Source organism: Astatotilapia calliptera, chromosome 7 (genome assembly GCF_964374335.1).
Source record: "Astatotilapia calliptera chromosome 7, fAstCal68.1, whole genome shotgun sequence".
Taxonomy (NCBI): Eukaryota; Metazoa; Chordata; class Actinopteri; order Cichliformes; family Cichlidae; genus Astatotilapia; species Astatotilapia calliptera.
Genome location: NC_137428.1, coordinates 14,587,893 through 14,648,840, shown reverse-complemented (window position 1 = coordinate 14,648,840; position 60,948 = coordinate 14,587,893). Strand labels below are relative to the sequence as shown.

Below are 60,948 nucleotides of genomic sequence, written 5' to 3'. Positions count from 1 at the left end.
CCTCGTTTATCGTGGGAGTTACGTTCTAAAAATAACCTGCAATAGGTGAAATCTGCGAAGTAGCCAACTTCATTTTTTACAATTATTATTGATGTTTTAAGACTGTAAAGCCCCTCACTACACACTTTATACACTTTTCTCAGACAGGCATGAACATTTTCACATTTTTCTCTCTTGTTTAAACTCTCTCAAAGTTCAAGATCAAACCCTGTTTACAGGTCCAAAACACGGGAATAGAAAAGTTGCGAAAGAATTCAACATTAATGAATTAATAGTATGGAAGTAGAGGAAGCAAGAAGAATGAGTTGAGTAAAGTTTGACTTATCTGACTGTTTTGTTTTGCTTAATTAGCCTTATTATCCGAAAAATATGGTAACTTCTACCTTCCTTTAGCATGTCCAGAAGTCCAACTTTTTGTGCGATGGTTAGCATCTTCCTCCGCCTTCTGGGTGCTATCGCAGGCGGCTTTGACGGTGCAAAACATTTCGTCAACATTGTTGTGTTTGTTGGGGAGAAAACCTACAACCATACGGTCCAGCACTTCAGAGTTGCGCTGCTAGCGATCGAAGATTTATGTAAATTTGACAAGCTGAATGCATTCTGTACTGTACAGGAGACACGGCACGGAGGAGATTGATTGACAATGGTCTACAGCCGATCAGGACGCAGAACACAAAATGCTGTAAGAAAAAAAAAAGGAAAAAAAAGCCTGCAAAATTGCACAAAAAAAATATCTGGGAATCAGCAAGGCCGCGAAAGGTGAACCGCATTATAGTGAGGGACCACTGTAAAATAAAATAAAATGTTACTGTCACAGCACAAACTGTTAGTGCAGTTATTCACACAACAAGCCACATCATTTGTTAAGGAATTTAAAAACAATGAACAGCACCCATCCCTTCCTGGATTATACATTTTAGTGCTTCTGCAGCAAAGGTGGTAACAGCATGACCTGAAGAGGACAGTGAGTGGATGGGCCTGTGCAGGTCAAACTTTGGGAGGTACCCTCACGTCTCTTTGAAACTAAAAAAAGGTCATTTGCTAGCTTGGAGCTAGTTTGAAAGCATGACCCTACTTGAAAATTGCAACAAAAAATGTGTTGCGCACACAGTAAACTGTCCTAGTGTGTGGTGAGTTCACTGATCCACTTCTGCACAGCAAAGTGACTCGAGCCGACTGCCCCCCATCAATGCTGGCAGCTAGTCCATGTCATGTGCTGGCTGCTAGTCCATGTCATGTGATCTGCTGCCGACCATAGCGAAAGAGAGAGAAGGAGAGGCTGATCATTTTAATGCAGGACCTCATCGGTACTTGCACCCTTACTCCACTGCTGGAGTAAGGGTGCAAGTCATCATTAGCACTTCCCCTGCCAGTGGCGGACTCCCTCAGACATCGGTGCGTTGGTGGTTCTTTGTGTCCGGGGATGGGCGTCCAGGTACACACCGGCTCACTCCTTGGCGGCCGCTTATCGGGGCCTGGAGCCTGGGGCTCGCTCGGGCCACTTCGGAGGTGGGGTGCCCCTGGCCTCTCGGCCTGGGGCTCGGTCACTCAGGCACGGCTGGCTGCCGGCGGAGCTCACGGGCGTGTCACTGCAACCCCCCCTGGCTTCTGCTCCGCGGCTGCTGAGTGAGCCCTCATCTGGGACTCTCCTCAGCTCTTTCTGGGACAGTGGCGCGGCTGCCCCTCTGTTGGTCTTCCTTGGTCTCTTGTGTTCTGGGCGCCTCTGGATGTCTGGAGTTTTGATCTCCTCCACACCTGCTTCATGCCCTGGAGGACGGGGCTGTGCCCCCCCCCCCCCCCCCCCCCCCACACCCTCTAGCAGATCATTACATGAAGGAACCTTTTAAAAAAACAAACAAACAAGCGCGTCCATGCTGACAGGTGTACACACGGGTGATCACACCCACAAACTACACCCTTTTTGGCTCCTACCTCAAAGCACACTGTGTTCTGTTGATCTTATGTGCTGCACAATAATGTTTAATATTTAGTATTTACTGTCATATTCCCATATATCATTGTGATGTTGTTTATTCTATTACTCTTGTTCTCTTCTGCTTGTTTTCTTTTTTCTTTCTCAGCAGGTGATCCAGGTGATTGATATATGCATTTTTCTTTTTTTTTTTTACTGCTCATTCTGTTGGTTTTTGTCTTTTGCCCTTCTCCCCCGTCCCTCTTCTCAGCTGTTTCTCTTTCCCTCTTTCTTTCTCCCCTTCTTTCCCCCAGTCAAGTCTGTCCCGTATTCAGTAAGTGAAAATAAAATGAACAATAAAAGGTGAATCAAATGGACCATTACGGCAAGGCTGGGATGGTCAATTTGGTAAAGTAAATCCGTTGGGCATCTTTCTTTGCCTTTAGACAACAATTCTGATGGCAAAAGAGCCAAACGGGACAGGCAAAAAAAACCAAAAAAAACAAACAAAAAAAAAAACATTAGGAGTAATACATTTTAGCACTTACATGTTGACTATTTTTCAATACTACAAGTCGTTATGTGGTTTAGTCCCTGCTGCTAGCAGTAGGGGTGCAACGATACACAAAATTCACGGTTCGGTTCGGTTCAATACTTTGGTGTCACGGTTCGATATTTTTTCGATACAAAAAATGTTCATGCTTTTTTAATTTGCCATTTATTAAAATTATAAATATATATTTTAACGCAAAAGTACAGTTTTTAAATTTAATGTTGCTGAAACAACAAAGTAATAAAAAAATTAATCTATCTGATCGAGAAATCACTCATCTTTGGAAAAAAGAGTTTATTACAGAGAAATGGCTCTTTCCAAAATAAAAGCTATACTATACGCTTCTTCTGGGCTATATTCTCAGCAGCATTTTAGTATTTAGTATTTATTTATTTATTGTCATTGTCAAGAACAATGAAATTGCGTTTGGGGCTTCCATACAACCCAAAAAGAAGAAGAAAATAATAAATACCCCTTAAAACCCAAGTGTACATATTTAACCCAGTGTGACTCCAATGCAATAAGACAATCCTTAGCAATAATGTTCGTAGAAATTCAGACAAAGACCTGAGAAACATGACAAAATACAACAATGCAACCCATTCAATATTATTGTACTGTGAGATATGATATCAGATATGATAGTTATCTATTTAAGAAAGAGGGGGGGGGGCAGGAGGGGGAAGAGAATAAAGATATGATGCACCAATGCAGACCAGTTCATTGCTATTAAGAAGTTGGATATGGTTATTGTCCGTGAGAGGGGGGCAGAGAGTTCAGGAGCCTCACAGCCTGTGGATACAGGCTGTTGGCCAGTCTGGATGTTCTGGCCTGTATAGACCTGTACCTTCTCCCTGAGGGCAGCAGATGGAAAAGGTGGCGCGCAGGGTGATGTTGGTCCTGCAGGATACTGTGCACCCCTCCTCAGACAGCGAGTGGGGAAGATATTACTGATCTCTGGCAGACTTGTTCCAATAATTCTGCCAGCTTCTTTCACCACCCGCTGGAGTGCTTGCTGATCGGCCTTGGTGCAGCTGGGGAACCACACTAGAAATCCATACGTCAGAACGCTGCTGATGGCACAGTTGTAGAAGTTCAACATCAGAGATCTGGGAATGTGTGCGCTCCGCAGTCTCCTCAGGTAGTAGAGGCGCTGTTGGGCCTTCCGTACAACTGAGGTGATATGGTTGCCCCAGGACAGGTCCTCGGTCACAGTTACCCCCAAGAATTTAAAACTGCTCACCTTCTCCACCGCCTCACTGCCAATGAAGAGAGGCAGATGGTTGTTATGACCCCTCTTCCGGAAATCTACAATGATCTCCTTGGTCTTTTTGGTGTTTAAGACCAAGTTATTGTCGTGGCACCATGACTCTAGTTGTTGCACCTCTGTCCTATAGTTTGTCTCATCATTGTTGGATATAAGTCCGAGCACTGTAGTGTCATCTGCAAACTTAACAATGAGATTGGACGCGCAGGAGGAAATACAGTCATGGGTGAAGAGAGTGTATAGCAGAGGGCTCAGAACACACCCCTGAGGGGCACCGGTGTTGACCACAAGGGTGGAAGAGGTGTTCTTACCCACTCTGACACTCTGTCTACGGTTAGTGAGGAAGTCCACAATCCAGTTGCACAGAGAGGAGTTAAGTCCCAGTTGGTGGAGTTTGGGACGGAGTTTGTATGGCCGGATGGTATTAAAAGCCGAGCTGTAGTCTACAAAGAGGAGCCGTGCATAGGTGTTCCTGTGTTCCAAGTGCTTCAGTAATGTGTGCAGCACTGTGGCGATCGCATCCTCGGTTGACCGGTTCTCCCTGTATGCAAACTGGTGCGAGTCCAGGGATGGTGGAAAAGCAGCTCTGATGTGTTTAATGACCAGTCTCTCCAGGCATTTGGCGGGAATGGGGGTGAGTGCCACAGGTCTGAAATCGTTCAGACATGTGACATTTGACTGTTTTGGGATGGGAACGATGGTTGCTGCTTTGAAACAGGATGGTACCAGTGAACAGGACAACAAGGTGTTATATATAGAGGTGAAGACGTCCGCCAGGTCCGCAGCACAGTCTTTTAGCACCCGGCCCAGCACTCCATCCGGCCCGGCCGCCTTCCTGGTATTAATGCTCAGGTACACACGCCTCAGCTCATGAGTGCTCAGGACCGGAGCAGGGTCGGTTGAGGGGAGAGGGAACAGGACAGGGTCGGTGTTCTCCCTATCAAAACGGGCATAAAAGAGATTTAGATCCTTAGCCAGAGTAGAACTGTCGGCTGAGGGTGATGGTGTTCTTCTTTTGTAGTCCGTGATAGCCCTGATGCCCTCCCAGACCTGCCTTGGGTTTGTGTTGTTCTCAAACCTGGCCTCGATACGCCTCCTGTGCTGCTGCTTGGCAGTCTTGATGCCTCTTCTCAGGTTGGCCCTGGCAGCACTGTATGCCTCCTGGTCCCCGGATTTGAAAGCGTTGTTCCTTGTTCGAATAAGTTGTTGAACTCCGTGTGTCATCCAGGGTGGATTATTAGGGAACACACGGAATCGTTTCCAAGTTGTTACATTGTCCACACAGAAACAGATGTAGTCCAAGACAGTGGAGGTGTAACTGTCCAATGCGACACAAGGATATTAAACATATCAGGTCCCCATAAGGAGAATCATGTGCTAACGGTCTAAATGACTCAGGTAAAGTTTGTAGCATGCGTGCTTGTTGTTTTTGTCTGCGTCCACTTGTCTTTGCACTAGGATGATGTCGGCGTAAATGTGCAGTCATATTCGTTGTGTTCCCACTAGTGCTGTCAGCGTTAATCTGAAATGACATTAATGCCACAACACGGCAAATCTCCGTTAACGAGCTACCGCGGATCACCCCGTGCGAGGGGCTGGACGGCGTCAACACGTTAACGAGCTAACTACGCTAACGCAGTAGTTTCCACCCATGTAATTGAGCATTGCGTGGCACATCCAACATACTGTTTTACTTTAGTCCATGATGTGCTTACCTTCAGGGTCATACTTCACATGAAGACCAAAATAGTTCCAAAGGCCAGATCTGAATGAGGGTGGGGGAGGTTCAATTTGCCATGTTGCAACGTGCTTAGCTTCTGTCTTGCTAGCTTGCGCTGCCCTTAGTGGATCTGCGCTCGACAGTGCAGCCTAGGCGGAGTAGTCGAATGCAGATCCACTGAGCTCTCAACACGGACAGCATCGTCAGAAGAAAAGTTGATAAAATAAATTAAAATTTTGTATTGTTCGATGCATATGCGTACCGAACCGAAAACACTGTATCGAACAGTTCAATATCGATACGAGTATCGTTGCAACCCTAGCTAGCAGTGAACAACCCCTCACAAACCCACTGGAACAGCAGATATCAGAGAGAGTCAAGTTACGAACTAGCTGGTTATTGAGCATTTAGCAAACAGAGAGCCACACATTCCACCCATGAGTGGAGGCGAAGAGCAAAAATAGTATTGAAGGACAGACAATATTCAGCTTAATCAAAATTAACCATTAAACATGACCCCAGATTAAGGATAATGTCACTTTGCCTCTGCCGCTGGTAGCTACCAGTATGGAAAAGAAATAGTAAAAACTTACAAAAGACTTGCATAAGATGTGGCCTACTTCATTTACTCATGAAAGTGGCCACTTTCTCATTACTTTCATATATTGTTTTAGTAAGTATCCAAAACATACAAGTTTAATTTATATAACTTTTCAAGGGATCTTATATCTATTTTCACTCTTGTATGCTTTTCATACAAGTTTCACACAAGACAGATACAAACTTTATAAGATTTATATATATCGTTTCCATATGGGTAAGATATTCATCACGGCAATTTTTGTAAGCTAATCAAATGCTAATGTTGTGTTTCTAACCTCATAGTTGAAAAAGTAAATAAATGTGCATTTAATCCACACACGATAAACACAATTGGTAAAACAAGTAGTCAAAGTGCTCGCCACTGCATTGCAGTGAATTCTTGCATGTGTTGAGGCTGGCAACCACCCTAAAATTGCATTTATCCATAAGTGTCTTCAGCAGTATCAGTAACATCAAAAGTGTTACAACTGATTAATTTTTTATAAAATGTCCTAACAAAGATATATGTGTTATAGCTGATTGGGATCAAGCTAATATGAACTGCTTTGTATTTTATTGGGCTGTTAGTTTTACTGTAATGCATAATTTTAACAAGCTAATCATTTTTCTTATTGTAATCATTATCAGCACAGTAAATGCTAAACAGGTGTAGCTGAGTTAAGAGTGCGATATTGTTCTCTCAAACTTAATGAGTAGCTAAAGCAAATTATGGCTGCTTTGAAATCATGCTAGTACTACTTTGCTTTACAGCAAATTAAAGAAAAGATGTGTGACGACACTAAACAAGAAACCAGATCTTCAAGTTATAAGAGAAGGTTTTATTACCAGTGCTATTTACATAGAAATAATACAGCCTTGCCCCAATTCCCCCCCATAAATCTACACACACACACACACACACACACACACACACACACACACACACACGAACAAGCATACACACTCGCAAGCGTTCAGAAAGACACAGACAAGCTCCCACTCAGTCCTGTATCCAAGAATATCTCCATACAACAGAAAAAGAGACACATTCTTCCTACATCTGAAACAATGTTGAAAGGAAATACAGACGATCTGAAAACAAAATTTCAAGTAGAGCTAACTCATTGCAGAAAAAAAACAGCATTCCTCGTGTTAGATGTGGTCTGTTTGAGACATTTTGTGTAGAGATGAGATTGAGCTGAGAGAGTAAAGAATGACATGGAGTTGAAATTAGGAATTGAGAGACAAAAAATAATCATTCTTTCTTTTAATATGTTTTCACAAAGGCGGACTTTTCAAATAGCAGCTGTGGTGACACTTGGCCCTGATCGGTCTGAAATAAAATGCAGAGAATTTGTCCTTTGAAGCACAAAGATGTTCACACACACAGTGATAGACACAAACACACACACACAACCCGAGTCTGCCGCTTTTGAGCTTATTTTAATTCTCTGTGCCTTAAAAATGTGGCCACTAGATGGCAATGAGTGCTTCGGAGCAGACAGCGGTAATGTCACAGATGTTGTCTGCCCCCTCTTTTGTTTTCTCTCTTTAGAGGAAGGAGACCTCAGCTGTTGAAGGACATTCTCCATTATGGGTTCAATGTTCTTTTGAAAATCAATTCCATTAAAACATGTTTTTTAAAAGGGACAGTAACAAAAGGAAGGTCAGGTGAAGCAGTGTGCAGAGCAGAACTATCAGGGCCGCTTCGATGGGTGTGAGATTTGTCCGTGTGTGTGTATGTGTGTGTGTGTGTGGGTACAAGTGTCTGTATAATTGTGTCCGTGTTTTGAATAATGGTATAGACATCCTTCTTTTGAGCTATGATCAAGAACGCTTTGTGTGCATTAAGGGACTTATAGCTGAGACGTGGGCTAGAGAATGTCAGTGCCGTGCTGGAGGTGTCAGCGTGTCTATCAAGTGGCAGCTTTTGATTTGACATGTTGGCGAATGTTTAAAATAAGCTGCCTCGATTGAAACAGGCGTAGATGAACATTAAAGCATGTATCAAAACCGGCTCCTTTGTTATGCTGAGCGTGAAGTGGCATTGAAGAGCAACAGAATGGAAACTAATACTGCTTTGAAGCAATGTCTTAAAGAAGGTGGTGAGAAACTAAGAGAACTAAACATGTCCCCTTTGGCATTTCTCCCTATTAGATGATACCGTCATTAACGTCAAGGGGAAGGCGAGAAGCACTTTTGCTGGGTGGAATCGCATTTTTTTTTCTTTTTAAATATATATATTTCAAGTCCAGTAATCCAGGAAGGGATATGCTTTGGAGTGTCTACTGGGCAGCAAATATTACGTTCTCCTACAAGCTATCCCATTCTTGATTCTGTCCATCAGTTCATCAGTTGTGAAAATCAGTCCATAAAAATCTGAGCTGTAATTTTCACCCCACAATGGTTTTTTTTTTGTTTGTTTTGTTTGTTTTTTTAATTCATCTCCTGAATTAACTAGGCTGACATTCAGCCTAGGCAATGGTCCCTGTGTTTTTGTCCTTTACCAAGCGGTGGTTTCTCCCATCTCCTGGCCTTGGTGGGACATTGGAGCGCTGTAACTGGAATTACTGGCCAAGGAGAAAGGAGGACTGGGCCCACCCCCGAATGCCTCCCCCGGGACAGGCTGAAGTGAGTTTGGTAAGCCCGGCTCTGGACTGGGAGTTTCCGCATGGGAGATCATGTCCGTGAACCTTTGGTCATCTGACGGGTGGTGGCCTGAACCCTCCATCGCTCCGGGACCAGAGCCCAGGATGTAGGGGGAGTCAGCTGGAGATTGAGCCTGTGATGATGGAGGGCCATGGGGAAAGAAGTCGTAGTTGGTCCCTGGTCCATAATAGTCACCTTGGTATTCTGTGGTGTAAGAAGAGAACACATGTGGTTAGACTTTCTATCAGATACATAAAACACTTACAGTTCCCCCAAGCAGTCTACATTTATACACACGGCTCCACCCCTACCTAAGTGGTGAAATTGATCATGTCCAATTCCCAACCAACCGGTCTCCAACAGCCTCATTTGAGTGTATAAACAACTCCACACCTCTCCACCTCAGTTCTCTCGCCTCTTACACAGTGCATTCATCTCCCTCTCCCTCATTCAGCTCGCAGCCATGCGTGTACCTCGATGGATTCCCCTACAGAAACTTCTGGATTTGGATGAGAAATTCCAAAATGAGATTCCAGCTTCCCTGCAGCCCTGCCATGTCCTGTCGGCTGCTTCTCTCTGTCAGGTCTGATGACAAACACCAGCGCTGTCGCTTGCTTCTACATTACTGGGTTGTGGTTATTTGCTGAACTACGGGTGGTTTCTCTACTTTAGTGTTGATCACTCAGCAAAGAATTATTTGATGGCTATTTTTATTATTATTCAACCAGTCCAAAAGAAATGTCAGAGGTCAACACCAGATGTCCCACACAGTTTGACATCTTTTTATTCATTTCATCTGACCAACACTTCACGACACAAAATCAATTTTGAAAAAGTAAAAAATAAAAAAGCAAAATTAGCAAGAACAGCTCAGATGTTAAAAGTTAGAAAAGGAGAATGGCATTAAAATGTCGTTAGAAATCTTTTTTTCATGCTATTTCTCCTTTTTATTTATACCTCTCTCCACTGTTTTGTCCACTACATCGTGCTTTCAGCATCGTGTCAGCGTGACTCCATCTTGCCATGTTCCCACTGTGTTTGTATCCAGTGTCACGATAGCTAAGCCCCGATGACAACCATGATATTTAAAGGTTTATTATCAATGTTATGTTAATATTGTATTAGATTAGTATCATAAATAACTGTATAACTGCTCATTCTGTATGTTTTTGTACACATTTATTTCCCAAATCTCTCGCCACAACCTTGAATTTGCTTTTGGACTTCAACCCTCATGCAACCAAACTACCTAATTATGAAAATGACCGAGTGAGGTCATTCAGCATACCTGTACTCTTTCATTTATTTGACATTCTCAGAATTTCTAATGTAAATAATTATGGGTTTCAGTCACTTTTATGAATTAACAGCATTAACCCATTCATCTCCATCAGCACTTTGGGCATTGAGTATTCGCCTTAATGCTTCTGCAGTAGTTAATCTTTCTACTCTAGCTCTGTTAGCCAGGAATCCATAATTAACAGAAAAAAATATATTATTAAAAAATATTTTATACATAAACTACAACAAGTTGTAAATAGATCAACAATATGTGGCGGGAAAGATTTCAGTCATGACCCTATTCAGCCACTTGAAGGCTAATTAATTCCCAATAAATAAAATACAACAAACAGCAAAGTTATAGATTAGCTTATGGTTACAAGTGAATTTTTCATTACTGTGATAATCATGAAATGAAAGCAGGTCATTGTGACTTTTTGGACCGTTAGTCACATTATTAAAAAAAGCCAAATATTTTGTCATCAATAGAATTAATCTTTTGATTGCACAGATTTTTGTGCAACATGTTGTTACACCTATAAGAGTAGATTTACTCTTATAGTGCAGAAAGTGCAAACTAGATGCATCATACAGAATGGCTAAAAATATATCTGTTGCAGAACCTTCATGTTTAAAATGCTTCCTCTATAACACTCTGAGCCAGGTCGTGGTTCGTCTTGCCGAAAATGTCTGCACCTTCTCCTGGCGTTCACTTCAAAGCGAACAAAGAGCAAACAACTGACACATTAATAACAGATTTTGTTGCTTTCAAAGATGTTCTTCATTGCATACTTGGATAAATAAATATTTCCTGGTTAACCTATGACACTGACTGGCATGCTTATGCCTCTTAGAGGTTTCAGACATCTCTTTGTTTCCTCGCTCGTACTTCTACAGCACAATTTTGTTTCTGGTTCCCATAGTAGAAGAAGAGTTTTGAGTGTCAAAAATAAACAGTGACATCCCCAAAGACTATCCCTGTTGACTGCATAATTAAAACAACTTTCTAAGGGATTATCATCGCTTATAAGATGGTCTTTTGATCCAGAGTACCTGGAAATCTGCCAGTCGAAACACAAAATATGACCTTCTGGTCTCGGCTACAAATGAGAAACCTATACTAAATTTAAACATATCAAATAATGTAGCAGATATGAAGCCAGCAACCATTTACTGAATCAACCCTGCAAACTCCCTGTAACTTCTTTGCATGTAGTGTGTATGGTGCATTTAGTGTTTTAAACTGGCAACAACTATGGTCTTTAAGATGAACACTCGTCTTGCCAAGGCTATTATTAAGGGCAGCCCATGCTACTCTTGAGGTTGTCTCATAGATGTAATGCAATCACCAAAGGGCAGTTCCACTCAGCTTAGCTTAGCACAAAGACTTCTTTTGACCAGCTCAGCACAAACAGTGGAAAAGAAAATGCTAGCTCTGACTGAAGGAAACAAATCCACCCATAAGAATTCACATTAAACTGTGATTGCACGTAGTCATGCAATATAATAGCTTAATTCTACATGCAGAATCGCAACAGTAGTATATTGTCAGTATTTTAGAGACCACCCAAAATGTTGCAAATCGTGTTTTCAGGGGAGCTCATATCCTATATACAGCAGTCAACCTGAAAAAGGGTTTGTATTTGTACTTTTTGAGATTTAATGTTGCAGACAGGAAGATTTAATCTAATAACTAAGACAGACTATAGCTGTTCCCAAGGTTGTATATTGAGCTTTAAGCTAACCTGTTCCTTACATACAAGAAACTTAAATTATATGAATATGTGCCCCTATTATTAGAAAAAACAAAATGAATCGATCTTAAATCAACACAGCTATGCTTTCAAACAGGCACTGCAATTATTCTTCCACTACAGCCAGCACAGTGGACTCAGATGACAAGTAGCCACAGGCAGTGCTTGCACTGCAAAAAGTCTGGAAGGTGATTTTTAAAATGATTAAATATTAAGTGATTTTCTATTTCGTGTGTTGTTCATCATAAGCAATGACCAAAACAGTTTAGAAAGAATTGATTGGCTTAACAAATAGCCTGTTACTTTATACACTCTTTGCATCTACTAATCAACAATTACTACAAACCTTCAACTGCCTCCTGTTTCTCATTCCAAACTCCCAGAGTTGCATTAAATCTATTCGGTTTCAGCACCGCCGTGAACCGAGATCGATGACAGGTTTTATCCCCGTGCCCCAGATGCTACACTAACATTTCTCCACTCCTACCATATGTTCTTCTCACTGCTATTTCAGTCGAAACGGGGAGGCTCGAGAACTAACAGGTTATACCTCAAGAAACATTCGGCCTAATTGTAAAATCTGCATTTATTTGTCGTAGTGTGTAATTTTGTTTTATTTATTTGTTATAAATTATCAGGAGGTATAATCAAAGGTTTTGCAAACAAGCTAATTGTTAGATTTCCCAAACAGGCTCCTGCTAGTTCAGCTGACCTTGGGGATAAGCAAAAAGCTTGTCTTGTGGTGTGTTCATGTGTGTGCGGATGAAAGAGAGAGAGAGAGACCAGGGTAGGTGCTGAGGGGAGTGTCAGCTCTGCAAACTATAATTACACTCATACATGCAGATGCATCATACCACACACACAGGCATCGCTCGCTCTGAACAGCAGCAGAGGAACACGAGGAGGCAGCGAGCTTAGATAAAGGCAAGCAGGCTGGCCTGCGCTGCCGTGGGACAAAAGGGTGTGAAAAGCAGAGTGCAAAGAAAGCGAGAGACATGAGAGCGAGGGATGGAGGTTTTTTGTCCTCTCTTTTCCCCTCCCACTCCCTGTGTTGCAGCCTTGATGGCTCCGGTTTATTGTATCCTCAATGCCAGGGCCCTTCAGGTAGAGGTGCAGGAGGTGCTGTATGGAAACAGCAACTCACAGACTGTCCATCAAAAACAAACTGCTGATATGCATGACAGGTGCATCGGCTTTATTCCTGCAGTACAGTGTGGGGCGGCTGTTGCGTTAGCGCTGTGTTGTTATCTCGCTCTTTTGTCTTGAGATTATTTTCTTTTGAAGCAAAGGGTCTTTTTTCTCTTTATTTTTTTATGACCTTTAAAAAGCAATGTTTTTTTGACAATCTCTACACCAACTGGAGAATCTATTTCAGCAACAAACCAACTCCTTTTTTTATGAAACCTTTGGACTATAAGTGCAAATGCATGCCTTGTTTTCCCCTTGTGGCAGCAGAAATATTTCATCAGGGTGTTGTTCGTTGTAGTTATTTGCATTAGAATGGTCAGTATATTAGTGCACTAATAAGTCTAGCTTATCTTATATAGCAATAGCTAAATATATTCCTGTATGGAGGTATGTGTCTGGCTTTGGTTAAAATGAATGCATCTCTCTTTAAAATGAATAAATCTTCTATTCATTTTAACGTCCTTATCGAACGCACCCTTTCTTTCTTTGAACAAGTATTCTTCTCTCACAGCTGTGTTTTTAAGACGGAAGCTAGCTACTTTTCAGAAAGTGAATGACACTCACAAGTTGTGATCTTGGAAAGGGTTATTAGGTGCAACTTCATGCTGAATAAAAGTTAAGAGAGACAAGAAGGGAGACGTGTTTCTATTGCTGAATGGCACAGAAATCAATTCTCACAAATATAGTGGAGCCATTACAGGTGCCATTTTTGAAGTTCACCATTCTGAAAGGCCAAAATAAAAAAATAAAAAAATAAAAAAATCACACTTCAGTCATGCCACCCATGCTGCAAGCTTTGTTTGCAAAGTGTCCCACTGGAACATATGTGCTCCTATCTAGCATTTTCTCTCCTAGCTATGTAACAAATGTGACAGTTCAACAGGATTGAAACTTTATTTACATTCCTCTGGGCGCGCTGAGATAACCAGACTACAGAGCTGTGCTCGGAACAGTTAACAGTTAAAAGCTTCTTAGCTGGTTATTGTGTACCACACAAACTGAGTGCAGCGTGCACGAGATTAGACTTAGACTCAAGTCCTGATCATTTCATCTCTGAACAAAAGATGAGTGGATTCAAGAAAGTAATGTGAAAGCAAATGATCCAATAAAGTACACTGGGGCTCCACCTGTATTCTAATATATAGCAGATTTATGTGATATACTTGCAACGTGAAAAACATCCTCCAGGCACCTGCTTTCCTCAGAACTGCAGTTTGCTTACACAATATCACCTTTTTTTGAGTGTGAAACCAGGGATACAGATTATATTTGCTATTGCACTTGCTCCATATTGCGCATTAATATTGCAAGAGGTAAAGAACCTGCAGGTGTGGTATCTGAGTGTATTTAAAGACACAGCAAGAAGTGTGCACTAAATTTGTGCTAGCACTGCATCTGTTGTCACAGCGTTCATTTCTTACCTCCATAGTAACCGTAGGCTCCAGGTCCTAAGATGTCTGGGTCTTCCAGCCTGCCTCCCAGCGGCCTCATCCTCCTCGGGCCCCTGAAGAAGGCATGCCGTCGGGCGCCCAGAGCACTCAGCTGCTTCATTCTCCGTTCTTTGGATCTTCTGTTCTGGAACCAGACCTGAAACAAACCAGGGTCTGAGTTATCAGCCGATCTCATCTTTTTTCTTTCTTTTTTTTCTTTTTTCTTTTTTTTTTTACAAATTTGTAGTTTATTGTCATCCTTTTTCAAATCACCATTCACTCAAACTGTAGTAAACCTTGCAGAGCTTGTAAAAACGCACAAATGATGTCGATGTGAGAGTAACACTGGGGTGTGATCAAAAACAAAACAAAAAAAAAAAATCTGTGAACCACAATTGAAAAGCTAAAACAATTACATATGGACCAACTAATCGTTTTAAGGGTTTTTCTTACTGTTAATGCTCAATGTTGCAAAGTTTGCACCACTTTCAAATTTCACAATTAAATTCAAATGAATTGATTCCTTTAAAGAGCTTTTATTCAGAAGCTGCAAACTATTTCCCAGAAATGACACAACGTACTTGCCTCCCAATTATCTGGCACCTCTGCACCCATTTTGAACTGTATTTACTGTACCACAATTAGCTGTGGCCTGTTTTCATTTGTATTAATTGAGGTGTAAATGCTTGAAATTCAGCTTCAAAAATGACTTGATGGGTTCTATGGGTTTTTAAAGTATAAAAACCCATAAAAATGCCATTAACAGAAAAAGTCAAAGAACTCAATCTCATATGAACATTCTGCAGTGCGACACAAGAATTACATAGGTATAATCAAATCGTTGTTTGCACATAATGAATCGGGAGGCGTTTTGTGCTACAGTGTTAGAGTTCATGTCAAAAAAGCACAAAAGGATCAAAATGAAAAATTAGGAAAGCCAGCGATGACTGAATAATAACAAGAAAGGAACAATTTCTGCTCCATTTTTCCAGTGATGATGGCAGTTTCCTGTTGCAAATTTCAGATGAATAGCAAAGTAATATCAACGGCCCCAAATACAAAGCCATATGAAGTTAAACCACTGAGATTAAATAAACTGTCTTTCAAAGACAAACAAAGGAGGGTTTCAAAATTGCAAAACGGTGCATCATATGGAAGAATGTCTTTGAATTATAAGCACATAACACATCTCGTTTCGCCTTTGCTTCACTGCTGCATAATGATCTATGTTCACACCAGCTAGGCTATGCCAGAGGGAGAATCCCACTGTGCTACAGATTAACAAAAACACACTCACAAAAAAAAGAAAAACACACACACACACACACACATATCCCCTTCCACACATACACCTAAAACTACTTAGGCTCTGCACTCTGTGCTCCAGCGGCAAACGCAACACCTGCTTATTGAGAACAATCATCTAACTGTAGGGTACATTTTTATGGAAATGCTCTCGCTTCCCTTGAGAGAGCGTTGCTTAGGGATTACATACGCATGCTGGAGAAGCAGCGTGGCTCACAGGGCTCCCTGCGTTGAGAGCAATGGTATTTAACACACACTGAACAGGGAGGAAGATGACGAAACGCAGCCTCCATTTTGGCTCCGAGCAACACACACAGGCAGAGGGTGCAGAGGTGGAATGGGGAGGTGGGGAGGTGGGGGGGTGGGGGGGGGTGGGGGGGCTTATCGCAGCCCAGACTGACTGACTGATATATCGACTGGTTTGCTGGTTCATTGAATGATTGATTGATTCATTGAGCGATTGAGCTCTGTTGCTGCACACTCGCACATGCTGGCTGCAGTTTATGATATAGATGAAGCGGTGGAGAAGCACGGGCTGTAAGTGAGTAAGAGCGGAGAGGTGGGAAAGGGGAGGGTGGTATGTAAATCTGTGAAATCAGCGATAATTACAGTGAGTGCACAAAAAGCCACATCACAGTTGGCAGAGATGGTGCTAATCATCCTAACACAGTCTGCACCCAGGCATCAAGCATGTGTGCTTGCATGTGTGTCTGTGTGTGTGTTTTGAGGATGGCAGAGAGGTCCAAAAACAGTGTATGCTTGTGTTGTATTGCACAACATGTTTGTATGTGGGTTTCCTCTTACCTTTGGCAAAAACAAAGCTAACCTTTCACTAATTTCATGGCTGTGCATCACATGTTATTGCTGAAACAAACACAGTCTGCACCCCAAAAAAGGAAATTCTTTTACAAATAATGTATTTCTCATGCATCAATAAAATGTATTAGTGTAAGTTCAAAGTGTGCTTTGATGTTTTTATGCTGAAATTACAAGCAAGTAGGAGACTCTTTTTTATAGAAAAAATAAAGTGTGATTTATGATTTTGAATGCAGTAATTTAAAAAAAACAACTTGCGTTTAAATAAAAGTATCAAATGTTGTAACCATATTTCTATAAAAGTCAATCATAAATAAATAATAAAATAAGTAAGTGTGAACATTAAAAACAATGCTTTTCTGCATATTGTGAATCTACTGTTAATGCAAACATGAAACTCTCATTTTAGGCACCATGCTGCCTGCAGTTCCATATGTTGGACTGTTTTTTGGGGGGTTTTACAAGCTAGGAAAAAAAATGCTACAGTACAAAATAAAATCAACCAAATCCATATATTTCATGAAATACTTCCACAACACAAAAATAAAGCCAAAATAAACAAACAAGGAAGACAGTTTACATACAGCAGGTGGTGGGGTTCGTTTAAATGTGGCATATATTCATCTAATAGTCCGCATCGTGTTTTGGCATTTCACTAATAGATGATGAGGCTTTCAATTAAATGTCTGCACATTTCAGTAAAATTAAAAAGTAATTCCTTTGATTTATAATGTGTCATCTGTCTCTAATCTGTCCGTGTCGCCGCAGATCCCTCCCTCATCTGAATCGAAGAAAAAAAAGTTCCAGCGATCCACAAACAACACAGCTGATCTTACCTGGATGACGCGCATGTTCAGCCCTGTTTCCTGTGCCAGCTGTTCTCGAATGTGCCGGGTCGGTTTCGGCGTGGCAACAAAAGCAGCCTTTAACGTTTCCAGCTGCTTGGCCTTGATGGTGGTCCGGGGCCCCCGCCTTTTGGCCCCAGAGTTCTGCTCCTCGTTCTCAATATTGTTCGTTTCCTTATCTGAGGACGTTGAATTGTCCGTCTCTTTTATGTCGTCCTGTATTGGGTCCTGCAGATCCGGCGATAAACTCCTATCTGTGCACGACGACACTGGGGGACGGGGCGGATGGGTGGGGGGACAAACAAGAAGGAAGGTCAGGTCACGATCCGAAATGTCAAGGTGGGGGGTGGCGGGGTGCGGTGGGTGGTGGTGGGGGGCTGTTTTAATCAGCCTTGGAGATGCACACAAGCGTTGCTGACTATTACGCATCCGAAACTTGACCTAATGGTAAATGAAATGCGTTTTTTACGCCCCTCGGTGAATTTTTGTCTCCCAGTTTCTGTTTTCCCTTCTTTCTTTATTTGTATATTTATTTTTCTTAAATAATATCTGAAGTATCAAACAAAACGCAAAAAACAAATGCGCAAAATAATACCAAAAAATAAAAATAAAAATCCACAGTTGCTAACATCTCCAATTTACGCACACAAAAAAAGATGACATACGGGCATGCAGCCATATTACATTTGCGAGCAAATGAAGAGATTTATATTGGAGATCAAAACAAAGGGTTTATGAAAAAGGGACGCGTGACACCTTTAGTAAATAGGGTGTGGAGTGGAGTTGCTGCCCTCCTGAGCTTTTTATAAGGATAAATAGAGTGGAATGAGGAGCAGCACACACGGCCAGACCAACAGACTCATCCCCAGTGGACCCTGACGTATAATAACAGAAAGCTATTGTTCTTTGGAGGTAAATATTGAAAGTATTCATCTCATAAGGTTACTGTGAGATGCTCTCCGCGGAATGCTGCAAAAGCTCAGCATCAACTTATATTTAAAGCCGCCACTTCTGCTTTTCTTTTGTCTATTAAAATGCTGATTGCCAATTTATTCATCCGATTTCTTTCTTTCTTTCTTTCTTTCTTTCTTTCTTTCTTTCTTTCTTTCTTTCTTTCTTTCTTTTTAAATCGGTTCCACGGTTATTAAAATAAACAACGCCCTCAGCAGCCCTCTTATTGTTATCATTGCTTATTGTTGAATGGGAGACAAAAACGCAGCGCAGGCCTGGTGTCGCTTCGCTTACCTGAGTTCAAGTTGACTTCCTTTATGGCCCCGGAGCTCAGATAATCATCTTTGCACACAAACTTGTTCTCGTCTATCACATAGAGTTCTTCTCCCGTGGACAGCTGTTTGTTACACACCATGCAGGTGAAGCAGTTTAGGTGAAACACTTTGCTTCGAGCTTTGCGGACCAAGTCGTTCGGCGAGATTCCCTGCAGACAGCCAGCGCATTTAGTGCCAAATCGCCTGCACGGAAAACGAAAAATGAAGGTGAGATTGAGATTTTTTTTTTATGACGGCAGCGCGTAAAGGGGTCTGTTAGAAATTACCCACATCCATCATATAATCATTAATACTAAAAAGAAGCTGGTATTAAAATAATATTAATTTAGAAGGAATAAACAGGTTTAACGCCTTTAGTTTAGCAAGTGATATAAATGTCACTAACACATAATAATAATAATAATAATAATAATAATAATAATAATAATAATAATAATAATAATAATAATAATAATAATCCACTGTAACGTTTTTAGTAAATAAAACGTAACAGGTAATTACTCAACCAGAGCACCTCTCTCTATGAGAGTGTTGATAACATAGCCATTAAAATCATTTAGAAAAAGACTTTAGAGAAAGTTTTTTTTTTTTAAAAACCTTCCTAATTTTGATTGAGGTGCTCTGACAATAACCCCACGCAAAACGTATTAGTGACAATCAACACATTGTACTCGTGGATATATTATAGGATTAGGCAGAGTAGGAGCATCTTAGCGTGCAAATCTTCTCTTAATCCATATTCACCCGCGCTTAAATAGCACTGGGTGGGAAGACTCATCGATTTGATACACAAATAGCCCAAAAATAAATTCACTAAAATTCCCCCTCCTCATTTGCCGGGGTGAGTCCGTTTTTTCCCCTTTCTCTCTTTTTAATTACTCTCAAAAGAAGTGCGATAAAGCACATTTGACTGAGTGACGCTTACAGTATTTCTCGCCTGCCCAGATGTCTTTACTGATGGAAAGAGTTTGAACAGATGCTTAAGGCTCACTTTGGGCCTGCTGTAGCTGGATTTTAAGTCCGCCTGTCGGGGGCTGGTTAAGCCTTTGGGTGACTGCAGACACCCTTGTTGTGGAGCATTGTTTTAACACTGTGCTTGCCTTTCCATTCACTTACAATGGTATCGCATCACTATCCGCTTTTCACATGCGTGACCAAGCCTCCCCCAGCGAAAGGGCACAACTCTACTTACACAACAAATGGACACATTAGGGTGATTACTGTTTCGCCTAGCTAATGGCTGGCCATTTAAATCCACCGCTTGATGGGACCTGTGGTAATATGACGGCCAAGGCCGCGCGAGGCCAATAATAGCCCCGTCCCAACAAAGGCTGATGTGTCTTACATGTCATTAGACAATTTGGGAGAAAATAACTGACACATACAAATGAAAATGATGCTAAGAGAGTGACAAACAAGGGCTTCACTTATCACTCAATTATCTGGAACACTTTTTGGAAATTGTGAACCGGTTAATAGCCTAATGGGTGTTTGAAATAAAAGTGTTGTCTGGAGCTGGAAATAGATTTTTTTTAAAGAAAAGAAAAAAAATAAGCACAGAATACACGAGGATACAGAATCAATATATTTATATGTCCATTCTTTTATAATAGAGGCCCCTTTTGACGCCACACGGTTCATATCATTTCCTAAAAATGTCACCACACAGAGATAGGTAAAAATCATGCATTTTAAAAATTACGGATATTATTAACAAATAAGGGAAAATGTATACTTTTAGATTTATCTTAAATTCCTTTAACCATAAAAAAAAATCCAAGTACGGGTTAACGTGGCCTATGACCTGAGTCCAGCGCACCGAGCTCGACTTTATGTGCCAGGCTTTAATTTGTATTTTTCTTCATCCTGTTCTTCTATTATTATTTTTTTTTATCAATCTTTAACCCCAAAATAATTTCCCTTATTGTAAAGGTGTTGACGAATGCTTGAATCAAAGCGTGATTTCTTTCTTTCTCTCTCTCTCCCTCTCTTTTTTTTTTGAAGACCTCTTGATTCCAAATTCAGTTACCTGAAAAAGTCAATTTTGCAATAGAGCTTTCCGTCTCTGGAGAAGCACTTCTCGGTGAGGTTGCAGTTGCACTCACAGCACTGGACGCACTTGGCGTGCCAGGCTCTGTCCAGCACGTTGAGGAGGAACCGGTCCAAGATGGGCCGTTCGCACCCGGCACACTGGACCATCATATCGCCGGCCTGCAGGACGCCGAGTGCCGACCTACCCACGCGGACTGCGCTGCTCGGACTTGGGCACTCCGAGTTTACGCGGAACAACGTCTTGGCTCAGAGAGGTGTGCTGTCAGGCGAAAACTGGAGGGACCTGTCGTTCAAAGGCAGCGGAGTGACAATCCCCGAGAACTGCTGTAGTCCTGGTCCTGTTTGGTCGCTGTCCTGCTACTTGTCACAATCCACAAATCCAGAGGAGAAGAGGGGAGAAAAAATTCAGCTGCGCCAGCTGATGGACTGCGTAATGGCCAAACCAGACATGTTTTCTCGCCAATTCAATGTTAAAACATCATTTTTTAAACGTGTTTACTTCTAAATAATTTATCCCTTTTGCTCACGCTTTGTTTGGGGTCCAGTAATTTCCTTCAGGCTCACCTCACGTCGCCACTTGCACGTCCCTGTGCCTTGGTTATCACGAGGTTTTGCCAGCGCGACGCGCTTCCTGCGCTGAGATTGGATGACGCCCTTGTTAATTCCCGTGCCAGAAGAGCCAATCAGAGCGCAGTTGTTATGGTTACACGTTCATAGCTGTAGCCTCCGAGCGGACCCTGAGCAGAAAACACCTAGGCCGTGGATGCAGGGTGTTTGTAGTGGCGCTGATAGAGGCCAACAGGCATGAGGAAGTTTCACGGTGGGTCACGGAGACGGCACTGGCTTTAGAAGGGAATGCATCAGTTGCAGGTTAGACTATGAACGTCAGAACATTTTACTGGCGATGAACGTGAAAATGTCAGTGCATAGGTACAACGGGCACGCCTCTGAAATGAATCGGACTAGAAGTAGCTTGTTGGGAGAGGGAGTAGCCGAACAAGGCTGTGCTGGGCGAAGACAGGAGGAGGAGGGGGGACGCGGGCCTTTTCTCATGCAGAAAGCTATTTGCAGGGAAATGCGATGGATTAGCAGGAGCTCATCAATAGGGAGAGCGTGGTCACCCGGCGCTTTAACAGAGTGGCCACCAATCGAAGGGAATTTCAATATTTACCAACAGCCTCGTTTTGTTAGTTGCAGTTAAGCAAACATGCGATGCGCTAATTCGTGTTGGGTGAGACTGTTTTAAGCATAATGGGGCCTCATTTGAATGAAATTAGGTGTGAATTTTGGCTCATTTTACACGACTGAAGGCCATTCAAGATAACATTTAGAGGAACAGACAAACAACAAGGTTGTTAGTTTTAACAGAGGAAGAAAGGAAAACTGTTAGGATCTATCTATGAAATATACTTGTATCAACATTTAGGTGCTTTTACTATGAAAGGTTCTAAGAAGGTGTTAGCTTTAAGATAACGAATATTTACTGATTGCATAAAATTTAAAAGAGTATTGATAATATTTTTTTTAAAAATAGGTCACAATATTTTTTATTTCATTTTACCAAACAGGCATCATGATGGCAGAAGCTATGTATAAAAAATGCTTTCTTTCTTTCTTTCTTTCTTTCTTTCTTTCTTTCTTTCTTTCTTTCTTTCTTTCTTTCTTTCTTTCTTTCTTTCTTTCTTTCTTTCTTTCTTTCTTTCTCCTTATCTACCCTATTTGTTTTTTTCCTTACTTCAGTTTCTCTTTTTACTGTCTTCCTAAATTGGTACACTGATGGTGTGTAGAGCGTTTAAAGGAACCTCCGGCCTTTCAGCTATGACACGAGGTATAATTAGTGTTAGTGTTCTAAGCAAAAATGAGTGTTTTTCTTATCAAAATGATGCCACACATCCAAGTGTGGATTTACTCTACAGGTATCTGTAGTTTAACCTGGCCAGATCTGGTTTTTGTAGAGATGAGGCTGAATAAGTTTCCTGAATTACTCAAGCTTCAATGACCTTTAGCCCACAAACTGAGATGGAGTGTGTGTGTGTGTGTGTGTGTGTGTGTGTGGGGGGGGGGGGGGGGGGGGTCAGGGAGGTACAGACAAAAAGCCCACAGTGGGGAAAAGAGCATGTGAGGAAAACCTCTAGTTTGAATGCAGCTGTGCAAGGGTATAAAGAAGCTCTGTTTGCTTTTGCTTTGTTCTGCTCTTCTGTGCACGCTAAACACCACCCAAAGAGTGAGACACTCACCTGTGGAGAAAAATGAGGGAGCTGTCCATGGTACCAAAGGCAGCAAGCACCAAGGACAGCAGCAGGCTTCCCTTTTTTCCCCCAGTGAGAATCAGCTGACCTTACTAACAATCACGTGGCATCAAATTTAAGGACGCATTCTTTGTGATCCTTAATTGCTTCCTTCTCCACTGTCGTGCAGACAGCAGTCATATCACCTCATTTAGCTAATGGCAAAACACACATTTGTCTTTTATAAAGTAACTTAAAAAGCAGCCCACCAACAGAGCAGCAAAAATGTCCTAATAAAACATTAACTTTGAATGAAAAAAATGAAAGACAAAGTAAAGTTCACTTACCTGCACCCTGGAATTTATTTTCATCACATACAAAGTTTAGCAATAAAACCCCCCTTTTTGTCTTTTTGCCTGCATAAAAAAAGGCTTTGTGCATGGTAAAGTGCTGAAGGACTGATTTTTGTCATTCAGCGCATAAAAAAGATTGGAATACCTTTCAAAATCAGACGAGAATAATTAAATAGAAATTTGGATGAAGCGTTTAATAATAACATGTTTACTTCTGAAATTATTAGTTTGTTTTTAAAGGACAGGGTGGGGTTTGTTTGCGCGTTGCAACTGTTTATGCAGGCTGACAGACCATCACAACACATATTTTTCAAGGACCAACATCTGAAGTGGTTTGAACATCAGTCACCTTTCTTTACTGAGAGGTCTTCATAAAATATCTCTGCCGTGCAGCATCCAGGTCTCTCCCTCTCCGTAGTTTTATTCATAATGCAGGAGGAATAAAGGCGATAATTTAAACAACACAAGTAATGTCCACAAACCCTGAACCTGGGATTTTCTTCAGTCTCGGTTCCTACAGCACTGAAGAATCTACGTGTTTGTGCTGATTAAATTTATGAAAATGTTCTTAAAAACAGGCAAACACCCCATCAGGTTGAAGCAGCTGGATCATTTTTTAGGTGCTTGCTTTGCACTGCGAGCTGAAATGAAGTCTTAAATTGAAGGGAAGAAGTGGTGGATGGGAATATAAATCTAGAACAGGTACATAAATAAATGGGAGACATGGGGAGGGGGAAAGAAATTCAGCCCTCACACCCAAATTCAGACCTCATCTTCAATGCTCCACTCCCCTCCACTCTGCACCATCGCAGCCCAGACACCTGAGCAGACCGCTTCCTCCCCTCTCCTACCTCCCTCCTATGCATGCGGTGTCACCCCAACCCCAAAGGCGCGCGCACATGTACGCTCAAGACCACCTCCAGGGCCCCTCTTTGGCAGGGCCAGTCCCAGGGGAGAGGTTAGTATGATGGATGTCTGATTGGTAGCCCTCCCTTAGGGCCTCCCTCTCCGTCACCTCTCTGCGCTCTGAATTAAAAGGCCGTTTGTCTCCTCTGAGTCCTCAGCTGTAGAGCGCCGGCCTGCAATTTCACAGCACTCAGAGAGAGAGAGGGAGACCATTACAGAGGAGGTTGTCAGGGGAGCCATCAGAGCCCGGACACGCCTGAGGGACTCTCTCGCTCCCCTCTATCTTCCCTGCTCCTGTCTCCTCCTGCTCGGCACCACCAACACCTCTATCCCACTGGAGGCAGCCAACCCTGCCCTCACAGATAAATTCATATTCAAGCATGTATGCACCTATGTGCATATAAGATTGCATAATTGAATGCACACGTGCTTGACACGCATCACCGGGGGCATTGTTATTTTTAAATCTACCACTCGGTCTTGGTTCTTAAATAAATTAACACAATCAATTATTTAAAAATAAGTACGAGAATAAGAAAAAGAACATCACATTCAGTCTCTCAGAAAAGCCACCTTGAATTCATTCATAGTCTGAATTCTTTCCCGCAGGATTTGCTGCCAAAGCCTTACTTGTTTTTGTTTTTTTTAGTTTAAATTGTGGTGGCTAATGTTAGCCAACTTTAGATACTGCTGTATAACTGACATTACTGAGTCAGTTTGACTCCATCATATGTGATGTTTGACAGTGTTAAATATAGACTATATAAAAGATAGATGTACAAACCAGTGGATGTAATGTCATCCACTGGTTTGTGAAGCCTCTACTTGAGCAATTTGTCTGTCACCATCTTGTTTTTGGGAAACCAGATCTCAGAAGTAACGAGTAGATCTAACAAAGAAATCAAGGACACCAAACACTCATTTAACAGTGACTTGTCAATCCTACAGTAGGCCCACCCTAAAAAAAATACTGTGCGCTATTCATCTAATAGCGAATATAATTTATAAAACATACATCATGTTATATTAACTATGATTTGAAAATACTAATTGAGATATTCAAATCATAAAGGTAAAGTAAATAATATCAGACCCAGATGCTCTGTCAATCTTTCATGTACATTCTGTGTTTTAAGGGCTACTTGTCATATTTCTTAGCATACCTTTGAAAAGTTTCTCTTTCAGGGCATTCGTTTAAGTTGTTGTGTGGAAAAGGTCATGCTTATTTGTAGAGTATTGTATAGTTTTTTTGTATAGCACATTTAAAACAACAAGCAAAGCGTTTCACAGGTCTTAAAAAAACACACACATATGTCAAGGTTTAGCTCGAATTAAAGGCCAGAGAGTAGAAATAAGTCTTGAGCAAATAGTTAAAAGTAGAAACAGTTTGAGCAATTCGATTATGAAATGGTAAGGCATTCCCGAGACTTTGGCAGCAATTGAAAAAGTTCAGCCACCTCTGACAAGAGTGTGGACATGAATAAGATCAGGTCTTAAAAACAATCAATAAAATCTTAAAATGAATCATAAAATTGACAGGAAGCCAGTTAAAGTGATGCTAAAGCTGGAGTTCATGTTTTCTCATCCCAGTTAAAAGGCGAGCAGCAGCGTTTTGTACCATCAACCTATATACAAACAATTACAGTAATCCAGCCTTGTCATAATAAGAGCATGTATAAGTCTTTGAGTCCTTATTAAAAAGATATGGCTTTGGTTTGGCCAACAATCTCAACTGGAAAAAAAAACAAACAAAACTCTCAAAATCTGAAATTCAAAGTTTCCACTTCCACGTGGTTAATTTGTTGTGAAAATTGTCTGCATGTATGTCATACACATGTATTTTCCTCCAATTGAGAAATAAACCATTAAGATCCATTAAACTACCACATGTATATTTATGTATTTGTGTGTGTATGTGTAGCACAGGCTGTGTGTAATTTCAGTTGAATTACTATTTTAAATTGCTTAATAAAAGCTCGATAGTAGTTTTTTTGTTTGTTTGCTTTTTGCAAAAAGACAATAAATGCCGAGGACTGTATTCATACATATTTATAGGTCTAGTGAGTATTTCTGGCAGAACGATGGCATATATAGGGTTGGCTCGTTGTAAAATCCAGTGATCCTTTTCATTAAAATGAAAGAACACATAATTCTGGAGTAAAGTCAGTTATTCGTGTAATTTAGCCATTTTATTCTCCGAGAAAATGAGGACTATGCTCTAAGTAAGAAGCTACGCCGGGCTTTGAGGCATAGATAATACAAGTAGGACACAATACATCTTTATAATATGCCTTTTTTGAACTATTTAAAAAGATTGAAAAATGAACATGCGCATTATTCGAAGCCTCAGAACTCAGACCAGGCAGTACAGAATTAACATTTAGAGTCAGAAAAATCTTCCCCCCTGTGAATTTCGCATGGCTTCATTTTGCTGTTTTGCTGTTTGGTGTTTTTTAGTCCCTAAATACGATCGTTATATTTTCCCCTCATACACCTTTCAAATTTTCTGTTCAATTAAAACTGCAAAGAATTTGTTTTGAAAGAAGCACTTGGAATTAGTTTTGTGTGTTTTTGTGCTCAGCAGGAATCTGCACTCATACTGTATGAATGGATGTGCTCTGTTTGAAAGGACAGGCAATAATTGGAAAGTATCATCAAGGAAAACAAACACAGCCCACAAATATAACCTTCTCTATTACTCGGAATAAAGGAGTAATTCAAACAAACAGATTCACCTTTCACCCCGTGGGCACTAAATCACCCGTGTTTCTGCATACAGACAAACAATATGCACAAACTTGACGTGGAATGCTACGTGGCTCTTGTGAATGGATAATTAGGGCATTATTCAGCTCCAGGTGAGCAGGAGTCACAAGTTGATGTGTGCAACTGTTCATCAGGTTGAATTTCTTTCCCGCAGTCAACCATGGTGTAAAGTGGTGTGACTTTATGCGGAACAGAGTAAAAAGACAGGTGGCTGGTTCTGGGCATTTGCAGAGAGTAAAAGCCTGACTGGATGGCTCACACTGTGCCGAGTTCAGTCCCCTTCATTGAGATATAATGAGGGAGATCACCTTTCACTGTGGGCCATCCTAATGAAGTAATGAATGGGGGTGTGCATTGCACCTTTGCCCTCACCTACTCTATTAATCAGAGTAGGGTCACACATAGCCGCCAGGATCCAACCTCCCCTATCTGGCAACACTAATGGACCAAGCGATGCATTGAAGGTGCTTTTAGTTAAAGAGCTCTGGGTAGTGACCAGGAGAGGAGAGGAGAGAAGAGAGGAGCAGAGAGGAGAGGAGAGAGGGTTGGCATTTCCTGTGAAGAGAAAAAAAACTGGAGGAAATAAAGAGTGGGAAGCAGCTGACTTGGAGAATGGTTTGCACCTCCAAGGTAGTGGGAGTGAGGTGTGTGCATGTGTATGTGTGAGACAGAGAGAGACATGGACCTTTAACCTCATTTGAGTCACCCTGAGGAAGGATCACGAGGGTCAGAAAGCTATCTGGACTGCCCACAGCAGGATCACCAGTTGACATTTACTGTATGAACTACAAAGAATGACGATACTGTTAGATCACATGAAAATTGCTTGGATTTTTTTTTTTTTTTTTTTTTTTTTGCGGCAGTAATCTACATTCAGCAAAATAAAGTGAAATTAGCAGTTCTCATTGCATTCTCCATACTTAGGTAAGACTGACATATGAAAACCTTTACCTTTTGGCTTTTGTTTTAATATTTTTTAGTGGGCAAGCATTTCTACATTTTGCCTTATTCTTTTAGCATTCGTTGGACTGTTGGTTGCCTCTATTTTTACCTCAGATATATTCAGATAGAAAGCTGATCTTATATCCTGTTAAATGACAGGTTCAAGATTTTCCAAACAATTCAAAAGGTGCCCATATCTGCTTAAGATTAGGTTTTGATCATCGTGACTAGTCCTATTCGCCATACTGGCCATAAAGCTTTATTAAAAAAGGTTTATTAAAGGTAATCTTCATCATTATTGGCTTTAATCACATCATATACATACACCATTAGACATATTCTTTAGATTTTCATTATATCAATTTATAGAAAAGGACACTGGAAAAAAAACAAAATACTGATGAATAAAGGTTTAAGAACCAGCAATCTTTCAAATGGCCAGCAGGGGAGCAATAATCTGATTGCAGGAAGGTTTTGATTGTATTTACATATGCCATATACTTTAATATGTATAGTTGTTCAACTGCATTTTAAAACAAATATCAAATCAGCGAGTCAATGCAGGTATCTAGACACGGTCAAGATGACCAGCTGAAGCTTAAACTGAAAATCAAAATGGGTGAAAGGTGATTTAAAAGACTGAATGTGACTGAATGACCACACAGCTAATGGAAAGGCACAGCAGATGAACCAGCAGATGATCACACTGGGTCACTCCTCTCAGGTAAGAACAGCACCAATTGTGCATTGTTCAAATGCCATAGCCTACCTGAGTATTGTGGCTGACCATGTTCATCCTTTTATGACCACAGTACACACATCTTCTGATGGCTGCTTCCAGCCATGTCACAAAGCTCAACTCATCTCAAACCGCTTCCTTGAACGAGTGAGCTCACTGTACTCAAATGGCCTCCTCAGTCACCTGATCTCAACCGAACAGAGCACCTTTGGGATGTGGCAGAAAGGGAGATTCCCATCATGGATGTGCAGTCTGCAAATCTGCAGCAATTGCTCAATACTATCCTGTCAATGTAATCAAAAGCTTTGTGGAATGTTTCCAGCAATCTATGCCATAAAGAATTAAGATAATTCTGATGGTAAAGCTGGTACTTGAAATATGCACCCAATAAAGTGGCCAGTGAGTATATATGATGAGTTTTGAATCTATGAACTTCTCCATTTCTACTTGCTACTCCTTGGGCATGCATAGCATCATTAGATTGTAGGTCACATCTGCCTCAGATTGTTGCTTTATTATTGCTTTTAGAAAGGTAAGACAGCAAAGATTAAAAACAACTCAAGGCTTCAAAACAGGAGTCCATAAATTGGTTGGTAGAGTCCATCCTTAGTATACTCTTTATGGATCAGACGCATTCCATCTCTACTTTCCATCTGATCTTGGTTATAATAGTTTTAATCTGGCATGATTAGAAGGATTTCATGGTGACAAAATCTGTCCACAGACACACATGCACACACAGGCTCAGTGTAAAAACAATACCAGCTTTACTGTTTCTGCTGGTAAGTGAAAAAGCCTTGAGATTACCTTGATTAGATTAGAGATTAGATAACGCATTTGCATTTTCATATGGACTAATGATGTGGTGTGCTTTCTGGATCGCTGCCTCTCTGCTGGACCTTACTGAAAGCATGACATATAAAGGAAAACACACCCTTAATTTGGCTAGTTTGGCTTTACAGACATGAAATTATGTTGTTACAGTTGTTTAACAACATCCATAATTGTTGCTGGTTTTAACAATAGGTGCAATAACAATATGTGTGTGCATTCAATTCAATTCAGTTTTATTTATATACCAAATCACAACACCAGTCACCTCAAGGCGCTTTAAATGGTAACGTAAAGACACTAGAATAATAACTTAATTATTATGTCTTCGATGCTGTGTGGTTTATACAGTTTCTGGGAGTCTTAGTTTACTCATTCTCTAATCTCTATATAATAATATAACTGACACTCTGGTCACATGTTTTCTTTAGTCACTTTCCTTATCATAATGCATATATTAGACAAATATTGGGACTGCTTTCTTGCATTGCAATATCTCCAAATTTAGAAGCATCTTGTCTCAGAGTGATGCTGAATATACTAGTTTCTGTAATTATTACTTCTAGGCTGGACTACTGAAACTAATTTTTATCAGGTTATTCTAAAAGCTCCCTGAAAAGCCTCTAGTTGATCCAGAAGGCTGCACAGAGAGTACTGACAGGGACTAGAAAGAGAGAGTAGATTTCTCCCATATTGGCTTCTCGAATTTAAAATCCTCACATACAAGGTCTTGAATAATCAGGCCCCATCTTATCTTAAAGACTTCATGGCACTACATTACCCCAATAGAGCACTTCACTCTCAGATTGGGGGCTTACTTGTGATTCTTAGAGTATTTTAAAGTAGAATGGGAGACAGAGCCTTTAGCGTTCATCATCAGCTATTGAATCATGTAACATCTTGTTTTTAACAACCACAATAGCCTAGCTGCTTTGGCTTTTACCTTATGAGCCTGTGTGTGAATTGAGAACTAGGCTCAAAGCGCATGTCAGAGAAGAAGATATAATCTTTAAAAGCAGGCATGACAGTGGGTGAGTTGGACTGACCCACTTTCCAATCAAATGGAAGCTGAGTGCCCAAGTGGCAGAAGAAAAAAAGAAATCCACAGTTAAGTACAAAACTGCAGTTTCTCAAATAAGAATCAGAGTGGGTCTCCACAGACACTAATGTTAAAATCCCCAGCTTTAAAGCTGATTGGTTATGCTAACATAGACCGACTTGGATAAAAACACCTTTTAAGCATGTTTCTCATTAAACAAATGATCATTTCATTTAAAATTACAGATTCATACGAATGCACCATGGTTAGTCAGCCATTAGTCAGCCATTGCTTCTAACCACAGACTGTTCAGAAGATGGATGTAACTCCAGAGTCTGAAAATGAGTCAGAATGCTTTAAACATGTATTGTTTTTGATTGCCTATAGGGGCAGCACATGTAGTTGCAAAAAGACTAGGTTGTTTGTGGAAAAATAAACCGTAAACAGCTCTTTGACCTCCATAAACACTTTTCTGATGAATTTATGAGCACACTAACTACTTCCTGGTCATACTGAATGAATAAAACATGAAGTTCATTTTGTTAATTATGGTCATTATTAGAATCAGAGAAGAGAACGATACAGAATTTACTTTTTGCTTTATTTGCTTTTCTTTAACCAATGAGCATGCAGTGAAATCCCCCTTCCTTCACCTTTGTTTTCAAAGCATCATGATAGCAGCAGTGAACCCACTCAGTCATCCACTCAAGCAATAGCTAAAATGCTAAACTTGAGGCTTCACAATCTAAAAGCGTCACAGTGGCTATGTCCATCTTCTATACAGAGTGTATGATATTGCCCCAAGCAACCCCAGACTAATGTACAAATGTCCAATCCAGATTAAGAAAATATAATTGAATTTTTCTGTTATTCATTATAAGGGCAGGGAAGCAGTGCAGGGATGAGCACTGTTTCCTCTCAGCAAATGTACTCTAGGTTTAAATTTGCTAATCTAATTGGTGATTCCATACTGGCCGTAGGTTTGGAGGTGACTGTGAATGGGTTTTTTTGTCTTTATTGGTTTGTGCCCCCTCCAAGCAACCCCATAGTCAGACAAGTGATCTAAAAAATGCATGTACTGTTCATTTTGCACACATTGCACACATCAGGCTAGAGCTAAATATAGCCATGATGAAAAGAATAGTTACATAGTCATGCTAGTTTGGAGATTGGTAGTATCTGCCCTCTTCTAGAGGAAATGACATTTGACGTCTGGCGTGATTAAGCTATTTCAATGTGATAACGCAGTTGTAGAATGATTTATAATATCTAGTAGATGGACATGCGTACCCAAACCGATATGGTCTCTTTTTTAATTCTATCAACTCTAAAATCATGTAATGTGATTATCACAGAGAAGCATATTTGCTTCTCCCCCCCAAAAGCACAAGAGTTGTGAAAGAACACATTCATCACGAGTCAACAAAGACTCCACAAAAACAGACAAGAACACATCTCTGACTGAAAAAAACCCTTTTAATCAGCTACTCATAGCTTTTTTCCCTTCAGCTGAATGCCAGAAATGTTCAGTGTTGTGAGTTTTCAGTGAAAGCGTTAACTGAATGCAACTTTTTGTACACTGGAGAACATTTCTCAGAAATAAGTTTATCATGTAATCTTTTATGACCGACTGGGGGAAAAATAGCTGATTGCCATTGATTATTTGGGCAAAAATACGGATTATATAATAATTACAAAACATGTGAAATTCTTTCTTTACTCTCATTAAGTTATCAGATCCATTCATATTTCCCCAGCTGCTCTCACTGTATTCCCACTTAATTTCCTTTTCAAATATCCATTATAATAAATTATACATTAATCCACTTACATATACAAGCTTCCCCATTGGTCAGCTGCATACAGAAGAAGATGTGTGAATTGGACTGGACTCAGCATGACAAAGTGGGAAGGCTGGGCAGAAAAAGAGGAGATGGGGGAAGGGAAGGGGGGGAGGTTGAAATAATCTCAGCTATGTATGTGTTCTCAGCACCTCGTCCTCCCCTGGCTAACCGCATCGGCGGCCACTTGAATTAGCGGCGGAGGATTATGGGCAGAGAGCCTCATTAATCTGGGCAACAAACAGTGGCCAGTGTGAATATTTGCACGCAGAAATTGAAAAGATTAAGTCCTATTTGACAATGACTGGCAGGCTCTGCGCTACAAGAGGCTACTGTTAAATATTCATATCCTGGACTCCTTTTCCTCTGTCAGCTTGTCACATGTGTGTTTGTTTATGTGCAAATGGAAGCAACATGCACAGACAGTAAGGAAGATTCTGGGATTTTTGTCAGTCATCATGGGCAGTCAGGCCTTCAAATTGAATATTTCTTTACATCAAACTGGTCGAACTTGAGCATCTAAACAAATCTGCTGAATTAGTTTTGATTAGACTGTTTAAATCATAACTTGTGTATTTTTTTGACATGCAGAGGAAATATGTTGTGGCTATATAGGCAACACCCAGCCTCATCCTTCCCACACACACACACACACACACATTAACGACCAAAAAAGAGGATGGGGTCTGCTGTAACATCCCATCATCCTGGCCGCCTTGTCAGCCTGGCAGGAGATTCCCTCCTCCAAACGTTCAGCAAATACACCTGCTATTCATTTCCTACAAGGCAGAGAAGGCTCGCCAGACCTGACAAAGCTATTTACCCACCTCCAGCCCAGCCTGTGCAGACGCTATCGCTAATGTTTTCCCTTCTGCAGGAGATCAATATGTTTGGAGGCAGACAAACAACCCTGCTCTGCCAGGCAGGCTCTTCCCCGTTTAGCAGGCCACCACTGGGGGCCCTGACAGCAGATGTACACAAGCGAATCAACAAGCGACGCTTCTCCAGAGTCAACACTGGACACAATCAACAGTGCAGGATCTACAGTGCTAAGAATTAACACTGCAGCCCATATGTGCCATACCAAGGATCAACACTCATCCTCGCTGGTGTGCCAAGTTATGTCAGCTGCCAGAAAACAAACCACAGAAGGAATATTGATCCAGGCGCAAGCCAGGGGAATCGCTGAAATTTACAGCTGTTGGAATGAACATAAAGCAGGAGAGTATAGTCAGCTGGAGAGCTGCTCAGTGCGAAATGCTTAGGACAGGAAAAGCGAAACGATTCAGACAGATTCAGAGGAGCACATAACTTTTCACCAGATAAAATAGGCATATAAGCTTGGGCAAACAACAGCAACAAACCCAGACAATACAAACAGAAAGAGCTAGACTAAACCAACATCCAGGTCTCCCAATCTTCTCCCCTGGATAAGCCCTCATCCTCTCTAGGGCCTCCCCTCTCCCACTCTCCTCCCATCATGTTTCCTGTCCTCTCATTTCACCCTCTAATCTTTACCTTTCTGCTCCTCTTGTCATCTCTCTCTTTTCTTGCTTCTGCCAGTTTCACCTTCTTTGATTTCTTCTCGTCTACTTTCTTTTTTTTAAATTTCTTCTTTTGTCATTTCCTCTCATCTTGTTTCTGTCATCTGTTTTCTTGTCCTCTTCTCCACTTTCCTGACTACTTGTTTCATTTCTTTCCCCATTCTGTTTGATTTATATCTTCTTATTTACACCAATTTTCATCTCTTCTTCTTTCGTATGCTCTCGTTTCTTCTCCCCTCCTCAGCTCTTGTATCTTCTTGTTTCCTCCTCTTCTCTTGTTTTCCTCTTCCTTTTTCGTCTCCCATTTATTCTTCCCAACTCCTCTGCATTTCCTCTGTTCTGCCCTTGGTTTCATAATTTTATTATTGCTTCCACTCCTCTTGTTCTTTTCCTCATGTATCCCAGCATCCCATTTTATTTCTTCTCTTTTTGTAACTTCTCTTTTTGCTTTCTTTTGTCCACTCTTCTTACCTTTCATCTTTGTTCTTCCCCACTTGTTTTAAAATTTGTGTTTCTATTCACCTGATTTTCTTCTTCTTTCCCCTCCACTTGTTTCCTTTCCTCTCCCATAGTTTCTTCCCATCTTGCTTCCTCTCCTCTGCTTATGATTGTTCTCCTTTTGTTTCGTTTACTCTTCTCTTATTCCCTCAACACCTGTACCCCTTCTTTGTTTCCTCCATTCTCCAACATTACTTCCTCGTTTATTTCCTCATCTTGTATTCTCCTCTCTTCTTTTTATTCACTCAGATAAAATCCACCTGTGTTTTTTTCAAAGAGAAAGAAAAGCATTACCTTCTGCAGGCTGTATATCTGCAGGAAAATCTTACTCCAGTTTGATTGTCACTGTGGTATTTTACATTGGTAAATGTCCATGAGGAGGAGAGGAGCAGCCAAAGCAGCTCATTTTGATGTGCGTGCGTGTGTGTGCTGAAGGTCCATGGTGATCCACAGATAGAAATATGAACAGAACAAGTCAGTTCTTAATGCATTTGAATATTCTTTTCTTTTTATGGCACGTTGAAGCAGCTGTGTGCAAATGTGTATGTGTTTAAGGTGGTCATGGCATGGATTTCTGGTTTTACATGTGTGTGTGTGTGTGTGTGTGTGTGTGTGTGTGTGTGTGTGTGTGTGTGTGTGTGTGTGTGTGTGTGTGTGTGTGTGTGTGTGTGTGTGAGCAGCAAAGTGAGTGTGTAAAATTGTTCTGTGTTGTGGAGATAACACTGGATCCCTATCAGCTGCATCGGGGGGCTTAAGTCCCCAGTGGGTGTGAGGGGAGAATGAATTTTCCTCACTACTCTGCATATTACAGGATTACACTGCACCTTTAGATATGCTTGGGCTGAGCCTATCTCTGCCTTATGGCTATACGCATGTAGATTATTGAAATAGACTGTCACACAGTGAATGAGCTGAAGGAACACCACAGGGACTGCACCGCGTCCTGAAATGAAACACCAAAGTGAGATAACCGTGATAGGATTTTGGTTTTTCTGACATTGTTTGGAAAGAATAGCGCTTTATAATCTGAGGGTCTGACATTTTTTTTTTTAAGTTTTTAGTTTTTGTACACAAAAATAACCACAAATGTGATTCCCTACTGCCTCTCTTTGTTCACTAAGGGAAAAAGACTCAGCAAAGTGCCTATAAAAAGTAATTCTGTGTTTATTTTGTAAAGGTAAATCTGAGCTGCAGCCAGGGCCACTGCAAAGAATTTCAGGGGTTCCCTTGTAAACAGCTCTCCTAGGCCCCTGAAACGGCAATTTCTGGCATTATCCAGGCTCGTGTTCGGCTCCGGGCCCCCCCCCCAAGCCATTCAGACGCCCACCTTGAGTTTACATCAGGTGTGACCGAGTCTTTCATCTGTTACAACTTGCCTACTGGTGCCACATGCAGAGGATGTGTAGGCAGCAAATATGTAGGCAGTTATCCTGCCTTATGTCCTCTGAGTTTTATCGTGGACAAAGGAGGGGGAGGTGGAGAGAGAGCAAGGAGGGGCCATCTCCTTTTCTCTTTTTTTTTTCCTTCAATGCCTCCTTCGCTCAGGCTATCTTCACCCCCCTCGCTGCCTCTGGCTAATTACTCCTTTTTTTCAAATGCAAAGCAGCGGCAGTAAGTGAGATGATTTCTCGGCGGCCGCTTTAGGGAAAAAGCGAGGAGAGAGGAGAGAGGAGAGAAAGAAAGCCACAGCGAGAAAAGAGGAGCCAGAAGAAGACGAGAGAGGCTGAATGGAAGAAAGAGGTGACTTTCTTTCCTCGGCTGGCAGGGACCTTTGAAGTTGGGCAAGATGGAGAGGCGAGGGAGGGGGTCTTTCTGTGAGGGGACAGAGGTAAGAAAAAAGCAAGGGAAGATCGTGTTAACGAGATGGCCTCTAAAGACGAATTAAATGGTGGGAGAAAAGAAACACGATCAGGCCTGGTCCTACTTATAGACTCCTCACAGACTCACTCTTTTCAACACCGCGGAGGTGTTCCAAAGCCTGAATTCCTTAGCTCAGCTCTTTAAAAGGCTTGGAGTGTGGGGTGTGTGAGTGAGGGCCTGCTTTGGGGGCAATAGGATCTAAGTGTGTGTGTGTGGGTGTGGGTGCAAATGTGTGCACAGGAGGGTCACCCGTCCTTTAGTCACACATCCCAGCTCCTCAATGGGGAGGTCAGGGACTTACACACCGATGGAGGGTCAGAAGTGGCAGGGATTACACGTCTGCTCTAAGTCCCCCTAGATCCTAGTGTTTTCACTCCCTCTCGCTGTTTGTTGTTTTGTGGCGAAGCAGACGGAGGAAAGAAAAGGAGACGGTCGGGGAATTAGTGTAAAGCTCAGGAGATGAATGGGCATCTTATTCGCACCTCTTGTAGGCTGTTTTTCAGCAGCACCCCCCCCCCCCCCCCCCAAATAGCCCTCCCATTCCTTGTCATAGTGAAAGCACGTTAGGGTTGCCTTTGTGCAGACAAAAGGAGACTCCCCTCCTGGCTTTCATGCTCCTGGTGGAGCAACAAGAGGATTTGGCCTGCCGTGCAGCACCCGGAGCTGTTCCTGCTATGATTGGACATCGGCAGGAGAGAGCTCTGCCTCTCCTTTCTTGATTAATCAAGTGATTCCAGTGCGCTCAATAACACCTTTTTTTTAAGCACACTCTTTCTGTGTCTCCATAATCCTATCCCTCACCCACCACCCCACCACCACCTACAACACACCCTTGCAACCTACATCTGCCTTTTTTTTCACCCAACAGAAGAACTTTTTTTATGAGCTTCAAGTGACACTGTGCTTATCTGATGTGTGGGTGTTTTATTATTATTTTTATTATTATTTCGATGTGCTTATCACCGCTGACACGTGAAAACATTAACGGGATTAATTTAGAGGATTTTTACAAGAGTTGCCCAAGAGTTGACACAGCATGTCATTCAAAACACAAGTGGCTTCAACTTCAACTAATTTTTCGATGATATTAAGAGAAATTATTTTTTTTGTAAACAGCAATCCACAGGATGAGACTATTATTTGAGCTTTTTGGATACACATCTCTCCAGCTCATCCATCAATCTGCTTTTGTGTATATATCTATTGTGATTTACGTGCACTGTACCGCAGTCACACTGGAAATATTATTCTCCTATCATTTCTGATGCTGCGTCGGAGTATTGGGTATATTCTGTTCAGTGCAATTAAATTTAGCGTATAGTTCAGTTCAGCTGAAATCAAAAGCTAATATACTCTGACAGCTATCATGTGCTCGTATGAACTGCGTTCAAAATAATAATAAAAAAAACTCACAGAGGGTTGAGCACTCGCAGTTACAAATGATGTTTATTTATTTTAAGTGGCTCACTTGGTCACTGTGTTCAGTCCACTTGAGCTACAGTTTCAGGATTACAGACAATATATGAGAAACTATATATAGAATGTGTCAACTGTGTAACATCATGTGATTATGTGGTGATGACTTATTCAGCTGACTTTCTCCAAGGAGGGATGACGCCGCTGCAGATGGTGAAATGCACTGCAAAGGAGTATTTTGCACTTGTTCAAGTTTAGTTCCTGTTGCAGAATTTGTGAATATCAATTGTTGGATATGATAAACTTGGACACAAGCTGTTTCTTAGCAACACAATTTCAGTGACATAATGATAGATCTGCTCTGTTTGCTGAGCTTGCTATGGTCGAGCTGCTGGGGACACTCAACCCCAAGCACCTTGGAAATAAAACAGCATTATAGGAAATAAAGAAAAAAGGTATTAGAGAGTTGCTTCATCCAACACCCATCAGCTCCCTCCAAATAAAAGATTTCTTGTTAAAAACTTCCAAAAAGCATACGCCACCCCATCCATTTTGAATTGATTCAAAGGTTAGATGTGGTTGTTTTGAATAAACTGAGAGACACATAATAATACCAAAGCTGCAGTGAAGATAATCTAATCTAATCATATCCGTCTTCAGATAATTGCTCAGACATGCCAAAAATAAGACAAAGGTTGAACACAATAAATTCATGATTTTTAAGCATGCCACACTGTTAGGTCATGTGCATCTTGCAAACACCAGAGGCCTCTGCTGTGTAGTATGTTTGGGCACTTAGTGAGGTACCTTCAGGTTTAACTCTGGGTTTTCAGGGTTATGGAGGTGCTTCACTTCTCACCAGGGTACATCGTCATGGTAACATAGGCTGCAGGCCTAACCTGCTCAGATTACGGTTGAGATAAGAGGTCAACATGCACAAAATCACCGTCCACGGATCAACAAGTTCTCTGGAAATTAGTGTCATCACTCAAGATCTGATGGAGCAGAGGTAGTGAAGGTGGACAAGTTTAAATACCTGAAGTCAACCATTTAAAGTAACGGACAGTGCACAAAAGAGGTGAAGATGAGAGTGCGGACAGGGTGGAGTGGGTGGAGACAAGTGTCAGGGGTGATTTGTCACAGGAGGATAGCAGCAAGAGTGAAAGAGAAGGTTTACAAGATGATAGTAAGACCTGCTATGATGTATGGGTTGGAGACAGTGGCACTGACAAAAAAGACAGGAGGTGGCAGAGTTGAAGATGCTATTTTTGTTAGGAGTGACCAAAAAGGACAGCATTAGAAATTAGCGCATCAGAGGGACAGCCCAGGCTTAGTAGTTTGGAGACAAAGTCAGAGAGGAAAGGATGAGATGGTTTGACCATGTGCAGACAGGAGATGGTGGATGTATTTGGCAAAGCATGTTGAGTATGGAGCTGTCAGGCAGCAGGAGAAGAAGATGTCCACAGATAAGATTCATGGATGCAGTGAAGGAGGACAAGCAGAGGTTTGGTGTGCCAGAAGAGGATGCTACGGTAGATGGAAGTAGAGGATCCATTGTGGCGACCACTAAAGGGAGCAGCTCAAAGAAGATGACCCAATTATCCAGTGGACCCAAGGAGTCTTTAGCTTTCATCGATGTGCATCATGATTCTCAGCAGGTATTTTATTGCCTGCTGAGAATCTTGATGGTGTCATTTCCTGTGGGAGAATTTTAAAGACTCTCCTAAAACAGAGAACACCAAAGCCTCTTGACCTTTCATGGCAATCTGCATTTAAGACTACTCATCATTTCAAATTCTTTTTCTTTGTCCTCAATGTCACCAGGACTTCAGTTGAAAGAATACTACTGAAAATGTTTGACTCACTCTAAGAAATGTCTATGAAATATATTCATTTAATCGAGTAAACTACTGTATTTATAGACACACCTACCTGTGCCTTAGTGACAGCCAAAGTCTACTAATTGACACAGTTTACGTTTTAGCCTGACTTTCTTTCTGCCTTTTAATGGATTTCATTTGTACAGTGCTCTCTGGTCCTATAAACCACTCAAGTGCTTTTCACATTACACATTAGCATAGTGTGTTTTTTTTAATGCTATACCTACATACTGTCATATACTCCCTGCTATACACACTCTACCTTTGACTACAACAGTTGTGCTGCTGTAGAACAATCAAATTAGCGTACAGCGATCTTGAGTCTAGGCATTTTCCTAACATATCAAACACGTTTCAAGTAAAATTTTATTTTATTTTATACATTTTATAATTGACAGAAATTGCACTACATACAAAGATGAAATTAGGCTAAACAATGGTAAAAGTAATAGTAAATGCCACCACTCAGTCATTCATGCTGGCTCGTTAACCCTGCCTATACCAGTTTCAGTATCTCCATGCATTGTTTCTGTGCTCCATATAACTATCAGGGATGCAGCTTGCGCTGGTGTATAAAGTGAACACCTGTCCGGCTGGAAATCTCTTTGTAACTCAGCGATGCTGTATCTGAATTCCTTTTGCCTTATCACCTCAGCAGCTTTGTATCTAGTTGCAGAAATTTCAGAGAGTAGGTGGGTGGCTGCTATAGATGCTACAAAGACAAGAGAAAAACACACACGGAGAGAGAAAGGGGGGTGAGAGGTGGTGATAAACAGAGTTGGGTGGGGGGTGCCTTGGAACGATAAATCAAGTTCCAGACTAATCTATTTAGCATGCTCTCACCATTATCCTGTCAGTGAAACAGCTAATTAATTAACTGATTCCACAATGAAGAGGTTTTGAATGAGCCCATTTAGATAATTACTACAAGGAGCCGATCGGGCCAGTCATTTACAACTGTCACACAGGTTCCTGCTTTGGCAGCTGCCCTTCACTCTGGCCCTGGTCTTCATTGTCACAAACATCCTCCATACTGCATGGCAACGCCATCGATGTGATGTCTGAGCACAGATATATGAAACATAGGTAGATTTTTTCTTAAATAGTGTGAGTTCAAATAAACTAAAGTCGCACCTCACTGACTCGTTTGAAACCCTAAAAGTGAGAATGTTAGCATTAAAAAGGCAACGAATGAATCCCAGTATATTTACACCTTTCTTGTTTCTGTTTTTGCCAGAATTGTTGCTGTTTCAAAAGCTGACAATTGGACATTTTATCAGCATGCAACAAGGGAATGCAGCAAAGTACAAAGTGAGACTGGGGATTACTGATGAGCACATTTAATGAGAAAAAAAATCCAAAAGATACATGATGAGATTTCCCTTTTACAAATGACAGCCAATGACAATTATCAGCATCATTGGCTGCAAAGTTAATAAAAGCCATTTATGTTCTTGTTTTTCATAATGCAGAGGTTGGAACCTTGTCTGGATGCCTTGATTTGAAAATGAAATAATTCCTTCCTTTTATGCTAAAATGATGCTGATAATCTGATTGGTATTTTCAAAAGCTGCCAGCAGCCACTTGCCCTCAGTGAGGCTGTTTATCAAATCTGACTGAGGTGAGAAATAATTCAAAAGACCGTGAACCTCTGTGTCCTGCTTCTCTCTCACAGATATCGGTGTGACGGTTAGCACTGTTGCCACACAGCAAAGATGGTCCTGAGTTTGAATCCAAGCTGGAGCCTTTCTGTGTGCGTTTAGAAAAGTTTCCCCCGTGTCTGTGTGCGTCGTCTCTCCAGATAACCTGGCTTCCTCCCATGTATGGGTTATGTTAACTGATAATATGTCTTAGCTCACATGGACTGGCAAACTGCCCAGGGAGCACTCGTCCTCTTGCTCTGTGACAACACCTGGCATACGTCTGTATTATCTCTTTTTACACAAACTAATGACATAAAATTCACAAATGATAACATTACTAATGATTTTTAAACATTATTTCTTCTTTCAGTACTGTTAACAGTAAAACAACTAATATTTACATACTTTACCATTTATTACTGATGATGATTAAAGAGCATTAGCATGTATTGCATTCTACTTGTCAACAGTGACATTCTGATGACATTGACACAGAACATTTTACTACATTCTGTTAATGATGATCAAATGTTTGCGTTAACCTTGTAATAAAGGTTTCATTACTGATATGTGTGTCTGTTCTCATTCCCAGGGTCTCAAATGATGGTTTGTCAAAGCTGGCGCTTTAAAGATAAGGACAAGGTGTCCTTTTGCCAACACTGCTGTGATGTACCAGTCATGGCAATACTGACACCAGGCTCACTTGCAGCCTTTCACATATGGGTACTTATGGAGGATGCCTATGGAGGACTACTAGGAGTTTTTAATGAAACACCATCTTTTCCTAAATCTAACCATGTACTTTGAGAACCTAAGTCAAACCTAGAAACGCAGAGAACAAAAGTAAAAAATAAGTCAAACAGGACAGAAAACCAGTGGTCTCCCAGAGGACGAGCTTGATATTTATGTCACTGGCACATCACCTGCCTACTTAAATGCTCTGTAAAAGAACTATTATAAACACACTTTTAGCCTTGTAATAGTCATCAAATAGACACACTACATTTTTTTTTTTTTATAGACTGAAACAAAACACCGGTATAATAATGATACATGGTTTATAAATTAATTATTCAAACAATTAGTAAACATTATTTACTCTCTTTACAACGTTTTTCATTATGATTTATGAAAAACGCTCATTAGAAAGCGTTGCCCAATCATAAGCAAGTTCAACCAGACCTTTTTTCATTGCCAGAACCAGTCCTGTAGTTTCCTTCAATTCATTTTCCACTCAAAATACTACACAGGAAAATCAGAGACTATAATATGTAGCATGGCAGTCCTGCCTTACAATTATGAAAGTGTCTAGATTACAGTTTTTTCACAGTTGTTTTGGATTTGTTGTTGAATTGCAGTTGAAGTTGTCAAAGCAGCTACTACTTGTGCATGTCAGAAATAGCATTTCTTGATCTTTGGAAATATTTGCTAATTATTTAGGGGCTGACCAGCACAGTTGGTTACAATTTGAACAATTACTGGATCTAAATATATATTTGTGAGCAAAATAAATCATATATCTATCATTTGAGTTAAACTTATGTTATGGTATTTCAGTGTGTTGTGTCACTAGATCCAAAATAGTCCACATCTGCAGAGGATGTGAGTCAGATGCAAGAGTTGAATGTAATACTTTTAGAAAGGTATTGCATTACTCGACCTGTGTCACAGATTTTGAAGTAATGTATTTCAAACTAAAGCCACAGTACTAGCACTGTGTTGCAAATACATTATATTTTTTACATGCAGTCTTTTATCACTGTGGGCATGGCCTAAACCAGAACTGGTCTACTTTGTCAATTATAAACATTTTTTACTTAGAATTCAGAGCTGCATTATGATAAAATTGTGAGGTTTTGCAGGTATAAATCTTTCTCTTCTATTTTCTTTTTTTATATAAACAAACTTGCAGTTGAAGTCCTCGATGTACTAAAGCGTCACACCAAAGAAACATGACAAGAGCTGATTTGGTAGACATTGTACAATCAGGTATTTTTTCCAGTGTAAACAGACTAACAGATAACAGCACGTGAAAAAGACGTTGTATGCTAAAAAAAACAACAACAGAAAAAACCCACCATAACTATTCTAATCCGAGAGGGTCAAATCTGAAGTGGTCCACTCTAATAAGGAATAAAAGAAAAAAACAAGTTAGGAAGGAAGTTAATTAGCCGTGCAAGACGGGACACCGATACTTAAGCTGCTATCTTTTTAAATTAACAATTACTTGATCAATTCGGTTTGATTAAAGGAACATGATTGTCATTGTCATTGCTTCTTTCTTCTTCTTTTTTTTTGCTAGTGTACAGCATCTCATTACTACTGCAGATTGCATTTGAAGGCTTTTCAGCACATCTTCAAACAGAGTTGGTGGAGTTGTGGATAGCTTTGTATATAGGTCTTATTCCAGTCCACTCCTTATAAAAGACATGTCTTATTCATTAAAACTGAGATTTCAGTGTTAAGAATTACTTTTTATAGCTGAGACAAATTGACTGGTGAAAAGACGATGAAAGAAAAGGTATTGAAGTTAAGCTTACACAGTCTTTAATTGTTCCAAACTCTTAACCACATTCAGCATGCATTTAAATTTTAATGGTTTGCTCGAGCTTGTTGTGGTCATGTAGGTTGATGAGGGGAAAAACTGTTCTACACCCCTGGGTCACTCCGGTCACATCACCCAACTGTCCACATATTCACACTCCAGTCCTCTTCATAGTGTGGGAAAGCGTGAGTTAAATCCAGACCACTGCTCTGAGTACAATGGCCCAAAGGTGGTTATCTCATTGCCTGAGTCACTGATCAGGGTTTTGTCTTGTCACCTTTTTTCACTCAAGCAGCATCAGACAGCTCAATCCACTCCATCAGATCAGAGCTGCTCTCTCCATATCTCTCCTTTCCCTCCTTTTCTTTCTCTTTCTCTCAATAATGGTCAATCCCACATCAATACGCAAGGCTTCTTTCACTGTGTCCATTCCCCAAGGTGGCCTCATTACCCTAGGGTGTTTTGTTTGTTTGTTCCTTGGTTAAAGAAGCTGAATTGAGCAGCCGGCAGGGGTGGATTGGAGAGAGAGAAGGGCTAAAAAAAAGGGGAGGGGGAATAAAGATGTGGTTTTACAAGGGAACAAGGGGCAGAGGACACAAGAGCTCCTGTGGCTCTGGAGAGGACAGATCAGCAATCACAGGGCAGGAGGCCATGGGAGAATGCTTGCATCAGTGATGATGATAATAAGAATGATCACAGGCAATATGATGCTGCCACTGATGATGATATATGTTGTGCTCTGTAACGCCATATGTACACGTTAAAGTGAACACACTGAATGTTGTTTTAGTGACTCCCAGGAATGCTGTCAGCTTGTTCATATGTGCAGGTAAATTGCGTGACCAGGCATGAGTGTTTACTTCAAGCATGCTGTCACAGACAATCTTTGAAGTGCTTTCCTAAATACTAGTCATAGGAGAGAGCATTTACTCACTACAAATACAGCCTGCTATTATTGCTCTAGTTTTACTGTTATTCAGATAATAACTCATTGATTAATTAAGTGAAGTGAAAAATACACTTCGGTTTAGAGAAAGGTATAGTACGTCAATCCTGATCATAGACTGTATGGAAAATATGGATGTATCTACCCTTGTTTTTGTGTTTTGGATTATTTTTTTATTTGTTCAAAAAGGCGTTGGCATACTTCGACAAATGGAGAGTTTTGGAAATTTATGAGCTGTTGCTAGCACTTTTCAGAAGATGCATTTTTTTATTCACTCAGTGTTCTGAGTACTATTTGCCAGGCATATCTGTCCTTTGTTGATCATCCCAGACACTGAGACAATGTTCCACATTTTAATAAGCTTATGTTTAACAAATATGTTGCTCAAAAGGAGATGTGCATCCTTACTAAAACCCAAAGAGAGCAACAACTGAAATAACAATTAATTATTTAAGTACTTTTTGTAATAGAAAAAAAGGGAATAGGAGTGTAAAATGACAACTTCATAATCTCATAAAATCAATATATTTATGATTTTTGTATTTACTTATCATGTTAGTTGAGAAAAACACAAAATAAAGTACTTGTATTTGTTCTTTATAGAACTGATAACAAAACTGTAATCGTTTTTTTTTTTGTTGTTTTTTTTAGGGTTTTTGTGTTTTGTTTTGTTTTTTAAAACTAAGATATATAAAATTTTCAGATTACCTCTCAGCATTAGTAACACAACCGGTATTACCTCACATAATCACGCTCTTTGCTCTAACGCATTACGTATGGTGGGATTGGCCACTGGACCAAACAGAAACTCCATGTCAACACACTTTACAAGGACATGTTGCATAGAAATAAAGTCCCTGTGTACAGTTTTCATGAAGATACAATTTAACTATGGAGGCCAAACACGTTTTTTCATACAACGCTGTAATCGGGCTTTTTAGCATTTAACATGAGAGTCATTCCTGGAGCCAACCTCTAATGGCCATTAGAGGAACATCAGTTTTTGACATTTCCAGATTCATTTTCATGCATGATTTTGATGCCTCGTAATGCCTCACTTCCACAAGAAGTAAGCAACATTTGTCAAGCAAATATTTCCTGTTACATAACCCAAACGTTTAAATGTGGAAATTGATTTTATCATTGGAAAGTCTTATAAAAAAATTCAAAGAGGTGTCAAATAGTATTAAGGTTAAAAATTAAAAAATGAAATAAAACTAAAAATAATACATCACAGTTGAAATCCAGGATAACAAAGATAACCAAAAAGCAAAGCAAGTGGTTATAGCTATTATTTCAAAAGGGATAATAAGACAGGGTACTTAATTCACCTCTTTATACGTTACACAGTGAACTGTTTCAAAACTTTAAACTGACCATCCAAGTTGTTAACATGTATCTTATATTTCTGCTGATTTCCTTTCATATTTGTGAATCTGAATAGAAAATGACATATTCACACCAACCCACACACGCACACACTTTACACTTAGCGAAGGACATGAAGGCCGATTAATTACTAGGAGTAGGTCATTTTAAATCTGGTGGAAGGACAGCCTGTTGTTCCTGCAGAATGGGTTGTAATTAAAGGAAGCCGAGCTGCAGCAGGCAGAAAAGGCCACACATCAGCCCCTCATGGGCCTAAGATGCCACTGATGGGAATTTATGGTTCCCCCTCGCATGTGTACGTGCCCACTGCACCGCTTCAAGCCTTCTAAATCACCTTGCAGCCTGGAAATAACTGTTAAGATGCAACAAAAGTGAGCACCCTTTATAAAAAAAACTGGAAAGTTTCCTATGTATAACAAAAAAAACATTAGCTGTACATTATGCAAATATAATATGTGTTCACTAAGAAGAGGTCACTAGGAGATAACGTGAAATATAGTCAATAGGTAGCAGTCAATAGAGGCAGACATCGTGCGTCACGTCCACAAGAAGTACAATTTAGTATAGACAAATTTGAGAATGCTCTCTTCCCAAACAAATAGTGAATTGATTTTATGACTCCTCTCCAGCGGGGGAAGGGGATTTATTTGAACAAGCCTAAAGTGTCTACAGTACTTGACTAGGCAATGAAAACGGGACACTACATATTAAACTATTTTTCTCTCCCTTTCCATAAAAATAATATTTTTTTCTCATTTTCTACTTTTCTGCAACATTCGTCGTCATTACATCCTGCCTCAAATACACATCTTCTTTTTTCTTTTGCTCCCTCCCTTTTTTGTCCCCTTCCCCTGAACCGCGCACACATCTGCCCGCTTTTACCTCTCTGGGAAAATTTTTAACACCTCGATTCCTCTCTTCTGCCGCTCAGTTCTTTCCCTATCACTCCATAAAACACTCCTTCTACCCGCTGCTTTCTGACGTCTCTCCTTCCACCTCCATCCATCTCCTCCTCAGTCCCCCCCTCCCCTTTCCCTCTCTATCCCCTCCCGACTACCCTACCACCACCACCACCACCTCTCTCGCTCTCACAGCCGTTCACTCCATTTTTCTGCACATGAGATTTGCCTAACAATAAGTGGCTCTGCCCAAGGTCAGATAAGAGAAGCACAGCCCAGGAAGCAACAGCCACTGTTTCTTTCATCCCTTTTTTTTCTCTCCTCTCTCTCCTCACAGCTTTCGAATTATCTCTGCAGCACATAATAATAATTACTGAGGACGGCAACATAGAGATAAGAATGCAGGAGCTGAAATGGCGAGAGAGAAAGAGAGAGGGGGGGAGGGAGGGAGAGAGAGAGAGAGAGAACGAGAGAAGGGGGACAGGTTAGAAAAACTATAGCAGCAAGAAGAAGCATAGTAAAGGTATATTAGAGAGGCTGTGAGGCATGAGAGAATGAGGATGGAAGGTAGAAGTAAGATGACAATGTAGAGACAGGCACGAGGAGAAGCAATAAAGGAAAAGTCCAGGGAAAAAAAGAAAAGGAAAAAAAACATGTTGGTGTTATTCCATATTTTTTTCACAGTCCAAAAAAATCCCACGACTAGACTAAAATCAACAATGTATCAGTCCTTTTAAAATAACTTCCCAGTGCTGGCCTTAAGCTATAAGGCAATTGGTTCCTACCGAAGACATAAAATGAAAAACAGCTCGCTGATATATGATTTAATTTCCGAAAGTAAATTTCCAAAGCTAGGGACTGTAATTTTTAACATATACTGAAAAGCAAGGATGAATTATAGAATTTGTTGGGGAACATTTTCCACTACCAATTAATGCGTAGTTTGTGCTCTGTTGTGAGTATTTACCAGTTCAATGTGACTGGGATTTATGTCCATATTGACTGATTCTGCAACTTATTTAGCTCTGGTGCAAATGTTACATGCCAGCAGTTATAATAATGCAACAACATGCTACTAAATGCGGCAGAGTGGCTGACTGATCAGAGTGATAACAACTGGTAACAACTGAGCTCTATGACACAGAGGAATGGGACACCGTATATCAACATAATCACGACGTCATTGTTGGTATGGGTCATTTTGGAGATTTGTTGCCACCTCAAACATCTTGTGCACGTTGGCGGTATTTCCCCACTTTGTTGTGAGCAGTGTTTGGTTCGTTACTCAATAAAAGTAATGTATTACAGATATTACACAGAACACTTTTCTTTAAAATAATCCAGAATGAATGACCTGAAATGAATTGTCTCATAATTACCATTTATCAATATAAACCTATAGACTACAGTCCCACACATCAAATCCCTATTCTAATGAGAACATCTTATGATCTTTCTCTTAGTATTTAGATATGAACACAAGTATCACATAGATATCACCAGTGATTCTACTGTACAAACATGAAGAGGTAGAAACAGACACTGCAGTCTGACTGCTCATTAGGTTGTTACCTGTTAAAGTTCAAGGTCTGGCTGGTGGGCTAGGGTCGCATTCACTCAGCTAACATCCCTCTGGGTTCTTGGCTAGTTTAGCATGAGCATGGTGTCTGTACATTTTCTTGCAACGACTACAGTTTTTGGAATAATCCCACTGTTCTGTTCTGCATGCAATTAACACTTTACCATCGCACAATTGTTCTGTTGTGGAATAAAAATGAATGCCTATATCCACACTCACACTGCACTGCTACTTTCCTCCTCCTGCACACAAACTGAAATCAGCTGATTGTAGCACATGTGCAAGTGGAACCGATAAGAGGAATCAGTAGGCAAGCAGACTAACCATTCCAATGAACTGAACTCCTGGGACCGTTTTCAGTTCTCATCCCTAGCCTATCTGGAAGCTTGCCGTGTAGTTTCTGTGAGTGAAATTGTATTGGTCAACAAAACTGCTAGCATATACAGATAACTCAGCACTCCACCCACTCCACTCCTGTCCAAATATTGTCACTTCATCTTCAGAGATTACACAAATCCGAGTGGGTGACAGTGCAGTGGCTACATCCATCCTTTATATACAGTCTATGGTTGACATTTAAGTGATAAATAATTCTAGCAGCTATATTGCCCTTAAGATTTGTCCATCAGCAGTAAAGGCGTAAATAGTGTTGCTTTATTTTGAAGCCACAATAACTGAAACAGAAGCTTTGGTTAGAGAGATAGTTGGGTCAACAAAATGATGGGTTTTGATATAACAGGCTGACAATGTCTAATAATTATATTCACCATTTTTCACCATCTTAACTAGGCAAATGTTTTTTTCTTTCTGATTCAAGTTCTTTGACTGTTATTCTTCTGGAACTGTGATTTTTAGATGCATTGGAAGGCACTGAGAATGGATGTTGTTCTACAATATGGGAGGAAGCTGAGAACGCACTTATATGTGTAGCACATGTTTTTTGGCATTTAATTTGGAGGACTTGTTTATATGGTAATACACAGAAAACATGACTTAGTAACACGAATAAACTAAGTATTTAAGTAATCATATTTTTTAGACTCTTTCATACCCAGACAAATTTCTTCATTAATTTCTGGCAAACTTCTGCCCGTGTGTCATCTAATCCAAGCGAGAAGTAAATCCAAGCAGACACAAAACAAAGGAAATTGCTTTCTCTCTTTTTAATGCTAACATGTGGTTCCATAGCATTTCTGCACCTGTGACAATACAGCCCTCGCTCTCTCATCAGACCTGTGCTCTGCAGGGGTCAAATTGCCATTTTGCCTCACGATGAAGTGTCTCCTAAATTGATTATATTTTCTCAATCACTCTGAAAAAGAAAAAGAAAAGAGGGCAATTTCTCTTCATGAGTTGTTACACCTGCACACACACTCATCTGCCTGGCTGACTGCTGGGTACTGGCAAAAGCTATAAACATGTAGAACTTGCAGGGTGTCAGTCAGAACACACATATTAAGAGTCTCAGAAATTCTGATTATCTTGGCTCACAGGAATGATTTCAACAAAAAGTCAAGCAAACACAAGCACCTACACAAGCACACATACACAAATTTGTTCCTCGAGCCATCCTGCCCTGCCTAACCCCTGACCTCCATATCGCAGGGAGCAGGGTAAGCTTCAAAGTCCCTGAGCTGCTGCTCCCATACCCCTCCACACACACGCACACACAAACGCTAACCGCCACTGCTCGCCACCTCCACCCACCCATGTCTCACCCCTCAGTACTCCGCCCCCAACCCCCAGAGGACCTGCTATCAGCTGGGCTGAGCCCTTCTGCACCAGCCTGATATCCACGTAGGACTGGAGGGAGGGGCACCAGCAGGGGTGAAGTACAGAGAGCTGTGATTTACAGTGAGAGACAGAGAGTGAATAAGAAGCAGTCTTTCTGTATTTCTATTTGTTATCGTGGCTCTGTCTTTGTGTGCACCTTCCATATGTGTGCGTGTATGTCCTTCTTTCTCTGTGTGTAGCGATGATTATCACTAATGTGTTATTACTTGAAATGATGGCAGATTAGCCCCCACCTCCACTGGCCAAACCATCCCAGTTCCACCCCCTCTCACCATCCATCCACTGCCCCAGTGTCACCTCTCAGAGTGCCGGCTATAGTAATGCCATTTTGACCACTTCTTATCTCCCAGCTCAGGCCCTGTCACCTGGGTGACCCATGAACTAACCATCAAGACAGAAAGAGAAGAAAGAGGAGTAGGAGGGGTTTAGCAAGTTTGAATGGATGACTTAAGAACATGAGGACAGAAAGGCAGGGTTTAGTGAGGGCGGCTTCTCTACTTCTAAAATAGCAGTGTTAGCAAAAAATGTTTTTGTTTGAGAAAAAGATCCAGCACAGTTAATATTTCTTCACTTTCGAAAAGAGAGCCAAAGAGAGATTTGTGGAAACATTCAAGCCTTTAAATGAAGGTCTCCCATGTCAAAGTTCACTGTCTTGGATTGTGCCAGAGCACTGTACCATAAGATTATAGATATATAAAAGATGGATGCAACCACAATGGCCCTCTTCCTATTGAAAAAACAAAAGTTGTATCCAAGATGGCCAACTTCTAAATGGCCACCATGGTCACCACCCATCTTGAGGAGTTTGCCCCCTCACATATACTAATGTGCCACAAACAGAACTTTAATATCACCAACCATTCCCATTTTATTACAGTTTATCCATATAAATGGCCCACCCTGTACTTCTCATACCTGTGGTGTTTCTGTGAAAACCTTTAAGGTTAGCTATGCATCATCAAGGGCTGCACAAGACTGAGGCAGTCAGCAGGCTGTACAGCAGGTTGCAAGACTCACTTCAGAAATTACAATGCTTTGAAATGCTTTTTATCATGACCATCTACTTTAACCTTTGGTGTCAAAATGTGAGACTTTGCAGACTTTCCCTTTATAGAGCCACATGAAAAGTACAATTAATGCAGTCTTGACGGTAGAGTTTACGTTGTTCCCTTACTGGTCTCCCTGTGTGTCCTTAAGTGTTATTCATTCTGTAAAGCTGTTTTTTCTTTGTGTCCTTATTTTAGTTATTGCTTCTCACTTTCCATTTTATTTTGACTGTCTTTTATCTCCTGTGTATTTCATTTAATTTTGCTTTCCTTTTTATCGTTGTCTTGATTAGTTTCAGCCAGCCCTTGTTCCCTAGCTGTGTCCACTTCCCCTAATTCTCTTGGGTGTATTTATAATTTTTTTTTTTTTTTTAGATCTTTCTGTTAGCTTCGCCTCATGTGTTCACTGAAGAAGTTTAGGTTTTTGGTGTTTATTTTTTTCTCTGTGAACATTTGCTTCAGTATCATGGACTGCTGAAAATAATACATCCTAATTAATGCATAGTTTTCAGTTTAACCTGATTCCGAGTTCCCTGAGTAATTTCTGGGGACAGCTCTGGGAATTCCTGAGGAATAACAATTGATTGGCACGAGTCTGGGCTATGACTGTTTTGTGACAGTTGGTCAGAAACATGCTCATGAGGTCATTTTGTGGTGGTGTTTGTTCTGTTCCTCCTTGCACAAAGAAGTAGATACTAATCCTTCAGCTGGGTTGATGCTCTTCTAAAGCCCTACCTAATTCTCCCTTGTAACAGCCTTTCTCCTGGTATCTTTACCACACTCTTGAAGACACAGCAAATATTCTTGCAACAGAAAATATGGATGTTCCACCCTGGATGATCCAGTGTTTTTCTGGCATCCAATCATCTGGAATATTACCAGTTTTTCTTTTATAGTGTGGCTGCCAAAACTGAAAGAAAACTGGAGACTGTCACAATGAGGTTTAAATGTGACCGTATCTGTGTTTGATATGATATCCCTCTAAGTACGACTAAAGTCCTAAAAATTAGAACTAATTATGCTATTGCTGAACAGGTTGATTATGCATCCAAGATATTTATCTTGGAATGGGTTAGAAAAGATTAAATAGAAATAGAACTCATTGTGATCTTACACAATTACAACAACAGCAACATGGTGGGAGATTTCAGGCAATGTGGACTTATAGAAATATCATAGCCAGTTCTTCCAGAAAATACTGAGAAAGATACAATGCTCCTGGGGTCTGCTATGAATTTGACAGTGACTGTACATATGTACATCTGATTTGCATACTTGTCTGTGCAAAATCCAACACCCTCCTGTCTGATTTGGAGGCAGACTTTATCTCTATGTTTTTTCTCTCCAAATCTGCCAATGACTGACTGTTAACCCTTCAGAAATTTATCATTTGACTGCATTGATTAAAAGATGAGTGAACTTATTATGCATTAAAGCATCATGTCAAAGCCCTGGCACGGCAAGATAGCGGCCTTATCTCGTCTCTACCTGATAAGAGACAACATGGGAGAGAGACAGGGCAGCGGCAGCAGCAGCAGGGTGGAGGGGGAGGCAATGAGCGGGTGGAGAGGTAGGCGAAAGAAGCAGAGCTGGAGGAGAGATACAAGACAGGAGGCTGGGGTAAAGGGTGGTGGGAGGTGGAGATGCAATTTAATGGAGAAACACAAAACTGAGGATATAGAACATTTAGAGCAGATGGAAGAGAATGAAAAAATTGAGAGGGATAGCAGGAAAAACTATTGTTGCCTCTGTCATAACATTAACCTCTTAACTTTGATTCTTATATTGCTTTTTCTGTCTGTATTTGAATTTTTCTCTGTTTTAATTTTTACTGTCCAGTGGCAGACTGGCAACTTGTCCCGAGTGTAACACACATTTTGCCCTAAGACAGCCACAACCTCAGCTGGCTAATCATAAGAGATGGATGAATGGATGGATGGATGGATGGATGGATGGATGGATGGATGGATGGATGGATGGATGGATGGATGGATGGTCTAGTGGCTTATCTTTCTTTTTCCCTCTCTCATTCTCTCTCCCTCTCGCTCTCTCTCTCTTCAGAAGGTGTAGGGAGTCATGAGGGAGACAATGCAAACACAGGCCCTCTGAATAGAGAATGGGAAGAAGACAGCTGTTGGAGATGACAGCGATGGCTGTTAAAACGCAATCTGTCTCTCTTCCCACCGGCCTGTTGCAGACACACACACACACACGCACGCATTCATCTGCATAGACTGTGGCTCATGTCTTTTCACAGAGGCCAGGATGTCACGGTGACACTCCCAACTGTCAAACATGAGTGTGAGAGCACACACTTCACAGCATGTGTCATGACGCACACATATGTAAATGCGCAGTATGCGAACAATGAGCACACGATGAAACGTGTCTCTATGACACACCGGTGTATAGAAAAGGTATAACAATGGATTAACATGGCACAAGCATGAGAGGGTAAGTGAAGGCTATGTGAATTTCGTACCATATTGATCACTGGTGAAGGAAATATTAAACAATTACTTAACTCATTCACTGCCAGCCATTGGCCATTTTAAAACAGTGACTTGATATGTGCAGACTTCAACAAATTTACACAAGGGCAAAACTTTGAAGCTAAGACCAAAATAGTGTGCAAGTTTTGCTTATTTGTGCACAGAAGGAATGGCATTTAACTGGAAATATTCCTAACTACAGAGAGAGCAGGTTAAACATAAAACAGTGAGAGTGGGAGAGACTGGTTTAAAGTCTATTAGTCAGCCTGCAATCAGCACAAACAGCTAACTGATGGGATTCTGGGGTGGACAGAGCAATGTAAACGGGCAATTTGCTCTGTATCTGGCATCCTCATCCCCCCCATGGAGGAGTAAAGAGGTGTGAGGGAGGGGGTGCAAGGAAGAGGAAAAGCAAGAAATCGCAAGTAGCGACAATCCTCTGTCGTTTTTGTTGGTGTGTGTGTGTGTGTGTGTGTGTGTGTGTGTGTGTGTGTGTGTGTGTGTGTGTGTGTGTGTGTGTGTGTGTGTGTGTGTGTGTGTTGCAGTGTGTGAGCAGTATCTCAGACTGCATACTCCACTGACAGCAGGAGATAAACATAGGCCTGTGCTACTGACCACATGATTTATCAACATGAATTTCACCCCCATCCACTATCTCCCTCCTTCACTTTCTCACTCACTATGCAGACTCAGGTGGAGCTCGCATGAAAACGCACCAGTCCACTCATTAACTGTCAAAATGCACTAATGAGAAATAAAGAGACTGTCTGAATTTTCTGGATTGAGGAGAATGAGCAGCACACCAGCACACACAAAAGAAGAGAATGAAAGAGAGACAAAGAAAAGGAAGGGCAAGGCAGACAAAGAAGAAAATGTCAGAACAAACTTATTTTACAAAGATGACCAAAAAAAGAAAAACAGAAGACAGCATTAATCCGAAAGTATTAAAGATGAGAAGTGTCACAGACGTTGTTAAATATAAAGAGAAGGCCTTGCATTAAAGCTGTTTTCTTGCAGTCAAAGAAATATTCAGAGCTAGTGAGAAAACCTTGATGGGCACTCACTATTATGTACATGAATCTATGCACGTGCACATAGACGCACACACACCTTGCAATTAGACTGTTCCCTCTGCTCGGTTTGTGCGAGGGGGCTCTGGTGTTGAAAAGGGTGTTAATACCTTGTCTTCCTGCATCCTCACTCCTTCCTCTCCTTCCTTTATTTCGTTCCTGTTACCCCCCTCAGCTTCTCCCCCACTTGGAGCACGATTGGGGCAAAAGGTGCCAGACACTCTGAGCCAGACCAGGGACTAACTCTGCTGGAGAGGGAGAGGGAGAAAGAAATAATGATGTAAAGAGGCTTGGAATTGTGCGCGTGTGTGTGTGAGCCTGCGTGTGTGTACAAGCAGTTTTCCATGTGTCTGGTTCGAACAAGTGTTAGCCTGTTTACTTACTGTTTGGACTGTGTTGATTGTCCCCCTCTAACCTTGCTTTGCTTGATGAGAATGACTTTACAGAAGTGCTAACTAGAACCCAAATGCTAGCCTACAGATAGCATGTCTCCCTCCACAATCTACTTTCTATCTGATAAACCATTCAAAGGAAAGCTGAGCAGTGATGGCAGTGAAGAACGTTACACTGATTTGGACCATTAGAAAATCCCACCTGTGTTTCCTTTACAGGCATAATTTTTCTCTGGGCTAAGCTTTAAGATGACCCATTCTACTCCTCAGTTTGACATTTATTTTTCTAGGATTCTACTAGAACAGCTTTGTATGACTCAGAGTTCAACATAATCCTTATTTATTATTTATCTTATACTTCAATGCAAACCCACATTGCAACCTATGTCTGAAAAAAGCCATTTAAGCTCTTTTCCCTTCAAGGCCACCCTTGTTTTAAATCAACATCCTGTTTAAACAGCAGTTAGGAAGGGGTTTTGTGCTCACAGTCCGAGCTGTGCTCGAGATGACCATATTAGTGAAATCCTCTCTGTTTGTCAAGACTACTAAAACTTGTCTGAAAAGGAGCATTTAGAGCAGCCTGAAGCCTGAGAGTTTGGCTCACCAAGATCACTTCTACATACGCTGATCTCTTTATTTGAAACTTAAGCAGTGTTTAATATGAGCATCCACCACTGTAACAGGATATGTGACAGAAAATTAGCACAACAGGTTCAATTAAAGCCTTGAAAGGGACTCCAAAAACTGTTGTCCCTAGGTGTGGTTGCACTTGTGCATATTAAATTAACAGTATATCCTTTTCATGGTTCGTACACTGTCACGAACTGAGCTGCAGTTCTCAGTCTGGTGTGCATGATTCGATTTTTTCTACCTAGTACTCACAAATATTGAAAAATAGACACTATTCAGGGAAGCTAGAAAAAAAAGACAAAAAGAAAAGTCCAGTTAGTCTATTCTTGGATCTTATCCTTTTCTGCACACATGGCATATTGATCAGGATTGTTTTTAACAGACTGCTGTGAGGTCCATTAACCTATGGTGATGACAAAGCATTAAGAGCCTAATGTGTCCCTAGGGACTATAAAGGGCCAAAGAAGGATGACTGGGACAGTTCAGCAGACAACACTGCTCTGCTCCTTTTATTCGGAGTATTATTAGTTTAAAGCAATGATGCTGATGGCTTAAAGTCTCTCAGGAAGATCTAATAATAAGATTTCTGTGCCTATTATACAGTAAATATCAATGAAAAGCACTCCATTGTGTTTTGTACAGTTTTATGTCCATATTTATGTGGATTTCATGCTTTAGCTAATGAATTTACACCTTAACTGACCAATAACATCCCTTTTTGGCTTTATTATTTACAATCCAAACACACTGATGCTGAAATTGTCAGAACTAGCCATAACTAGCCAGGACCAGCTGTGAATTATCCAATCAGTGTGGAGCCAATATGTATCACATTAGTCATAAACTTTTTCACAAGTATATATTTTTTAATCTAAATAAAATGCAGAGGTAACACTATATAACCGGGTTAATAAACAGTAAATTAGAAGGTAATTAAAATTCATTAATTTTATTAGTTAATTTACTTTTCACAAACAATGAAATAATAATCCATAAAACCATAAAAATTGTCAAATAATTGGTTTGTAAAACAAACTATCAGAGTAACTCTCTGAATAATTATTTAAAATATACTTGCTGTAAAAGAAAAAAGCATGCTGACATATAACTGATGATGCATTAATGGCACAAATCGAAAGACTGGGATCTGGGGCCTGCAGTTTGTGTCCTTTTTCATTCACTGTTTAGTTTTTGACATGTGAGGAATTCAGTTGCCCTCATGTGCCACAACATGTATTTCAGGGCCAACACTGAGGAACACCTTTGATGTTGTAGAAAACAGAGCATTTCATTTCAAAAATCACACTAGTAACAATAAAAAATATATAGATCATGGTATATAACACATTATGTGCAGATATCATCAGAACGCTATCTCCTATAAGCTGTGATGCAATAATAATATATTCAAAAAGTAATTAGTTTTCATTTAAAAAGCTGACCTACAGTTAAACTATAGCATCAGTGATGACTGCTAAACAATATTATTGTTTATGTACAAGTAAAATACAGTAAAGTACAGTAAAAGTGCTATTTACTACAGCTTACATAACTATCAGTTCGCTGTATACTGGCGCTGGTTACTAATGTTGAATGAAAAACTGATATGAAGCATGAGACACTGTCTTTGTTTAACCTTTGCCAGCAAGAGAGTAGCTTTAGGCCTCATATTTCCAAGGATAGAAACGCTGAGCAACATAGCAACACTGCTAATTATCCTGAGCAGTCAGATTAGGGGTGCAACGATACTCGTATCGATATTGAACCGTTCGATACAGTGCTTTCGGTTCGGTACGCATATGTATCGAACAATACAAAATTTTTAATTTATTTGATCAACTTTTCTTCTGACGATGCTGTCTGTGTTGAGAGCTCATTGGATCTGCGTTCGACTACTCCGCCTAGGCTGCACTGTCAAGCGCAGATCCACTGAGCGTAGCACAAGCTAGCAAGACAGAAGCTAAGCTCGTTGCAACATGGCAAATTGAACCTCCCCCATCCTCATTCAGATCTGGCCTTTGGAACTATTGTGGTCTTCATGTGAAGAATGACCCTGAAGGTAAGCACGTCATGGACAAAAGTAAAACAGTATGTCGGATGTGCCACACAATGCTCAATTACATGGGTGGGAACTACTGCATTAGCGCAATTTGCTCGTTAACGTGTTGACGCTGTCCAGCCCCACGCACGGGGCGATCCGCAGTAGCTCGTCAACGGAGATTTGCCGTGTTGTGGTGTTAATGTCATTTCAGATTAACGCTGACAGCACTAGTGGGAACACAATGAATATGACTGCACATTTACGCCGACATCATCCTAGTGCAAAGACAAGTGGAAGCAGACAAAAACAACAAGCACTAGTGATGTGTCGGTGGCGAATGAAAGGGGATCTTTGACGTGAACGACACGAGCCGGCTCCCTATCGCAAGCTGTGGGTTTTTTTTCCTTTTCTCACGCTCTCTCTCTCTCTTTTTCCGCTTCACTCAGCATGTGAGCCTTGTGGTTTGCGCTGGGAAGAGAGGGAAGGGGCGGTACTTACACTCGCAGTAGCACAGGAACAGAGCGGGAGGAAGAGAGAGAGAAAGAGAGCCAGGGACAACAACGTCACATTAGAAAGGTATAGTAATCATCCACATCCAATAAAGGATTCAGAAAGTTTATTCATGCAGGCCTATATGACAGAGAATGTGCATCTTCTTTTTGTTTTCATATTTTAATTTATATTTAATTGTGTTGTGGTTTGCAGTGTTTTGTGTTGTTTCAGTTTAAATTTGTTTAAAAGGAAAAAGCTGAAAATTTAAATAGTTAAAAGTTGAACTGTGACTAGTTGGTTTTTGTATTATATGATTTAGGCATGGATATGATTTATGTATTACATTTTATGTGGAGTGAATAAATAAAAGTATATTTACAGTGGCCCCTAGAGACAAAGTACGTATAAACTTCAAAACACGTATGAACTCTGAAGTACGTACAAATCCTAAAGCATGTACAAACTCCAAAACACGTAAAAACTCCAAAACAGGTACAAAACATAACAGAAGTTGTATAAAAGGCCCCAAAGTTCATATAATAGTTTTACTGGTGTTTATAAGTTTATATAAGTTCATGTAATGTTCCGTCTTCTGTCAGTTTGGGCCAGCCCACCTTCTAGTGACATCATCCGGTTAGTAAGGTGGGCAGTTTAATGGCGGCTGGGCAGTGTTGGTCCGGAGGGGGTGCACTGATTCCTGGGGCATGTTAGGTGTGCGTAAATGACAAGTGAGTAGTGACCTGTGTTATATTCTGCCCTTGTTTGTGTCAGTACTGTACAGTGTTGGTCAAGTTACTTGAAAAAAGTAATCAGTAACTAATTACTGATTACTCCCCCCAAAAAGTAATCCCGTTACTTTACTGATTACTTATTTTCAAAAGTAATTAATTACTTAGTTACTTAGTTACTTAGTTACTTTTTAAAAACACGATTTACAACCTGAAGAGGTGATAAAGTGATAGATCTTTCAGCCCAATTCTACTTTTTCTACATAATCCATCATACAAAATGTAATCAAATGGAAAAGTCTCTTTTTTTAAACTTGTTTTATCAGTTTTAATCTTTTAACTTTATGCATCAAGCAAAACATTTAATTATATGCAACATTCTCTGACTTGAATAAATTAGTTTAACATTTAAACCTATTTTCTACACATTCCAGCACATAAAATAAAATATTTTTTGTGTTTTCACTCACTCTTTCAAACAGATGCAAGTAAAACACAGCAGAAAATAAATAAAGTCAAAGACTCAGCGGTCCTTTTGCTCTATTTTCACCTGTAAAGCAGGAGCAGGGTAGGCGGAGGGTTACCCTGGTGTAGGTGTGCTGCGGTCAGTTGAAGAATCCGCGCGAGTGTCTCTGTGAGTTTCCCATCACGTCGTAGCTACTCGGTGCTTGCTCGGAAGTTTAGGGGTTTTTTTCGCTGTAAAAAGTTTTCTTCCCACGCACGATGGACGCTAATGTTTTTGTCACTTTTTATGGAATCAAACTCAAAGTAAGGTCAGTACTTCCACACTTTAAACGCTGCACGCTCATACTCTCTCCCGCACTCGATATATTATCCATTGTTGATCTGCACACAGCTGCTGTCACCAACGTCGCACTTGCTTACGTCACTGTCATGAGACATTCTCGCAAAAAAAATCACGGTTTTAGTAACGCAGTAACGCAGCGTTCCTACGGGAAAGTAACGGTAATCTAATTACCGATTTTGCAATAGTAATCCCTTACTTTACTCGTTACTTGAAAAAAGTAATCAGATTACAGTAACGCGTTACAAGTAACGCGTTACTGCCCATCTCTGGTACTGTAGTACGTTACCATTTAGGAGCTAATGTAGTCCATAGTTGGAGCTGTAGGCCACGCATGCAACGCGTGAGTTCACCCTCATTTCATAAGCTAATTTATGTTGTTAGCTTACCCCGGTTTAGCTTTGTTGACGCATGTACGGTCGTTCGTCCATAATGTCGTTCCTGTGTTATCAGACCTTCTCTGTATGTTGTATGTGATGCTTGTGATTGTTTACTTTGAAGTAGCGGAATTTGTAGCGAACAATTAGGTATGTGGATTAATAAAATAGCGAACGTAGTTTGACCGGAAGTATAGCGTCCCGCTTGCCCTTCACAATAAGAGCATTATAGCGGATTATAACGGGGGATGCTTTTATTTTGTATAACTACCAGAAGTAGTACTGACGGTTGCTTAACCTCGCACTGATGCTATTTAGTTGCATAGTGTGAGCAGTTTGAAGTGTATTATATTTTTCTGATCTTTATATTTGATAATGTTAACTATGTTGTATTATGTTTATATTTGAGTATTTGACTTGTCTATTATCTTTATTGATTGTTATTTCCCTTGTTTATTTCCTTGTAGGAAACCACACACACACACACCCAGACACACACTTATGTACACCCGCTGTGTTTACAGCCCCAGAAATTAAGTGGTGACAATAAAGTGCCTCAAACGGAACCTCAAGCTCCCTCCTTCTTTCGTACTCTGG

At 40.7% G+C, this 60,948-nt stretch overlaps 1 protein-coding gene across 1 annotated transcript; it reads right to left on the bottom strand.

The window, feature by feature from the left end:
- Positions 1–6,852: 6,852 nt before the first annotated feature.
- On the bottom strand, positions 6,853–21,215 carry lhx5 (LIM homeobox 5). Its single transcript, XM_026173136.2, has 5 exons — positions 20,618–21,215; positions 18,548–18,771; positions 17,294–17,571; positions 14,328–14,493; positions 6,853–8,887 (listed from the first exon to the last, which is right to left on the bottom strand). The coding sequence occupies exons 1-5, from the start codon at positions 20,788–20,790 to the stop codon at positions 8,538–8,540; spliced, it is 1,191 nt and encodes a 396-aa protein (XP_026028921.2). The 5' UTR covers positions 20,791–21,215; the 3' UTR covers positions 6,853–8,537.
- Between the last annotated feature and the right edge of the window lie 39,733 nt (positions 21,216–60,948).

Excerpts from the sequence above, each read along its gene's own strand:
- lhx5 (XM_026173136.2), bottom strand. The coding sequence starts at position 20,790 with ATGATGGTCCAGTGTGCCGGGTGCGAACGGCCCATCTTGGACCGGTTC. Across the intron at positions 14,494-17,293 it reads TGAACATGCGCGTCATCCAG|GTCTGGTTCCAGAACAGAAG; the intron begins GTAAGATCAGCT and ends GGTTTGTTTCAG. Across the intron at positions 8,888-14,327 it reads AGCCTACGGTTACTATGGAG|AATACCAAGGTGACTATTAT; the intron begins GTAAGAAATGAA and ends CTTACACCACAG.